The sequence below is a fragment of the Oncorhynchus gorbuscha genome, linkage group LG07 (assembly GCF_021184085.1).
Source record: "Oncorhynchus gorbuscha isolate QuinsamMale2020 ecotype Even-year linkage group LG07, OgorEven_v1.0, whole genome shotgun sequence".
NCBI classification, from domain to species: Eukaryota; Metazoa; Chordata; class Actinopteri; order Salmoniformes; family Salmonidae; genus Oncorhynchus; species Oncorhynchus gorbuscha.
The window spans coordinates 46,783,268-46,855,356 of record NC_060179.1 but is presented as its reverse complement, the minus strand read 5'-3'; the positions used below and the strand labels follow the sequence as shown (position 1 = coordinate 46,855,356).

Below are 72,089 nucleotides of genomic sequence, written 5' to 3'. Positions count from 1 at the left end.
AAGCCGTACACTCCACAGAGTTGGGCTTTATGGAAGAGTGGCCAGAAAAAAGCCATTGCTTAACTTCTTGCGTCGAGCCATCCCGAATCGGGGATAATGACTACAGCCTCAAGCTATTACCATAACGCAACGTTAACTATTCATGAAAATCGCAAATGAAATGAAATAAATCTGCTAGCTCTCAAGCTTAGCCTTTTGTTAACAACACTGTCATCTCAGATTTTCAAAATATGCTTCTCAACCATAGCAAAACAAGCATTCGTGTAACAGTATTGATAGCTAGCGTAGCATTTAGCGTTAGCATTCAGCAGGCAACATTTTCACATAAACAAGAAAAGCATTAAAATAAAATAATTTACCTTTGAAGAACTTCAGATGTTTTCAATGAGGAGACTCTCAGTTAGATAGCAAATGTTCAGTTTGTCCAAAAATATTATTTGTATAGGAGAAATCACTCCGTTTGGTACATCACGTTTGGCTACCAAAAAACCCCTGAAAATTCAGTCATCAAAACGCCAAACTTTTTTCCAAATTAACTCCATAATATCGACTGAAACATGACAAACGTTGTTTAGAATCAATCCTCAAGGTGTTTTTCACATATCTCTTCGATGATATATCATTCGTGGAAGTGTGCTTTCTCCTCTGAATCCCATGGGAAAATGCCTGCAGCTGAAGATTACGCACCAATTTAGACAAAGGACACCGGGCGGCCACCTGGTATATGTAGTCTCTTATGGCCAATCTTCCAATGATATGCCTACAAATACGTCACAATGCTGCAGACACCTTGGGGAAACGACAGAAAGGGCAGGCTCATTCCTGGCGCATTCACAGCCATATAAGGAGACAATGGAAAACAGAGCCTCAAATTCTGCTCATTTCCTGTTTGAAGTTTAATCTTGGTTTCGCCTGTAGCATCAGTTCTGTGGCACTCACAGATAATATCTTTACAGTTTTGGAAACGTCAGAGTGTTTTCTTTCCAAAGCTGTCAATTATATGCATAGTCGAGCATCTTTTTGTGACAAAATATTGCGCTTAAAATGGGCATGTTTTTTTTATCCAATAATTAAATAGCGCCCCCATAGGTTCAAGAGGTTAAAGAAAAAAAATAAGCAAACACATTTGGCGTTTGCCAAAAGGCATGTGGGAGACTCCCCAAACATATGGAAGATTGTACTCTGGTCAGATGAGACTAAAAGGAAAATGCTATGTCTGGCGCAAATCCAACACCTCTCATTCCCCCGAGAACACCATCCCCACAGTGAAGCATGGTGGTGGCAGCATGAGGATGTTTTTCTATCGGCAGAGACTGGGAAACTGGTCAGAATTGAAGGAATGATGGATGGTGCAAAATATAGGGAAATTCTTGAGGGGAAACAGGTTTCAGTCTTCCAGCGATTTGAGACTGGGGCGGAGGTTCACCTTCCAGCAGGACAATGACCTTAAGCATACTGCTAAAGCAACACTCGAGTGGTTTTAAGGGGGAACATTTAAATGTCTGGAATATAGCCTAGTCAAAGCCCTGACCTCAATCCAATTGAGAATCTGTTGTATGACTTAAAGAATGCTGTACACCAGTGTAACCCATCCAACTTGAAGGAGCTAGAGCAGTTTTGCCTTGAAGAATGGGCAAAAGTCCCAGTGGCTAGATGTGCCAACCTTATAGAGACATATCCCAAGAGACTTGCAGCTGTAATTGCTGCAAAAGGTGACTCTACAAAGTATTGACTTTGGGGGGGACAGTTATGCATGCTCAAGTTTTAAAAAAATTGTCTTACATCTTGTTTGCTTCACAATAAAAAATAGTTTGCATCTTCAAAGTGGTAGGCATGTTGTGTAAATCAAATGATACAAACCTCCCCAAAATATAATCTAATTCCAGGCTGTAAAGCAACAAAATAGGAAAAATGCCAAGGGGCGTGAGTACTTTGGCAAGCCACTGTATGTGTAGAGTGTGCAGTCATTTTAGCTTCTTGTCAAACAAGTGGCATATCATTTGTAAAAATAGAGAAGAGTAATAGCCCAAGGCAACTGCCCTGAGGGATACTGCACAATACATATCTAATGTTAGAGAAGCTTCCATTTAATAATACTGAGTTTTATTGGATAAGTAACTCTCACCATGTGATGACAGGTCATAAAATGGTGAGGTCATAATATGGTAAAGCCACAAGTGAGTTTTTTTCCAATAACAAATTATCAAGAACATCAAATGCTGCACTGAAATCTAACAATACAGCTCCAACAATCATCTTATTTTCAATTTATATCAGCTAATCATCAGTCATCTGAGTCAGTGCAGTACAATTTGGGTGCCCTTCCCTACATGCATGCTAAAAGTCAGTTGTTCATGTGTTCTTAAAAAAACAGCATTGTATTTGTTCAAACACAATTCTCTCCATCTGTTTTTTAAGAACAGGCAGCAAGCTGATTTGACGGCTGTTAGAGCCAGCAAAGCTTTGCTTGTTTTAGGTAGCGGAATTACTTTAGCTTCCTTCCACGCCTGTGGGGACACACACTCCTTTAGGCTTTGTTTAAATACATCAACTTCAATGAACGATGAAGATTAATTGTTTTTTTTGGCCCGCATTGTCATGTATCTTATTTTGGTAAGGTAATTATAATAATATTATTGTTTTGGACATTGTACATGAGGTTAATGTGTTAATTACAGTGTTAATTACACTAAATTACAAATTTAATAGCTTTATATTTTCATTATAAAAAAGTGCATTATTTAAAAAGTTACACGCATCATTGCTAAAAAAACAACAAAAACATTGGCAACAGTAGCAGGCGCTTGGCCCTTCTACCTGTAGGAAATACCTCGGAAATTCTAAACAGCATCACAAACAAAAGCTGCTAAGGAGAAAATCCAGAGCTCTCTGCTACCGCGCTGCAAGTGGTACCGGAGTGCCAAGGCTACGTCCAAGAGGCTTCTAAACAGCTTCTACCCCCAAGCCATAAGTCTCCTGAACATTTAATCAAATGGCTACCCAGACTATTTGCTCTGCACCCCCCCCCCCCCCCCCCCCCCCACGCTGCTGCTATTCTCTGTCATCATCTATGCATAGTCACTTTAATAACTCTACCTACATGTACATATTACCTCAATTACCTCAACTAATCGGTGCCGCCGCACATTGACTCTGTTCCGGTACCCCCCTGTATATAGCCTTGCTATTGTTATTTTACTGCTGTTCTTTAATTTATTGTTACTTTTATCTATTTATATTTTTTTGTAGATATTTTTCTTAACTGCATTGTTGGTTAAGGGCTTATAAGTATTTCACTGTGAGTTGAAATATATTGATTTGGCAGTAGAATGGCCTTACTGAAGAGCTCAGTGACTTTCAACGTGGCACCTTTCCAATAAGTCAGTTCGTCATATTTCTGCCCTGCTTCAACTGCCCCGGTCAGCTGTAAGTGCTGTTATTGTGAAGTGAAAAAGTCTCGGAGCAACAACGTCTCAGCCGCGAAGCGGTAGACCACCAGAAGTCTGTCAAGCAACAAATTAAATGGGGCCAAACATTGTAATTCACACAGGTACTAATGATTTGATGGCAATGCAAGGACATGTAGCTCCTGCAATGGACCAAGTGGCAGTGAAATTTCCTAACACCAAAATCACTATGTCCACCATGTGGCGATGTGCCCTTCCACATTTATTCAGAGCAACAATGCTGAGCTGTCCAGAGGCTGTGCTCTGTTATACAATGTATACCTAGCGAAACACTGTGATGTTCACCCCAGCTGATGTACGACCTAGCATACTTAAACTTAAGCATACTTAAACAAACAGGGTGCCCCCCCACTAAAACCCACGCTAACAGGACAACACCCCAATCAGAAGAGAACCACAGTCCAGCAAGACAGCTATGCAGAAGTGGCACGAATAATAGAACACCCTGCTGCTGGCGAGCTAAACCAGGTAAGGCATCTGATGAACATGATGTGCTCAAAAATCCAGTAATTCCTTCTTTGTTATTACAATTAAATTCAATTAAATTCAATGGGGCTTTATTGGCATGGGAAACATGTGTTAACATTGCCAAAGCAAGTGAGGTTGATAATATACAAAAGTGAAATAGACAATAAAAACAAGAAACAATATTACAACCTATTATCATTATGAGTTATGGGTTAAAGTTAGCTCATATTAATATAGGTAGTCTCAGATACAAAATTCATAAGATTAGTAATTTGCTAATCTTTGATAATATTAACATATTCGTCATTATTTAGACGTGATCAGACAGCACCTTTTGATACAGCAATAAGAATACTCGGAAATAACCTCTATAGAAAAGACAGGAATGTCTACGGGGTTGCTGTACATATTCAGAGCCATATTCCTGTAAAGCTCAGAGAGGATCTCATGAAAAATGAAGTAGAAGTTCTGTGGTTGCAGGTTTGTGTCTCATCTGAAGCCTCTTCTTTTAGGGTGCTGCAATAGACCAAGTGCAAACTGTCAGTGTCTGGAGAATGTGTCTGATGGTCTCTAATGCTAACAGAGAAATGTATTTTCTTGGTGACCTGAATATTGACTGGTTATCATCTATTTGTCCTCTCAAGAGGAAGCTTCTTACCTTGACTAATGCCTGTATTATGACCCAGGTTATCACTCAACCCACTAGAGTGTATACCGGTAGTGTTGGATCTGTGACATCCACTTGTATTGATTATATCTTCACCAATGCTGCTCCAAAGCAATATCAGTTCCCATTGGCTGTAGGGACCATAACATTGTGGCAATAACAAGGAAAGCTGAAGTATCAAAGGCAGGGCCTAAAGTTTTTTATAACTTATTTATATATATATATATATATATATATATATATATATATATATATATATATATATATATATATATTCCATACATCGTTTGACATGTTTCTACGACCTGTAACGGAACTTTTCGAGTTTTTGTCTAGACGTAGTGCTCACGCCTCATGAAGATGGATTACTGGGGTGAACACGATAACAACAAGTGGCTATTTGGACATATATGATGGACTTTATGGAACAAATCAGTCATTTATTGTCGAACTGGGATTCCTGGGAGTGCATTCTGATGAAGATCATCAAAGGTAAGTGAATATTTATAATGTTATTTCTAACTTCTGTTGACTCCAACATGGCGGATATTTCTTTGGCTGGATTGGGCTCTGAGCGCCCTACTGAGATTATGCTTTTTCCGTAAAGTTTTTTTGAAATCTCACACAGCGGTTGCATTAAGGAGAAGTCTATATTTAATTCTGTGAATAACACACAATGTTTATTATGAGTATTATGAGTATTTCTGGGATTTGATTTCAAAACATTACTGCACGTAGCGCGCAAATGTAAACTGAGATTTTTGGATATAAATATGCACATTATCGAACAAAACATACATGTAACATGATGTCCTATGAGTGTCATCTTCAAAGTTTAGTGATTAATTTGATCTACATTTCTGCTTTTTGTGACTCCTATCTTTGGCTGGAAAAATGGCTGTGTTTTTGTGACTTGGCTCTGACCTAACATAATCATATGTTGTGCTTTTGCTGTAAAGCCTTTTTTAAATTGGACACGATGGGTAGATTAACATGAAGTTTATCTTTCATTTGCTGTTTTGGACTTGTTAATGTGTGAAAGTTACATATTTCTAAAAAATATTTTAGAATTTCGCACGCTGCCTTTTCAGTGGAATGTTGTCGAGGGGTTTCGCTAGTGGAACGCCTGCGCTAGAAAGGTTAACCGATTCTTGTACTATGACGTCCTTGGGTAGGTGGAGGGAGTCTGGAAGGGCATATAGGAATCTTTGGGTTGTCCGAGAATTTATAGCAGGGCTTTTGATGATCCTTGGTTGGTGTCTGAGCTGATTACTTGTTGCGATTACAAAAGTAATAAAATGGTGGTCCGATAGTCCAGGATCATGAGAAAAAACATTAAGATACACAATATTTATTCCACGGGACAATACTAGGTCCAGAGTATGACTGTGGCAGTGAGTATATAATAATTTTGCACGCCCAATTTTTCAGTTTTTGATTTGTTAAAAAAGTTTGAAATATCCAATAAATCTCGTTCCACTTCATGATTGTGTCCCACTTGTTGTTGATTCTTCACAAAAAAATACAGTTTTATATCTTTATGTTTGAAGCCTGAAATGTGGCAAAAGGTCGCAAAGTTCAAGGGGGCCGAATACTTTCGCAAGGCACTGTATCCATAAAATTGATGACAGCAGATTATGATTTAGACTGGCTGGGAAACGCTGTCTGTCTCGTCCCGACTCCTGACACATTCATTACTATGGAACAGCAGGAGATTGAATTTGAATATTGAAACACTGTTGCAAATGTCGTAGAGAAAGACAGCAAGGTTTATACAAATCTCCGCTGTTAAACTAAATGGCAGTCTAAAATAAATCATGTGAAATAATGCCTAGATGCTTGTTATAGTGGAGAGCAAGCTTATAAATTGCCTGGCTGGGCTGATGAGACAGTGAATTGTGCAGTCAGATGGAACAGAATAAATAGGCGTTTTACCGGCATAGATTTAGTCGGTGGTAACTTGTGGAAAAGAAACCGGCTAGAATGCGGTTTTAAACAATCAGCATTCAGGATTAGACCCACACGTATAATATTGTACGATCCCGGTGTTGAAAGCTTACATAAATAGTCTATGGAAAGAGGAGTCTCTCACAAACACTATGGTGTTCTCTGTCTTTCTCTATGACCCCCACAAGTGTCATGGAACTTATAAATGAATGGATGTGTAGAGGTAGTTTTGTGCAAAAAAATAAGGGGCTAAAATACAGTACCTTTGGAAACTATTCAGACACCTTGACATTTTCAACATTTTGTTACGTTACAGCCTTCTAAAATTGATACAATTGTTTTTTTCATCAATCTATAAACAATTCCCCATAATAACAAAACAAAAACAGGTCAAGATTTTTTGTTAATTTCTAAATTATTAAAAAGCTGAAATATCACATTTACATAAATATTCAGACTCTTTACTCAGTACTTTGTTGAAGCAACAGTGGCAGCGATTACAGCATTGAGTCTTCTTGGCTGATGCTACAAGCTTGCATACATGTATTTGGGGAGTTTCTCACATTCTTCTCTGCAGATCCTCTCAAGCTCTGTCAAGTTGGATGGAGAGCGTTGATGCACAGCTATTTTCAGCTATCTTCAGAGATGTTTGATCAGATTCAAGTCGGGGCTCTGGCTGGGCCACTCAAGAACATTCAGAGACTTGTCCCGAAGCCACTCCTGCATTGTCTTGGCTGTGTGTTTAGGGTCGTTGTCCTATTGGAAGATGAACCTTCGCCCCAGTCTGGGGTCCTGAGCACTTTGGAGCAGGTTTTCATCAAGGATCTGGGGTGGCAGGGTATCCTAGTGGTTAGAGCGTTGGACTAGTAACCGGAAGGTTGCGAGTTCAAACCCCCGAGCTGACAAGGTCGTTCTGCCCCTGAATAGGCAGTTAACCCACTGTTCCTAGGCCGTCATTGAAAATAAGAATTTGTTCTTAACTGACTTGCCTGCTTAAATAAAGGTTAAAAAAAACATTGCTCCCTTCATATTTGCCTCGATCCTGACTAGTCTCCCAGTCCCTGCCACTGAAAAACATCCCCACAGCATGATGCTGCCACCCATGCTTCACCGTAGGGAGGGTGCCAGGTTTCCACCTGACTTGACGCTTGGCATTCGGTCTTGGTTTCATCAGACAGGAGAATCTTGTTTCTCTTGGTTTGAGAGTCGTTTAGCTGTCTTTTGGCAAACTCCAAGCAGGCTGTCATGTGTCTTTCACTGAGGAGTGGCTTCCATCTGGCCACTCTACCATAAAGGTCTGATTGGTGGAATTCTGCAGAGATTGTTGTCCTTCTGAAGGTTCTCCCATCTCCACAGAGGAACTCTATAAACTCTGTCAGAGTGACCATCGAGTTCTAGGTCACCTCCCTTACCAAGGCCATTCTCCACTGATCGCTCAGTTTGGCCGGGCAGCAAGGAAGAATCTTGGTGGTTCCAAACTTATTCCATTTAAGAATGATGGAGGCCACTGTGTGCTTGGGAACTTTCAATGCTGCAGAAATGTGTTGGTACCCTTCCTCAGACCTGTGCCTCGACACAATCCTGTCTTGGAGCTCTACGGACTATTCCTTCAACCTCATGGCTTAGTTTTTGCTCTGACATGCACTGTCAACAGTGAGACCTTATACAAGCAGGTGCGTGCCTTTCCAAATCAATTGAATTTACCACAGGTGGACTCCAATCAAGTTGTAGAAACATCTCAAGAATGATCAATGAAAACAGGATGCACCTGAGCTCAATTTCGAGTTTCATGGCAAAGGGTCTGAATAGTTATGTAAATAAACTATTTATGTTTTTTATTTTGAAAACGTTAACAAAATTTGGAAAACGTCAAGGGGTCAAGGGGAATACTTTCCGAAGACACTGTATGTGTCCAAAAAAACTAAAATATTTCCTGAGCTTAATTTCTTAGATGTAGGACAGATATTACACATTTGTATTCCTTATTTTGAGCTATAGTAGTAAAGGCCAAAATCAATATTTTATCAAATCATTTTTACATGTTTTGTTTTGGTACCTAAAAGAGTCCTATATTTCCAAATCAGATAGCTATGACCATCTTAAAACAATTCCATATGTATGCTTAGTAGAACCCCCCCACACAAGCCTATCACCCCCTATATACACAAGTCTTGTGTACTGCATATAGGCTTACAATACATAAGCATTATGGTAATAGTTTATCTTGCCTTATGATTGGCTGGGTTGAGATGACACAATATTGCTTCCATGTGCCCAATCATTTCAGATCTACAGGATTGGCTAAGGAATAGTGACTAGGGGTCCAATGGAATCAAGAAATATTTTTTGTGTGGCATAAACAAACATTTGCAGTCAACACAAACAACCCCAAAAACAGTTTACAAAACCAGTTTAAATGTGGGGAAGAAATAATATTATTTTGATGTTGACCATTGAAATATGCCTTGTTGACACATTTTACTGTAATGTTTCCTATATCCTAAAGAGTAAACAACCATTTCCATCAATACATCCTCTTCTCTCTTAACCTATGCTGTCATATAATTGCTTCTATGGGACCAATGTTGTTGGGTGTTTGGGTATCTTGGGTCCCAAATGGCACCCTATTCCCTATATAGACCACTGCTTTTGACTAGAACCCTTTAGGCCATAGTCAAAATAATACACTTTATAAGGAATAGGGTGCCATTTCAGACGCAACCTATGTGTGTCAGCCCTGTGCAGTGCCCCTCACTCACGCTCTGCCTGTACCATAGGGAAGGGAGGGAATGTGTGAGAACTTTGAAGGTGATATGTAACTGAATTACCACATTTCCTGACAGGATACTCACTCTTGTACTCAGTGGGCAGAGGAAGCTGAATGTCGGGCTCATGCAGGCTGGCGACCTGCAGGACTAAAACAACAGGATGCATAAGGGATAGGGAGTAAGGTAGAAGACCCTTGGCAAAGTGTGAGGGGACTGTAAAAACAATACAATGCAATACATCTTTATTGTCCATTGAAATGGAAATGTCTTAATTTGCTAGTCATATACCATGGCGTTGTTGAATACACGATTTGGATTGGCCTTGGTAAAGTACTATAGCCATTACTACACATACATGTGCTGGTAAGAAGCATTGATGTAAGACTAAACCACTTCTAGTTTAGTTTAAACATAGGAACCCAAAACCAGGGTTAGGGTCAATTCCATTTAAATTCAGGAAGAAAACAGAAATTACAATTAGACTACTTCCTGAATTGACTGAATACGCTTGGAAAGTAGAGACGTAAAAAAGTAACCATTACTGAAAACACCTTGTAGATTTGGAGACAATTGTTTACATTTACATTTACATTTAAGTCATTTAGCAGACGCTCTTATCCAGAGCGACTTACAAATTGGTGCATTCACCTTATGACATCCAGTGGAACAGTCACTTTACAATAGTGCATCTAAATCTTAAAGGGGGGGGGTGAGAAGGATTACTTATCCTATCCTAGGTATTCCTTAAAGAGGTGGGGTTTCAGGTGTCTCCGGAAGGTGGTGATTGACTCCGCTGTCCTGGCGTCGTGAGGGAGTTTGGGGGGCCAGAGCAGCGAACAGTTTTGACTGGGCTGAGCGGGAACTGTACTTCCTCAGTGGTAGGGAGGCGAGCAGGCCAGAGGTGGATGAACGCAGTGCCCTTGTTTGGGTGTAGGGCCTGATCAGAGCCTGGAGGTACTGAGGTGCCGTTTCCCTCACAGCTCCGTAGGCAAGCACCATGGTCTTGTAGCGGATGCGAGCTTCAACTGGAAGCCAGTGGAGAGAGTGGAGGAGCGGGGTGACATGAGAGAACTTGGGAAGGTTGAACACCAGACGGGCTGCGGCGTTCTGGATGAGTTGTAGGGGTTTAATGGCACAGGCAGGGAGCCCAGCCAACAGCGAGTTGCAGTAATCCAGACGGGAGATGACAAGTGCCTGGATTAGGACCTGCGCCGCTTCCTGTGTGAGGCAGGGTCGTACTCTGCGGATGTTGTAGAGCATGAACCTACAGGAACGGGCCACCGCCTTGATGTTAGTTAAGAACGACAGGGTGTTGTCCAGGATCACACCAAGGTTCTTAGCGCTCTGGGAGGAGGACACAATGGAGTTGTCAACCGTGATGGCGAGATCATGGAACGGGCAGTCCTTCCCCGGGAGGAAGAGCAGCTCCGTCTTGCCGAGGTTCAGCTTGAGGTGGTGATCCGTCATCCACACTGATATGTCTGCCAGACATGCAGAGATGCGATTCGCCACCTGGTCATCAGAAGGGGGAAAGGAGAAGATTAATTGTGTGTCGTCTGCATAGCAATGATAGGAGAGACCATGTGAGGTTATGACAGAGCCAAGTGACTTGGAATAGGAGAGGGCCTAGAACAGAGCCCTGGGGGACACCAGTGGTGAGAGCGCGTGGTGAGGAGACAGATTCTCGCCACACCACCTGGTAGGAGCGACCTGTCAGGTAGGACGCAATCCAAGCGTGGGCCGCGCCGGAGATGCCCAACATCAACCATTGTGATGTTTATCCATGCGAATCCACTTTCTATGTCTATTGAAATGGTATTGACCCCAACCTTGTCCAGAACCAAATCTCACATGCTGACCAGCTACTCGATTTATGTTAACAGTCTGTCACAAAATACTAAACATTGTGTAAGAAACATTGATATAGACAAGGATATCCCTGCCGGCCAAACCCTCCCTAACCCGGACGACGCTGGGCCAATTGTGCGTTGCCCCATGAGCCTCCCGGAGTCTGGGCTCGAACCCAGAATCTCTGGTGGCACAGCTAGCACTGCGATGCAGTTCCTTAGACCACTGCGCCATCCGGGAGGTGTCCTTAAGCCATTTTGACACCATTTTGGAAGAATGCTTGGGGTCATTGTCCATTTGGAAGACCCATTTGTGACTAAGCTTTAACTTCCTGACTGATGTCTTGAGATGTTGCGGCAATATATCCACATAATTTCCATCCTCATGATGCTATCCCTCCTACAGCAAAGCACCCACACAACATGATGCTGCCACCCCGTGCTTCACGATTGGAATGGTGTTCTTCGGCTTGCAAGCGTCCCCCTTTTTCCTCCAAACATAACTATGGTCATTATGGCCAAACAGTTATATTTTTCTTTCATCAGACCAGAGGACATTTCTCCAAAAAGTATGATCTTTGTCCCCATGTGCAGTTGCAAACTGTAGTCTGGCTTTTTTATGGCGGTTTTGGAGCAGTGGCTTCTTTCTTGCTGAGCAGCCTATCAGGTAATGTCGATATAGGACTCGTTTTACTGTGGATATACATAGTTTTGTACCTGTTTCCTCCAGCTTCTTCACAAGGCTTTTGCACCAAAGTACGTTTATCTCTAGGAGACAGAACGAGTCTCCTTCCTGAGCGGTATGACAGCTGTGTGGTCTCATGGTGTTTATACTTGCGTACTATTGTTTGTACAGATGAACGTGGTACCTTCAGGCATTTGGAAATTGCTCCCAAGGATGAAGCTTAAGGAAATGTATAATTTTTTTCTGAGGTCTTGGCTGATTTCTTTTGATTTTCCCATAATGTCAAGCAAACTGAGTTTGAAGGTAGGCCTTGAAATACATACACAGGTACACCTCCAATTGACTCAAATGATGTCAAATAGCCTATCAGAAGCTTCTAAAGCCATGACATAATTTTCAGGAATTTTCCAAGCTGTTTAAAGGCACAGTCAACTTAGTGTATGTAAACTTCTGACCCACTGGACTTGTGATACAGTTAATTATAAGTGAAATAATTTGTCTGTAAACAATTGTTGGAAAAATGACTTGTGTCATGCAAAAAGTAGATGTCCTAACCGACTTGCCAAAAATATAGTTTGTAAACAAGAAATTTGTGGAGTGGTTGAAAAACTAGTTTAAATGACTCCAACCTAAGTGTAAATGACTTTAAATGACTCCAACCTAAGTGTATGTAACCTTCCGACTTCATCTGTGTGTACACATGCGATTGTGTGCAAAAGAATGACTCAATGTGTTTTTTTTGACTGTAAAATAACTCCAGATGTTTTTCTCAGAAACAATATACAATAGACTTGAGGGAAGTAGTGGGAGAGAGAGAGAAGCGAGGAGGAGGGGGGTATTGTGAGAAACAAAATGACAATATTTCCTCACTGTGGAGATGAAATGATAACCCCAAATAGTATTGTTTTCCTTGAAGACTGAGTTATACTATGACATGACAATAATCCTGAAATTCATGTGAATATTGTTATTATAACTGAACTGGTCATGAGGGAGGTTTTTTTGGGGGGGGGTGAAGGACATTTCAGAAATAAACATGGTGACGGCAAACGTGACTCAAGGGAAATTATGGCAGGAAGATTGGGATGATAAAGAACGAGAGAAGAGATGGGAGTTATTTTGGGCCGTTGGGTTTCCTGCAGGTGATGGAAATGAAATAGTATTTTAACAAAACAATCGCTCCACAGATTGCGAGCGAGGTGGGGACAGGAGGAGGAGGAGGGACGTGTGCAAGAAGAAGAGTGATTATAGCACATAAACAAAATTATAATTAATATAAACATTCGATATGGAGCCATATGATTTTAACTTACATGTGATGTTGACTTGGATACTATATAAGAAGTGTTTATATTTCAAGTTTAGCTATTAGTACATTTACAATAACACTGTCAAAACTATTGATTGATTATTGGAGGAGGAGTTGGCTTATTGTGAGTATAGTAACTTTTGGACACACCTCCCCTCACCCCATTTCTCCAGTTTATAAAAGGAGAGAGCAGGAGAAAATATGCTTAAGTTTGAGAACTAGAATCCAGGGACCAATACAATACAAAAATAATTTCAGGATTAATGGTCTTCCTAAAAAGGCATACCACTGTTTTCAATTGTCTTAGTGGTGAGTTTTCTTTCATTTCTATACTTGTATTCATTCATTCAAAGTCTATTGCATTTGTATATGAATTATGAAAGTCTATCAGTACTTATCGGTATCAAAGTTTATCTGTACATATATCACCTTGCATGAGAATTGATAAACGTATGAAAATATTGAAATGTATTCCAGTGATAGCATGGATCATCATATCGTTATAGGTGCAATATATTACTATGCTATGTAGTGTAATGTTATATAATACAATTTTATTGTGATTTCTATGTAATAATTATTTGATCTTCCTTACAGGCCACCACAGTATGGAGATGGCTGTACTGCTGCTTCTGACTGTTCCCGTGACAGTAGCCTCACCCCTCAGATCAACATATTGGTGATTTATAGACAGCTTCTATTACCACAACCCTCAGACTTAGCACAGGCAGAACTATGGACCACATACCACCAGGCCTGGGTCAAATACATATGTAAAGTACATTAAAATACTGCTTGGAAGTATTTTAGGTGCGGTTGATTTAGCTTGTAGTTTGTACTTTTGGGACTATTCAATTGGTTCCATTGTAGGCCTACTGGGCAAACTAAATCAAATGCAGGTCAAGCATTTGACCTAGGTCTGACAACCACACCACTCAGAGATCCAGATAGTTTATGTGGAAGTAACTACACAACAAATACGAATGACCTTTCTCATCCTCAATACACCAGCCTCCACTGAACAATGGGAGAGTAATTGAGGAGATCTGTAATCCAAAATCACTGATTACACAGAAGAGCATCTACATTCTTCCAGACAATACTGAGGCAAATAAGATACACACCCAGACACATGTTCTATTCCTCAGAATATGACATCAAGCAGTAGTCAAATAATTATTATAGTATGAACTTGAAGATTGCAGCTTTTATGGTCATGATCTGTTAGCAATAATCTACTTTTCTCCCCACAGGACGCAGCCTGATACCTACCAATCAGGGGGGCACCTACAGATGTTAGAGGTAAACAGGAGGTTAGAGGTCATGTCAGAAGTCATGCAAGATCTACACCTACCAGAACTAAAGGTCATTCCACTTGTTCAAATGCAAAACATGGACGTTTTTCCATATAGGTAAGCTGTCTACTAGTGTTGCATTGTAGTCTCTGACCATGTGGCATTGCGAGAGGGGGTTAGGGATACTTTTTTACAATTAAAAATGTATTTAAAATGTTCAATTGGCATACTGAGGCACTCTTAATATGCTACACTTTCTGTTTTCATGGTTCGAATTTGTTTTATATAATTACTCTCTTTCTCCCTTTCCTTCTCTCAGGATCAGGTTGAAACTCCGTTCGAAGCGAGCTCCTCAGCGCGGGTGTCAACTTGGCACGTGTCAACTTCACAACCTGGCCAACACATTGTACCAGATGGGCAAGACCAATGGAAAAGATGAGTCTAAAAAAGCCCACGATGCCCATGGTTATGGGAGATAGGAAACGATTATGGACTATTAATGGTAAAGAGTTTGGAGCATATTCAACGTTATTATTACATTATAACAAAGTTATCATCTCACCAATTGACTGTGCTTACCCGATGGAGCTGGTACTCATATGTTTGTTAAAGTGATGCTTCGTTTAAAAATCTAAGTTTGTCAGTCCAATGTCAAGAAGAGTCCATGTTCAGCTATTTGCCTCAATCCAAAAATGAATGGGAGTTAAAGAGGCTATCTTTCTCATTGATTTGTGATTGAGGCATAGCTGGATTTACAAGACCGATGGCGTAGGGAATAGACTCATCTCAACGAGACTACTTTTGAGGTTTTAAAATATTTGACAAAACTTTCATTTTGGGGTGAACTATCCATTTAACAGTGCTCTGCACCCAGGAGGTGAATGAGATTATTGTGAAAGAATGACAAATATAATACAATGTTTTGTACAAAGGGAGATGCTTCTATAGGCTATTTAAATGTATTGTAAAATAAGAAATTATTTTGGTTGTGGTTTGACTTTCCCTTATTACAGTAAATGTTATAAAATATCTGCTCAATATACCACTTGTCAAGTCCTGCACGGGCATTGTCTGTCTAAAGTCTAAACTTGTTATTCATAGGTTGCATTGCTCTTCTGCATTTTCCTCTATCATTGGTCACGCTCCACTGCTTAGACGTTGCCAGATCGTATAAAGCCTGGACACGTTTGGTCCTCTGATAGACCTTAAAGCGTCTAGTCCAAAACGTGTACGCACAGCATTTTTATAGAATATTGGACCGTTGGCTTTCATACTTTTCAAATTCTCAGCGCAGCACAAAGCAAATTCTCCAAATGTCAACACATTCAAATGAATATAATGCGTTGGATGGGAATTGTGGGGATGTGAGTGTTTGGGCTGTGCGTCTCCCGCAGCTGGTGGTCGGAGAGCCTATTTTTTGCTATGTCATAATGGGACGCCGGATTTTCACATCTCACCGTCTGTGGACAATGATTTAGGCCTTATTAAGCAGTGGAACGAGACCATTCTTTTGCAAGGTGTCAGGCTACTTTTAGTACTTCTAGTAAGTTGAGCTCAAAGTCAATGAAAAGTAATTATTACATAAAGTGTTTGTGGTACTGACTCAAAACTAAATGAGAGGTCACATCAACTCTATTTTTTAAAGTTATGATAAGTTCACTTTTTTCCACCCATGCTCTGCTGCAGGTAGATTTACTGGAATTGTTTTTATATCTGTGTTTTTGCATTTATGTTGAGTGAGTAATTGATTGTTATACTACACAAAGATAAATAACATACATTTTTCTAATCCAATCATTTAGTTAGATGTTTTGCACCCCTTACTGAAATGTGACCGACCACCTGGATTCGGTCCTATGTAACAAAATTTGAAATTGTGTTTTTTTACATTGGATAAAACGAGAGGCTCGGAGCTATAAAAAGGATATACCATACACTACAGTTGAGGAACAATGGGAAAGTAATTCTGCATTTTAAGTTAATAAACTTGTAACCCCACTTTTGAGAAAATGTCCCTTGAATTTTTTGCTACACCTACTGGAGAGCTCTTCTTAGTCTACACCCATTCAGCATCGTTCACACACTCTTAAGCCTTAGGTCCACCCGTCTATTTAAGGATTCACATGTGAGGCCATGTGCTAAACAACCAAATATTTTAAGACTAAAGGCTGGCTTATACTGCGTCTATCGATATGTCTGTAGACAGTTGTCGCAGTGACATCATGAACATTCTATTGTCGTCCGACATCAAACTTGTCGTTGTCGTTATGAAAAAGTAAACACAAAAATGACAGGCTACATGACAACCGCAGCCTAGTGGTCCAAAATAGCATAAATGGTGTATTTAAACACCAACAAACCCATCCTTTTAAAAATGAATTTAGAATATGTCAATCTAGAAAACCAGGCAACTAAAAGCAACTTTCTAAACAATGTTTTGGTTAGTTTCTGAATTGTTAGCTAGCTAACTAACATTAAGTTAAGCCAGTTGAAATAATGACATATCATAGCTGACAACGTCTTAACTTTAGCACATTTTTATTCATTATTACAGGAAAAAAAACTCACAACAAGATCAATATTTACAAGTTAATGGCGAGCAAATTACAGAAAATAGCTTGCGGTTGTGAGTATGACGTTGACCTAAAGTTATATCCTAATTACTGTCTCCGGTAAACAAACACTATATCAAATAAAATCTAAGTTTATTTGTCACATTTACAGGATACAAAAGGTGTACATGGTACAGTGAAATGGTTACTTGCATAGTGGAGTATTTTGTTTAGACATGTAGCTAGTTATCTAAACAATGAACCATAATCCCAACACATAATGTTGCAACCATGCATTAATCTGCAGGTAACTCAATGTCACTAACTAGGTTCAATGTTAGCTAGCTAGTTAACATTAGGCTATAACTAACAATGAGTATCACTTTGTGAGATACAAATGATATTACTACACATATCTTATACGTAACGAGCCAGCCAGTGCACTTTAACTTGCAAGGAAAATGACTTTCTGACAAAATTAGAAACACACACTACCATTCAAAAGTTGGGGTCACTTAGAAATGTCCTTGTTTCTGAAAGAAAAGCACATTTTTTGTCCATTAAAATAACATCAAGTTGATCAGAATCACAGTGTAGACATTGCTAATGTTGTAAATGGCTATTGTAGCTGGAAACGACTGATTTTTAAAGATGTAATCCGGAGGCAGCTATTCTCTTTTTGAGTCCCGACGCATAATATTTGCAATCAAACACCAGACTTTTCTCCGTTCAGTAGCTATCATACTCTGCTTCCACTGGGAGTTCCGTTGATTTCGAAACTCTGTCAACTTCTTTGTTGCAGTTCTTCGTGATATCTTTCAAAAAAGCAGTGTCAGAAAGGATTACCTACACATACTGAGCAGCTCATGTTATAGACAGAAGCGTGCTACATGGCAGACCAATCCGAAATCTTCTCTCGGCATTCCCAGCCCATCCATTATCTCAGCCAATCATGACTAGCAGGAAGGTTCCGGACTTTTTCCATGGCTAAACCAACTAACAATTTTATTCGTATTTACCACTGACATTCATGGTTTTTATTAAGGCACATGAAAGTTAAAATGTTCTAGAAGGCATTTCTGCACAATGATAAATACATGTTTACTTTCAAACACCTTTCCTGTGAAGTAGTGATGTGCAACATATGCCTAGTCTCCTGAAACAAGTCACAAATGGTTGTTTTAGTTTGAATGGATTAGGTAAGTCCCGTCACACTGTACCTAACCCTGGCAGTCATTATGAATGCAGGTTGCGGGTGAATAACATGTTTAGTTGTTGGATAGCCTCACTCTAGTGGGATTCCAATATGAATAACACATCACTTTGCAAGCCAGCATAATGTCCCTTGCAGGTAGGTTTGCCAAATTCTTTCACATTTTCCAGAAATCCTTTTTGGAAGATTCCTGGAAATCCTTCAACCAGGATTTAAAAAATATTTTTAAAACTAGGATTTAAAATATATATACTGTATATATAAAATACCCTACTTGCAGGCCTAATGTGGCCTGCAAACCATGAGTTTCAGGCCACTGTATTAGGGTAAAGCTAGGCCCCCCCAAAAGGCCTTATGATACAGTAAATGAAATGTATTGTCATAAAGAGTTATAATTGTAATGATAACATTTGCATAGGAAGAAAAGACCAACACAGGAGATGAGAAGCAGGTACAGGAAGTGAAGGAAGAATAACTGACGGACATGAAACAGAACAGGAACAGTGTCTGGACGGGAACACATAACAGTTCATGCGGACACAGGGAACACCACCGAGGAACAGATAGGGGCAATCAACCACATGAAGGAGTCCAATGAGAGCTACTGCGCCTAATGATGACAGGTGCGTGTATAGGTAGTGGAGGGGGAGCAGGGGCAGACGTGACATAGGAACTCACTTGGTGAATGCCACAGGACTGAAAATGAACACATTCAACAACCATGTTTATGTCACTTAACAAATACAGTCGTGGGTGGGAACTCAAAGTCAAGGCTCACTGAGAAATGATATTGGAGGCATGGTTTAGTGGGGGCGTTACTCAATGTTGAAGCGGATACAACTCAAATCTACAGTGTCACAGTGACTCTATCCGTTTGAGTAATGACTACAAAATCAGTAATTGTACTCTGATATAGGAACATTTCACCCCAAAACGATATTTTTGGTATTTAGTCAAATCAAATCAAATCAAATCAAATTTATTTATATAGCCCTTCGTACATCAGCTGATATCTCAAAGTGCTGTACAGAAACCCAGCCTAAAACCCCAAACAGCAAACAATGCAGGTGTAAAAGCACGGTGGCTAGGAAAAACTCCCTAGAAAGGCCAAAACCTAGGAAGAAACCTAGAGAGGAACCGGGCTATGTGGGGTGGCCAGTCCTCTTCTGGCTGTGCCGGGTAGAGATTATAACAGAACATGACCAAGATGTTCAAATGTTCATAAATGGCCAGCATGGTCAAATAATAATAAGGCAGAACAGTTGAAACTGGAGCAGCAGCACAGTCAGGTGGACTGGGGACAGCAAGGAGCCATCATGTCAGGTAGTCCTGGGGCACGGTCCTAGGGCTCAGGTCCTCCGAGAGAGAGAAAGAAAGAGAGAATTAGAGAGAGCATATGTGGGGTGGCCAGTCCTCTTCTGGCTGTGCCGGGTGGAGATTATAACAGAACGTGGCCAAGATGTTCAAATGTTCATAAATGACCAGCATGGTTGAATAATAGTAAGGCAGAACAGTTGAAACTGGAGCAGGAGCATGGCCAGGTGGACTGGGGACAGCAAGGAGTCCTCATGTCAGGTAGTCCTGGGACATGGTCCTAGGGCCCAGGCCAGTTGAAACTGGAGCAGCAGCATGGCCAGGTGGACTGGGGACAGCAAGGAGTCATCATGTCAGGTAGTCCTGGGGCATGGTTCTAGGGCTCAGGTCCTCCGAGAGAGAGAAAGAAAGAGAGAAGGAGAGAATTAGAGAACGCACACTTAGATTTACACAGGACACCGAATAGGACAGGAGAAGTACTCCAGATAAACAAACTGACCCTAGCCCCCCGACACATAAACTACTGCAGCATAAATACTGGAGGCTGAGACAGGAGGGGTCAGGAGACACTGTGGCCCCATCCGAGGACACCCCCGGACAGGGCCAAACAGGAAGGATATAACCCCACCCACTTTGCCAAAGCACAGCCCCCACACCACTAGAGGGAAATCTTCAACCACCAATTTACCATCCTGAGACAAGGCCGAGTATAGCCCACAAAGATCTCCGACACGGTACAACCCAAGGGGGGGTCCATTGTTATATAGTGCAAAAATGTTTTACATGTCAGCAGTCAAGTTGTATAACTTTCAAAATACAGCAGGTATGATGGGGGGGGGGATCTGTTGCATCCTGCAGTGTGTGTGACGTTTGGCGTGTTATGGCATTCTTTTATGTTTTTATTTTGTACACTTAGTTTACAAACAATCTGCCAACCATGGATTCACAGTGGTGGGGTGTTGGACTGATCTTGTTGATGCTGTACATACCCGCTACAAACTGACTAAATGATGAAAACGCTGCTGGCAGCAGAATCCAATACAGCAGGGAGTTCCTACTACAATGCAACCCAAACACAAACGCCATGGATATCCCAATGGACCATCTAATCCCTGATTGTCTGTGAGGGGATTACAAACCCAAACACAAATGCCATGGATATCCCAATGGACCATCTAATCCCTGATTGTCTGTGAGGGCATTACAAACCCAAACACAAACTCCATGGATATCCCAATGGACCATCTAATCCCTGATGGTCTGTGAGGGCATTACAAACCCAAACACAAACGCCATGGATATCCCAATGGACCATCTAATCCCTGATTGTCTGTGAGGGGATTACAAACACAAACACACGTGGAAAACGTGGGGGAATCAGACAAAGACTTAAACATTTTAAGAACAAACTTCCCTTACCCAACACCTTGCTGAGTAATGCCAGGTCACTGAGGGGGGAAAGTGGATGAGCTTTCAGCGAATCTGCGCTTCCTACACAAGTATTGTGAGGCCTGTTTGCTGGCATTTACTGAGACTTGGCTGGATGACAGAGTCCCGGACAGAGAAGTAGAGCCGGCCGGCTTCAGTCTTCACTCACAATCTAGCCCTACATTCTGGCACAGAGACACATTCAGGACTTCTCCTTAGATGGGAACTGGTTTTGTGGCTGTTGGACTTCCTGAGCCAACGGTCGCAGCGGATCAAAGTAGGTCCCCACGTGTCGGACATACGCAACACCAACACAGGCTCTCCTCAGAGATGTGTTGTGACCCCACTCCTGTACGTCTTGTACACTAATAGTTGTACTAGTTCCCATCCTGACAAACACCTCGTTAAGTTCGCTGATGACACTGCCTTGACTTCAGGAAGTGTACAACACCTACCTCTGCAACATCTATCAGAGGTCAGAATATAGAGATTGTAGAGGAATACAAATACCTGGGTGTCGTCTTGGACAATAAGCTTCAGTGGAGTAAATGTACAGACCTGATCTACAAAAAGAGCCAACAGAGACTGTACTTTCTCAATGAGCTGGGATCTTTTAATGTAGACTGTACTATACTGACTGTTTTACAAATCTTTCATTGAGAGTATTTAAACATTTTGTATTGTTTGTTGGTTTGGCAATGCCATTGTCAGCCAGAGAAACATGCTGAGAAGGATTATTACCACAGCAAGCAAGGTACTTGGAGTCAAACAGACAGGCCTGGATGAGATCTTTAAGGTCAGGGCCCTCCGTAAGGCCACAAAATCATTTAAGACTCAAGCCACCCCCTGTAACCGGACTTTGAATTACTCCCCTCTGGGCGCAGGTATAGGGCATCCCTCAGCAGGAAAATAGAATGAGACAATCATTTGTGCCAGGTGTGATATCCCTCCTGAATAGCTCGGGCGAATGTTCCCATTGACTCTGTAAGGCCAGCAGGCTAGTCTTTCTTTTTAAAAATATTTTATTGGACCGTCTAATAAAACTGCTACCAAATTTCCCCATGGGGACAATAAAGTAAGTCAGTAAGTAAGTAATGATACATTTTGCATCATATGATTCAAAACGCATCATACTGGCTGTATTGCTGTTTTTCTCAAATGTTTTGAGTAATGACAGCACATTGGGTTTTACAGTGAGTTTCTAGTAGTTGAACTATTACATTGCAAGCTCGCAAGTAGCCTATATAGCCTAGTATTTTGTGCAAATGGTGGATGTGATGACACACTTATTCATAAGAAAAAAACACAACATAATAACAAAACGCAGTAAGTTGATTTCACTGTTTATGGAACTATTCCTGGACAATCCTAGCTTTGTGGCATGGGGGAGCATTATCCTGCGGAAAAATATACATTTGCAGATTGATACACTGCTGCCATGAAGGGAGGCACCTGATTGGAAATGATGTTCAAATATCCTGTGGCATTCAAACGTGGCTCCACTTATATCAAGGAGCCCAATGCAATGTTGACACGTGGCATGATGGATGCATGTACTCATCATGTGATTTTCTTCATACCTTAGTCCTCTCATCACTGTGAAACAGCAGAAACTATGATTCATCAGACAAGACATGTTTTTCTCATTCTCCAGTGTCCAGTGTTTTTCTTACTTAGACAACTGCAACCACAGTTTGTTGTTTTTTTTGCTGAAAGAAGTGCCATACCACATTCGTGTCAACATACGAGGAGTTGAGAATTATTTTATGGGTCTTTGGGCACCGATGTTGTACTGGACTGTCAGTTGACTAACTGTAGCCCGTCTGCTGCTCTGCACAATTCGTGTCAGGCTACTTTGTCCTCTTTCATCAATGACCCATTTTTGACCATTGGCCTGAAGTTGTCTAGATGTCCTTTGGGTGGTGGACCATTCTTGATACACACGGGAAAATGTTGAGCTTTAAAAACCCAGCAGCGTTGCAGTTCTTGACACACTCAAACTGGTGCGCCTGGCACCTTTTAACACACCCCATTCAAAGGCACCTAAAAATGTTGTCTTGCCCATTCACCCAAACTCAATCGATGTGACAAGGCTTGAAAGTACTTCTTTTATCTGTCTCCTCTTCCTCTGAACAAGTGACATCAACAAGGGATCATAGCTTTCACCTGGATTCACCTGGTCAGTCTATGTGATGGAAAGAGCAGGTGTTCCTAATGTATTGTATACGCAGTGTATGTACAGTATCAGTCAAAAGTTTGGACACACGTACTCATTCAAGGGTTTTTCTTTATTTGTACTATTTTCTACATTGTAGAATAATAGTGAAGACATCAAAACCATGAAATAACACATGGAATCATGTAGTAATTGAAAAAGTGTTAAACAACTCAAAATATATTTAAAATGTGAGATTCTTCAAAGTAGCCACCCTTTGCCTTGTTGACAGCTTTGCACACTTGTCATTCCCTCAACAAGCTTCATGAGGTAGTCACCTGGGAATTTGAGTTAACAGGCGTGCCTTGTTAAAAGTTCATTTGTGGAATGTCTTTCCTACTTAAAACTTGTTATGGCTGCAATCCCGATATCGAACTACCACTGAAAATAGAGGGCGCCAAATTCAAACCACAGAAATCTCATAATTACAATTTCTAAAACATACATTTGTCTTATATCATTTTGAAGCTATTCTCCTTGTTAATCCCACCAAAGTGTCCAATTTCAAATAGGCTTTTCAGCGAAAGCACTACAAACTATTATGTTAGGTCTCCACCAAACCACAATAAGCACAGCCATTTTCCAGCAAAATATAGCATTCACAAAAACCTGAAATAAAGATAAAATGAATCACTAACCTTGAATTATCTTCAACAGATGACACTCATAGGACTTCATGTTACACAATACATGCATGTTTTTTTTGATAAAGTTCATATTTATGTAGAAAAAATCGGAGTTTACATTTGCGCGTTAGATTCACTAGGGGATGATAGATCCATACCACGTTGGTGAGGCGGGTTGCAGGAGAGTATGCTGAAATTGAGGTTAAAAATATTACAAATATATACTAAATATATACAAAGGAAAATGCAGTCTGCCTGACTGCCACGCCGTTGTGGAATTATATATATACAGTACCAGTCTGGACACCTACTAATTCCAGGGTTTTTCTTTATTTGTACTATTTTCTACCTTGTAGAATAATATTGAAGACATCAAAACTATGGAATAACACATATGGAATCATGTAGCAACCAAAATATTGTTAAACTTCAAAATATACTTTATAATTGAGATTCTTCCAATAGCCATCATTTGCCTTGATGACACACGAAATCTCCAATTTCGACTCCAGACTAAAGGACAAATTTCCACCGGTCTAATGTCAATTGCTCATGTTTCTTGAACCAAGCAAGTCTCTTCTTATTGTTGGTGTCCTTTAGTAGTGGTTTCTTTGCAGAAATTCAACCATGAAGGCCTGATTCACATAGTCTCCTCTGAACACCTAATATTGAGATGTGTCTGTTACTCTGTAAAGCATTTATTTGGGCTGCAATTTCTGAGGCTGGTAACTCTGGGTCTTCCATTCCTGTGGCGGTCCTCATGAGAGACAGTTTCATTATAGCTCTTAATAGTTTTTGCGACTGCACTTGAAGAAACTGTAAAAGTTCTTGAAATGTTCCGTATTGACTGACCTTCCTTCATGTCTTAAAGTAATGATGGACTGTCCTCTCTCTTGGCTTATTTGAGCTATTCTTGGTCTTTTACCAAATAGGGCTATCTTCAGTATACCCCCTTCCTTGTCACAACACAACTGATTGGCTCAAACACATGAAGAAGGAAATAAATTCCACAAATGAACTTTTAAGAAGGCACACCTCTTACTTGAAATGCATTCCAGGTGACTACCTCATCAAGCTGGTTGAGAGAATGCCAAGAGTTTGCAAAGCTGTCCTACATGATTCCATATGTGTTATTTCATATGTTGATGTCTTCAATTTTATTCTACAATGTAGAAAATAGTACAAATAAAGAAAAACCCTTGAATGAGTAAGTATCCTAAAACTTTGATCGGTAGTGTACATATGGGATGAGTATTGCAAGATATATAAACATTATTAAAGTGGCATTATTAAAGTGACTAGTGGTCCATTTATTAACTTCATTAGCATACTGGTTATTGTTCGGAAATTCAGATGACTGACGTGCCTGTTACTCAGGCTCTGAAGCTAGGATATGCATATAATTGGTAGCATTGGATAGAATACACTCAGTTTCTAAAACTGTAAAAAATAATGTCTGCGTGTATAACTGAACTGATATGGCAGGCAAAAACCTGTGAAAAATCCATCCGTTTTTTTTTTTGAGGTCACAGGCCATTTCAATGCTAGCCTATGGGTAATAAAAATACCTAGATTGCAGTTCCTATGGCTTCCACTAGATGTCAACAGTCTTTCGAAAGGGTTTCAGGCTTGTTTTTTGAAAAAAATTTGAAGGTAGTTGTAGTTTTTCCAAGGTGCGTTCATTAGAAAAGTAGTCTTGTTGGCGCGTGAATGATGTTCTCCGTCTTAAATTTGATCATTTAGATATTAGAGTACCTTAGGATTTTTTTTGAAACATCGTTTGACTCGTTTGGACAAACTTTACCGGTAACTTTTTAGATTTGTTTGTATGCATGTTGAACGAGTGGATTACTGAGATCATTGGCGGCAACTGACTTTTTTGGATATTAAGAAGGACTTTATCAAACAAAACGACCATTCATTGTGTAGCTGGGACCCTTGGGATTGCAAACAGAGGAATATCTTCAAGGGTAAGTGATTTATTTAATCGCTATTTGTGATTTTGTGACGCCTGTGTCCTCAGATAATCGCATGGTATGCTTTCACCATAAAGTATTTTTGAAATCTGACAACAAGAAGTTAAGCTTTTAAATGATGTATGACACTTGTATTTTCATGAATGTTAAATATTACGATTTTTGTATTTTGAATTTCACGCTCTGCAATTTCACCGGATGTTGTCATAGGTTTCCCGCTAGCGGTTAATGCACCCAAACAGGTTTTAAAGTGGCCAATGATTTCAAGTCTGTATGAAGGCAGAATCCTCTTTGTATTCGTTATTCGTGATGGCTGTTTAACAGTCTGGTGGCCTTGAGATAGAAGCTGTTATTCAGTCTCTCGTCCCAGCATTAATGCACCTGTACTGACCTCGCCTTCTGGACGCAGCCCGACAGGATGCTCTCGGGCTGCAGCACCGCCTGGTACGGCAACTGCACTGCACACAACCGCAAAGCTCTCCAGAGGGTGGTGCGGTTTGCACAACGCATCACCGGTGGCAAACTACCTGCCCTCCAGGACACCTACAGCACCCGATGACACAGGAAGGCCAAAAAGTTCATCAATGACAACAACCTTCCTGAGCCACTGCCTGTTCACCCCGCTACCATCCGGAAGGCGAAGTCAGTACAGGTGCTAATAGGCTAGCGTATACATTTATGTAGCAAGCTAAAAACACAGAGCCTAATATTAGCGAACTAGCTGCTTCGAGGATGTCATGTTTTTCAGTGGCTATACACAGCTAGAGATGCAGGTGTCACTTGGTTGGCTAGCAAGAACTTGAATAACTGTTATTGAGTTAGCATAACTCTAGCGTTCGCAAATTCACTCTGGCTATTTTCTATGATTTCAGAGCACTCTTGTCTGAGTGTAGAATAACTGATGGTAGAATAACTGATTAATTTATGAATGCGCAACACCCACTGAATATGACCGGTGTCAGTAAATATATGTCAAAATAAACAGTTATAGTTAGTCACAAACATTCTAGGTAACATGTAAACAGCCTAGCTAACCAGCTCTTCTAGGGCAAGTTAAATGGTCAGACTGAGGTGTTCTCTCATTTGTGTCTAGAAGTAGCTAGCTAGCAAGCTAGACTATTTTATCCAGTTAGCTTGGGTGTTTGGTTGCAGGCAAGATCAGATGGACGAGTAGGCTAATATTCCCCATAATTTATCAGTGCAATTTTGATGGCCAACTAGCTGAAAATGTTTGAGAGGGTTTGTCTAATGTGGCATTAGTTGTTGATCTTGTTGTTGTTGATGTTGATGGGGGTCACCTTGGGGTCATGATAGGAGCTGCACCAAATGATTGATGTACTATAATAATTGATTATGTTTATGTTGTATTAATAGAAGGGGGAGGGCTAAAATACCCTCCCCCACTGCATTTATAAGGTCCTGGACCATAGATTAGCAATATATGCATTATCAGTTTTAATACTGTTCCACAGTTCTTTTCTAGTCTTTGCCTCTTATAGAAACGGTCTGAGCAGATGTGTGGGTTATTGCCGTCAAAACAGGGTGTCTGTGAAAAAGTACCTCAAGGCTAAAAGACATACATAGACACAGACCCCTGCAGGGGAGTAAATAGATAAGAAACAAGTCAGACATACCACTGTAAGCCACATGGGAATGGAAAATTACTGCTGAGCCCTTAGAAAACACTGGACTACTGTTTCCTCCTGCAAGTTTGTATATGCATGGGCTTGGTCTCATGGGTAGAAGGTATTGATGTAGGCAGTTACATCACTAGGGGTTGACCATATTAAAGCAACTTTTAACTTTTTATTTTGCAGAACTTACTCTGAAACATACATTAATTGCATTAATAAAGGTTTGATTGATTTACTTAAAGAAGATATTGTCTGATTGCTGATTTCACCAATAAGCCAATGATTGACAAGGAACAAGGAACCTACCCCAACATAACTGAGGGACAGAGAGACTACCCTGTCATGGTTCTTTGATCGATAGGACTGTAAAGTTCCAAAATGTAAGAGGAATCCCATGGCATTGACATATTTGCAGAAATCCATTCAGGTGTATTTTGTGGCTTTTGGCAAAAGTGTTCTAATGATATAAAGTCATGCTGTTGAAACTGCCTGTAAACACACAGTCCAGTCCAAAGTGAATGATGGTAGGCCTCTGTGGCAAATGGCTTGTTTTCATTAAGGCCTCCTGCGGCTCTGGTTGGCTATGGTGCAACGGGTTGCGTCGACTCTGGTCCTGGACAAGACATCATTTTTTATTCTGTTTTATGTACTGCAGTGTCTATTAATTGTCCAAACAAACAGCCGCTTTCCCACTCTCTATATTGCTATAGAATTTTCACAAATGCCTTAGTATACATAATTCCCAAATATTCTAAGAATTTATGAAAATGTGAAAATCACCATATTGAAGTTCTAATATTCTTCCTGGGGGTATATGAACACATTTTGTTAAAATTTTATGTTGCTAAAATGCTGTCAGCTGTCAGGATATTTTTTTGCCAACCTAGGCCTAGTCTTCTAAGAGTCCTTAAAAAGACAAGAACATAGAGAAAAATTCTATAAATAAAAATGCATAATAGAAAGTAAGTTTATTTACATTGTTTTGTCATACCATTGAAAAAGCAGTTGAGTACCATAGGAACAGGTGGAGGTGGAAAATGATGTTTTGACAATAGGAGAGGAGTACTGATTTCTTATTATGACTTCGTTTCTGCAAGATAATGGGTGCTCAAATCCTCCATCTCTCCAATCTCTACAGGAGAAAAGTTGACATTGACATTACTGATTATTTATGAAAAAATTCAACAGAGAAGTTACCCAATATAAAACACACATTCAAGCCATAGACACTCTTTGAATGTACAACACCCAATTATTCAACAAGGAAAGAGTTCACCTTTCAGACGTGAGTAAGTAATGAAGTCCAGAAAAGCTTGAACGTAGGCATCATCGATGACAGACTCTAGAACATGCAATTTCAATGTAAAAAATCACAACAGTAACATCAAATAGTAGCCCATGTTTGTCGATGTGGTAATATTATTAAGTTAATCTAATAGGAAATATTGTAAACTGTAAGTTTACAAACACTTGGAAACGTGGGAGACTCACTGTATTCACTGTTTTGGAATGGTTTCACATCATCTTCCCAAACACTCCTTTTGCCCAGTAGGGGTCTATGTCTCACAGTCAGCGTTCGTTGTGCATCTGAGTAAGGAGAAAGACAGACATGGTCTGACCGGTTCAAACTGGTTTTCCTCTGCCCCGTTTCCATGGACCTGTTTGAACCTTCTCCTAGAAATATCCTGCACAACCATTAGCTCCACAGGAGAAGGGTTAGCCATCCTTTCATGAATATATTGTTTCTTTATTCAGTCACAAGATAACAAGACAACAGGACATACACACATCCTCTTTAACATACACGGACATACATCACTCACAAAGCCTATCAACATATTAATTGATCTACCATTATCCCACCCCACTATTGTTGGCCATCACTGATCTTACAGCACAGTTTTCGTATTAAGCATTAGCATAGGTGGGTAAAAGGCTTCACCTGTGCTCATGCTTAATATGAAAATGATGCTGTTGGTCAGTGTATTATGTTCTAAGATGTACTTGGAGTACAGATGAGGGTAACTCACATGGCCCAAGGAGGTATCCTGCACTATTCAGTGTCCAACCTCTCTTTACTGAACCCTAATAAAAAATGAATTAACACAATGATGGAATGTCAACAACATTCTGAATGTTGATTAGAGTTAAAATCTTTAAATTAATGAAATATCTTTAAGCAAACAAGAAACATCCGTAATCTACTTTAAATAATTTCAAATTGTGAAATTAAAGTTCTCACTCATGATCATGATGAATATATATTTTTATTTGAAACAAATGTAAGTGGCAAAATGAATTTAACTTTAGCAATAACTCCATAGATTTGCTCTTACCATTAATGAAATTCCACTGGATTCAGACAGTTGTCCAAAGAGGACAAAAAATGCACACAGAATGGTATTACGTCTTTGCATCTGTTGATAGAAAACACATCACATATTCTGTGTTTTTGAAGCAGGTCTCAATGTGACCATATCTTAATTAGTTGAAATATGCGCAGACTACATAACATCTGACCACATTATGCAAGATTTTACCTCTGAGTTTCCGAGATTAGTTTTAATACAATAATCCTGCACACAGGTATATGCTCCCTGGTCAAAAATTCCATTCTGGGAAAAATCATTGTTCTAATAAATAAAGTCACTTGGGAACATACATCAGGATATGCAGGTTCATTCTGTTTGTGAATTGTTAGCTCAACCTGCCAAATATACTTTGAATTCTTCGAATGTGACCTTAAGCGTTTAACAAAACAACCATTTTCAATGACAAAATGTGTATTATTCATATGGTATTGGATATCAGCAACCTAAACATCTTAGCACATAACAAGTGTGTAAACTGTTGAGAGATCCGTCAATAAGTCACAGACATGGACATAATCAACAAACTGAATCCAACAGACAGAGGATAAAGACAGCTGACATCACATTTATATTAACCCTGGAATCATTTCAGCATGATAAATGATACGTGTAATTGTGTCAACTTCGTCCAGATTTGTGTTTGAGAGTAGCAACCAAGAATTGGAGTTGGATATTGCTCATACCTACAAAATACAAAACAAAATGTTCCATTTGTCCTAAATGGACAGAGATGAAACATTCATATCGCCTTACTTTAAAATCCAATTAAATCAGAGAGTAAACAAATGTGCTTAGTCAAATGTTGTAACACTACTCATAGTGACAAAGACATTGGACCACAGATGAATGCATGACAATTGAAGACAAAGTACAAAACTGCAGAATGACCCTGGAAATTACTAAAAGCAATCCTCAGATAATCAGCACGTATAAAGAAATGTGCATCCAAAATACCATACCTTTTTTGTTGAAATGAATTTGATCAGTTCTCAGACGAAACGACAAATACAACTGACAGTGCTCTCTACTAGACTTATATGGTGATGATCAATAAGGTATGTCAACACTTCCCATGAGAGCGTCGGTCTCACTTCATTTTTGAGTGTGTGATCGATGCGTGTTCGTCTAATGTCCCCCTGAGTAATGCCTTTTTTCCATAATTAACATTATTCATTGTAATTGGTGCTGCTGTTACTGAAACCGATAATGAGAGGACATGCGCAAAGTGATGAGGCAAAATGTACTCAAATAAAATTTCACAGAGATCTCACTTTTAGGTCACACGCAAATTCACTCAATAAAATGATCATGGCTACATCAATTTGGTAAACTATATCCAAATTAAAGTTAGTCATTAAGATGAAGCCATCATCAATAATAGTTCTTTTTTGACATCAAAATACATATAACACATTTTATTTAGCCTTTATTTGTGTCACGTCCTGACGATAGAAAGCCTTTTTATGTCTCTATTTGGTTTGGTCCGTGTGTGATTTGGGTGGGCATTCTATGTTCTGTTTTCTATGTTTTTGTGTATGTTTTGGCCGGGTATTGTTCTCAATCAGGGACAGCTGTCTATCGTTGTCTCTGATTGGGAATCATACTTAGGCAGCCTTTTCCCTTTTGTCATTGTGGGAAGTTCTTAAACTGCTCTTAAATGCTAGTCAAATGAAATTCATGCTCTTCAACCGATCGCTGCCCGCACCTGCCCACCCGACTAGCATCACTACTCTGGACGATTCTGACCTGGAATATGTGGACAACTATAAATACATAGGTTCTGGCTAGACTGTAAACTCTCCTTCCAGACTCACCTTAAGCATCTCCAATCCAAAGTTAAATCTAGAATTGGCTTCCTTATTATGCAACACAGCCTCCTTCACTCATGCTGCCAAACTTACCCTTATAAAACTGACTATCCTACCAATCCTTGACTTTGGCGATGTCATTTACAAATTAGCCTCCAACACTCTACTCAGCAAATTGGATGCAGTCTATTACAGTGCCATTTATTTTGTTAACAAAGCCCCATATACTACCCACCACTGCGACCTGTATGCTTTCGTTGGCTCGTCCTCGCTTCATATTTGTCACCAAACCCATTGGCTCCAGGTGATCTATAAGTCTTTGCTAGGTATAGCTCTGCCTTATCTCAGCTCACTGGTCACCATAGCAACACCCACTCGTAACACGTGCTCCAGCAGGTATATTTCACTGGTCATCCCCAAAACCAACATCTCCTTTGGCCGACCTTTCCTTCCATTTCTCTGCTGCCAATAACTGGAACAAATTGCAAATATCAGTTGGAGACCTATATCTCCCTAACTAACTTTAAGCGTCAGCTGTCAGAGCAGCTTACCGATCGCCGTACACAGCCCATCTGTAAATAGCCCATCCAACTAACTACCTTCCTCATCCCCATATTTGTTTTTGTATTTCTGCTCTTTTGCACACCAGTATTTCTACTTGAACATCCTCATCTGCACATACACCACTCCAGTGTAAATTGCTAAATTGTAATTAGTTCGCTACTATTGGGCTATTTATTGCCTTACCTCCTTACTTCATTTGCACAAACTGTATACAGATTTTCTATTGTGTTATTGACTGTACATTTGTTTATCCCATGTGTAACTCTGTTGTTGTATTTGTCACACTGCTTTGCTATATCTTAGCCAGGTCGCAGTTGTAAATGAGAACATGTTCTCACCTGGCCTACTTGGTTAAATAAAGGTGAAATAAATAAACATTTAAAATAATAATCTGTGGGTCTGTTGGGGTGGTATGCACAATGGGGTGGGTCTAGGTTTTCTGGGATAATGGTGTTGATGTGAGCCATGACCAGCCTTTCAAAGCATTTCATGGCAACAGACGCGAGTGCTACGGGTTTGGTAGTCATTTAGGCAGGTTACCTTAGTGTTTTTGGGCACAGGGACTATGGTGGTCTGCTCGAAACATGTTGGTATTACAGAGTCAGGCAGGGAGAGGTTGAAAATATCAGGGAAGACACTTGCCAGTTGGTCAGCACATGCTCGGAGTACACGTCCTGGTAATCCATCTGTGGATGTTGACCTGTTTAAAGATCTTAATCACATCAGCTGCAGAGAGCGTGAACACAAAGTTATCAAGAACAGCTGATGCTCTCATGCATGTTTCAGTGTTATTTGCCTCGAAGCGAGCATAGAAGTAATTTAGCTCATCTGGTATAGTGGTTCCTCCTTTAAAAGTTGCGAGGTAACACTGCAGGACTTAGAGGTACCCAACGTCAAGGCTTCATTGCTTCATTGCTCCAGACCACTGCAAGGGGGAGTTAGAGCACTCATTATGTATTTGCTTCCGAAGGTTTTTATATGACCAATCATATCGAGTGGTTCCAATGACAAATTTGACACGAACCACCCGTCCCTGATGACTTTCTTCAGCAAAGATGGCTGACAAAACATTACAGTGGAAGCAAATGTAAGTAATTGTAACGTCATAACGAGTCAAGCAAAACATTTACAATTGAGAGGAATATGTTAGTTGATGTAGAGACAAATGATTGTGCATATTTTTGGGTCATAAAGTTAATTTACGAAAATCGCTAGTTAGCAAGTTAGCTGACTAGCTAACATTAGCCAGCTAGCTAGCTAGTGTTATGACATGAGCATGAAATTGTAATTGGTGTTGTTTAATGTTTTAGGGAATTCTGAGAAAACCAGCAAACCAGGCTGTCATCTAGTGAAACAGTGGATGTAAAGAATCTAGCAAGCTAAAGCATTTACTGCAAATTGAAAAGTACAAATGCGTAAGCTTGCCTTGCTTATATTTTCTGTGCAATGCAGCTGAGGTAACATAGCTAACTAACTATTTACTTTCTTATTGTGTAGTGGAGGATACAAATAACTGTATGCCTATGGATGTGTAGCTAGCTACAGTATGTAGCCAATCTGTGTATGGACCCTAAAACGTTAGGTTCTGAACTAATATAAAAAATAAATTAAAAAAATAGGTTCTGAACTAATATTCATACCAATCTATGTACCTCAGCTATCATAGTTGTTGTATCGACCTCAAGTTTGAATGGCAATAATGAATCCCGTGGATTGAGTAGAAAATAATAACTTTATTGTGCCAAGTCCTATACACATGTAGTTATCACCACGCATGAGATCCCCACATTGTAGCCTGTACATTAAATATATTCACTGATCATGTACTCTTCCTTGGCAAATAAAGGTGCATCGCTCTGGATAAGAGCGTCTGCTAAATGACTTAAATGTAAATGTAAATGTGCAGTTCCATTATTTGAATGATGCTCTGTCTGCATGTATGTATTACAATTATGCACTTCAACAGTGTTTACCAATCCTGCCCCTAGGACATCAATGATTACACATTGTAAATATGCAATAGACTAGAAACATGATTTAAGTAGAGGCTGATTTGTAATTCATATTTACAGACAAAATACAGTACACTACACTTCCTATGCGTATCTAACTCCCTTCATCTGCATTAATCTGAGGACACAGGATAGGTGTAGTATTTCAATGAGATACTTAATTTCAACCAGTGGAGAATGTGAAATTCTGGATTGAAAGTTCATTATCCAGCTGTTATAAATACATAATACATGCATTATACATATTACTTTACTGTACTTCATTGCACATATGGTGTGCATTATAAAAAAAGAAGAACAAAGAGGAGGTGGGGAGGGAGGTGTAGAAGACAAAATGAAAGAGGTAAAACAGAGGAACAGGGAAGACAGCATATGATTAATGCATTACAGTGCTACCCTAATATTCTCTCAGTTCATCACAATTACATAGTGTCTCTAGCAGTGTCTCCTAACCAGCCTTGGGCTCCCAGTCGGTCCGAAGGTTATCATAAGAGTGGGTGAGGTGGCGATGACGGGACTGGCTTCCTCTTTCACATCAAAACATCCCTGCAGAAGAGAGACGGATGGATAGAGAGAGAGCATGATTAAGCCATAATCATCAGGAGGTGAAATGCAAAACTGACCTTGGATCATTAACTCTGGGATTACTAGATCTCTATCTTTTATTTATTTTACCTTTATTTAACCAGGTAGGCCAGTTGAGAACAAGTTCTCATTTGCAACTGTGACCTGGCCAAGATAAAGCGTAGCAATTCGACACATATAACAACACAGAGTTACACATGGAATTAACAAAACATACAGTCAATAATACAGTAGAACAAAAGAAAACAAAAAGTCTATATACAGTGAGTGCAAATGAGGTAAGTTAAGGAAATAAATAGGCCATGGTGGCGAAGTAATTACAATATAGCAATTCAACCCTGGAATGGTAGATCGGCAGAAGATGAATGTGCAGGTAGAGATACTGGGGTGCAAAGGAGAAAAATAAATAAATAAATACCAGTATGGGGATGAGGTAGGTAGGTAGATGGGCTGTTTACAGATAGGCTAAGAACAGGTGCAGTGATCTGTAAACTGCTCTGACAGCTGATGCTTAAAGCTAGTGAGGGAGATGTGAGTCTCCAGCTTCAGAGATTTTTGCAATTCGTTCCAGTCATGGGCAGCAGAGAACTGGAACGAAAGACGACCAAAGGAGGAATTGGCTTTGGGGGTGACCAGTGAGATATACCTGCTGGAGCGCGTGCTACGAGTGGGGGCTGCTATGGTGACCAGTGAGCTGAGATAAGGCGGGACTTTACCTAGCAGAGACTTGTAGATAACCTGTAGCCAGTGGGTTTGGCGACGAGTATGAAGCGAGGGCCAACCAACAAGAGCATACAGGTCGCAATGGTGGGTAGTGTATGGGGCTTTGGTGACAAAACGGATGGCACTGTGACAGACTGCATCCAATTTGTTGAGTAGAGTGTTGGAGGCTATTTTATAGATGACATCACCGAAGTCGAGGTTCGGTAGGATGGTCAGTTTTACGAGGGTATGTTTGGCAGCATGAGTGAAGGATGCTTTGTTGCGATATAAGAAGCCGATTCTAGATTTAATTTTGGATTGGGGATGCTTAATGTGAGTCTGGAAGGAGAGTTTACAGTCTAACCAGACACCCAGGTATTTGTAGTTGTCCACGTATTCTAAGTCAGAGCCGTCCAGAGTAGTGATGCTGGACGGGCGAGCAGGAGCGTGCAGCGATCGATTGAAAAGCATGCATTTAGTTTTACTTGCGTTTAAGAGCAGTTGGAGGCCACGGAAGGAGAGTTGTATGGCATTGAAGCTCGTCTGGAGGTTAGTTAACACAGTGTCCAAGGAGGGGCCAGAAGTATACAGAATGGTGTTGTCTGCGTAGAGGTGGATCAAAGAATCACCAGCAGCAAGAGCAACATCATTGATGTATACAGAAAAGAGAGTCGGCCCGAGAATTAAACCCTGTGGCACACTCATAGAGACTGTCAGAGGTCCAGACAACAGGCCCTCCAATTTGACACACTGAACTCTATCACAGAAGTAGTTGGTAAACCAGGCGAGGCAATCATTTGAGAAACCAAGGCTGTCGAGTCTGCCAATAAGAATGTTGTGATTGATAGAGTCGAAAGCCTTGGCCAGGTCGATGAATACGGCTGCGCAGTAATGTCTCTTATCGATGGCGGTTATGATGTCATTTAGAACCTTGAGCGTGGCTGAGGTGCACCCATGACCAGCTCTGAAACCAGATTGCATACCGGAGAAGGTATGGAGGGATTCTAAATGGTCAGTAATCTGTTTGTTAAATTGGCTTTCAAAGACCTTAGAAAGACAGGTTAGGATAGATATAGGTCTGTAGCAGTTTGGGTCTAGAGTGTCACCCCCTTTGAAGAGGGGGATGACCGCGGCAGCTTTCCAATCTTTGGGAATCTCAGACGATACGAAAGAGAGGTTGAACAGGCTAGTAATAGGGGTTGCAACAATTTCGCAACAATACTTTTAGAAAGACAGGGTCCAGATCTGGGCCGGCTGATTTGTAGGGGTCCATATTTTGCAGATATTCTCAGATATTCTCACAGATCCTAACAGAAAATCCCCCTTTGATAGTCATTTAAAATCTTGCACTCCTCTAAATGTAATTATTGACGGAGAGTCACCTCATTGAAATAATATTTTTAGATATACTGTAGGACTACCATAGGCAAAATTAGTATTGGTTACACTACATTTAGGGTGTGGAAATGTTATGCCCCTTAGATATTCATTTAGAATCCTCCAATCCTCTTATGCTTTAGCCTACTCCCGAACGTCATGTTGTACAGCACAATATTTTCCATTCAATCCTAACGGAAATCCTGAGGGTTTCTTTTTTTGTTTTTCTCGGGAATAGAAACACCATAATGTTAATCAAATTAAGCCAAATTTCTTAAAATCAATCCCATGTAATATGCTATTTCAAAAAAAGGTTTTAAATTATCTTGTAATGCTAATTTGGGAGACTATCAAATGCTTCTCAAAGATGCCCTATAGTGGTCAAACTAACACTAACTTGTATTAACGTAAAAAATGGCTGACAAATAAATAACGTGCCACAGAATGCAGGGTGTGCTGCTGTATGACGCAACTTTTAAAGGAGGAACCACTGTAGGCTCGTGTCACTGGGCAGCTCTCAGCTGTGCTTCCCTTTTGTAGTCTGTAATAGTTTGCAAACCTTGCCACATCCGACGAGCGGCGGAGCCGGTGTAGTACGATTCATTCTTAGTCCTGTATTGACGCTTTGCCTGTTTGATGGTTCGTCGGAGGGCATAGCAGGATTTCTTATAAGCATCCAGGTTAGAGTCCCGCTCCTTGAAAGCGGCAGCTCTACCCTTTAGCTCAGTGCGGATTTTGGCTATAATCCATGGCTTCTGGTTGATGTATGTACGTACGGTCACTGTGGGAACGACGTAATCGATTAATTTATTGATGAAGCCAGTGACTGATGTGGTGTACTCCTCAATGCCATCAGAAGAATCTCGGAACATAATCCAGTCTGTGCTAGCAAAACAGTCCTGTAGCTTAGCATCTGCACCATCTGGCCAGTTCCGTATTGAGCGAGTCACTGGTACTTCCTGCTTTCGGTTTTGCTTGTAAGCAGGAATCAGGAGGATAGAGTTATGGTCAAATTTGCCAAATGGAGAGCGAGGGAGAGCTTCGTATATGTCTCTGTGTGTGCAGTAAAGGTGGTCTAGAGTTTTTTCCCTCTGGTTGCACATGTAGCATGCTGGTAGAAATTAGGTAAATTGAATTTCAGTTTCCCTGCAATAAAGTCCCCGGCCACTAGGAGTACCGCCTCTGGATGAGCATTTATTTTGTTTGATTATGGCCTTTTACAGCTCGTTGAGTGCAGTCTTAGTGCCAGCGTTGGTTTGTGGTGGTAAATAGACAGCTACGGAAAATATAGAGAAACTCTTTTGGTAAATAGTGTGGTCTACAGCTTATCATGAGATACTCTGCCTCAGGCGAGCAAAACCTTGAGACTTCCTTAATATTCGATTTTATGCACCAGCTGTTATTTACATTAGACACAGACCGCCACTCCTTGTTTTACCGGAGGCAGCTGTTCTATCTTGCCGATGAACGGAAAACCCAGCCAGCTGTATGTTGTCCATGTCATTGTTCAGCCACGACTCTGTCAAACATGAGGTATTACAGCTTTTAATGTCCCATTGGTAGGTTAGTCTTGATCGGAGCTCATCCATTTCATTATCCAATGATTGCACGTTGGCTAATATGACTGATGGTAGAGGCGGATTACCCACTTGCCGTCGGATCCTTACAAGGCATCCTGACCTATTTCCCCGATATCTCTGTCTCTTCTTCAAGTGAATGACGGGGATTTGGGCCTTGTCCAGTGTCTGAAGTAAATCCTTCACGTAGAGTCATGCCCTGATGAATTGAGGCTGTTCTGAGGGCAAAAGGGTGGTGTTCAACTCAATTACTAGGAAGGTGTTCATACTGTTTTGTACACAAAATGTGTGTGGGAATTTCCACATGGAGTGGATAAACATAGGGCACAGACAGCTGTCAGTGTAGCTAGCTAGCAAGCTTCTTTTTTTACCTTTATTTACCTTATCTAGCTAACTATCTTGCTAACCTTATCTAGCTAGCTAATGTTTTCTGTTTTTTACCGTTTTTTTTATTACACCAAATTCAAAAGATTAGCAAGCTGGCTCTATGGCTGGTTCTGGAGTTGGATTTGTCATAAGCATTGATTTTCGGGAAACCTTTGCCAGATATGGAAACCACTGGTCTCCAACGTTTTGGCATATTTAATAACTTGTAGCTGCGCATCCACCATGAAAATAGTTAGAAAGAATAAATTGAAGCTCAGGTAATATGGATAACTACTGAAAGATAGCTGATATGCATTTTTCTACATTGTAATGGACACAGTGTAACCTTTGGTAGGTAGGCTGATGGCAGACTTCGGCTGCAGCACAGCAAAGCCAAAAAAAATGGTAATTTTAATACAGACTAGCTCAAATATAAGTGAAAATGTAGAAATTATCCTCTAATTTAATTTGCTCCATGTCTCAGGTGACGAAGTATACTGAGGCTGTTTGGCTCATCGCAGCTGCGAAAAGGAATAACTTTGCCGATGTTTCTAATTAATCAACAATGCTGGTGAGTGGTACAATTCTAATAAAACCCAGTCCTTTTTTATTTTCCTTTATTTAACAAGTCAAATCAGTTAAGAACAAATTCTTATGTTCAATGACGGCCTAGTGGGTTAACTGCCTGTTCAGGGGCAGAATGACAGATTTGTACCTTGTCAGCTCAGGGGTTTGAACTTGAAACCGTCCAACGCTCTAACCCCTAGGCTACCCTGCCGGCCTGAAATGAGACGAAGGCTGAAAATACTTGTATATCATATCATATCATATCATAGGAAAAGCACTGCATTCACACGGATTAGCACAAAGTGGGCAATTCAGATTTGTCACTTCAAGCCCAAACACATCATACTTTGACTAAAACAATGACTTATTGACAAATCATTGTGCAACATCATGGGTAAGCTCTGGCCATTGTCTTTCAGCTCGGAAAAGTGGATTTTTGCTGGTGTAAAGATTTCTTGATCAAAATGTCAGCAGAAGGCATAATACTTTAAGATGACTATACTATACTATACTATACTATACTATACTATACTATACTATACTATACTATACTATACTATACTATACTATACTATACTATACTATACTATACAGGTAGCCAGGAATCACACCCTAACAGGCCTTTTTTGTGTCTTTATAAATGTTTATTTTGAGATATCAACAATTGCTTCAGTAAGTCTGAAGAATGCATCTCAGAACAAGCACACAAAATGTGATGAATGCACAAGCTTCTGAAGCCAAGATATGATACATCAATATTCATCACATCCACATCCGTTGTTATGGAGATCATAACGCTGATAAAGGAATAATAATGCTATGCCATATCTATCTTTGTTTTACGGGGAACATTTCAAGATGATCTGATGTAAGATGCATGATCTACAATAGCTTTAACAACAAAAACATTAGGGATTTTACAATGCCTATTAGGGATTTTACAACTATCTTTACAACACGCAAACAAAGCTCAAGACACACTCAGAAATGAGGGTTCCCAAAGGGTCCCTTTTTTGGTTTCGAGCAGCTCTTTTGGGTTTCATGCAGAACCCTCTTTGTAAAGAGTTCTACATGGAACTCAAAATAGTTCTTAAAAGGGTTTTCCTATGGGGACAGCCGAAGAACCCTTTTAGGTTCTGGATAGCACCGTTTTTCTAAGAGTGCACTTCAATTTGGTTTATATCGCTTCATTAATACCTCATCTTCATAACTAACACTGGGAACAGTGGTGTAAAGTACTTAGGTAATAAATACTTAAAAGTACTACAAGTTGTTTTTTGGGGTATCTGTACTTTACTTTACTATTTATATTTTTCACAACTTTTACTTCACTACATTCCTAAAGAAAATAATTTACTTTTTACATATTAAAAATAGCATAGGCATTGCTATTTATATTTTTTTATATATATATATATATATATATATATATATATATATATATATATATATATATGTATATACACTGTACATCATGTTATTTCAAAATAAAATAATATGTATTGGTCACATACACATGTTTTGTAGATTTTATCGCAGGTGCAGTGAAATAAAAACACAACATGTAAAGTGTTGGTCGTATGTTTCATGAGCTGAAATAAAAGATCCCAAAAATGTTCCATGTGCACAAAAAGCTTATTTCTCTCAAATTGTCTGCACAGATTTGCCAAGTCATCTGACAGGTGTGGTATATCAATAAGCTGATTAAATAGCATGATAATTACACAAGTGCACCTTGTGCTGAGGACAATAAAAGTTCACTCTAAAATGTGCATTTTTGTCACACAACACAATGCCACAGATGTCTCAAGTTTTGAGGAAGCATGCAATTGGCATGCTGACTGCAGGAATGTCCACCAGAGCTGTTGCCAGACAATTGAATGTTCCTTCCTTTACATTAAGCTGCATACAACGTTGTTTTAGAGAATTTTGCAGTACGTCCAACTGGCCTCACAACCGCAGAACATGTGTAACCACGTCAGTCCAGGACCTCCACATCCGGCTTATTCACCTGCAGACAGCCCCCCGGACAGCTGATGAAACTGTGGGTTCGCACAACCAAAGAATTTCTGCACAAACTGTCAGAAACAGTCTCAGGGAAGCTCATCTGCATGCTCATCGTCCTCACCAGGGCCTTGACCTGACTGCAGTTGGGTGTCGTAATCGACTTCAGTGTGCAAATGCTCACTTTCGATGGCCACTGGCACGCTGCAGAAGTGTGCTCTTAAAATATTAATTTTGCTTTCATCTGTACCGGGCACATGGCAGACAGCATGTCGTGTGAGCGAGTGGTTTGCTGATGTCAACGTTGTAAACAAAGTGCCCCTTTATGGCGGTGGGATAAGGGTATGGGCAGGCATAATTTACAGACAATGAACACAATTGCATTTTATAGAATGGCATTTTGAATGTAGAGAATGTGACGAGATTCTGAAGCCCATTGTTCTGCCATTCATCTGCCTCCATCACCTCATATTTCTGCATGATAATGCACGGACCCATGTCGCAAGGATCTGTACACAATTCCAGGAAGCTGAAAAAATCCCAGTTCTTCCCTGGCCTGCATACTCACAAGACATGTCACCAATTGAGCATGTTTGGGATACTCTGGATTGACATGTTCGACAGCGTGTTCCAGTTCCTGCTAATATCCAGCAACTTCGCACAGCCATTGAAGAGCAGTGAAATAGCATTTTACAGGCCAAAATCAGCAGCCTGACCAACTCTATGTGAAGGAGATGTGTCACACTGCATGAGGCTGTTAGGAGTGTGTACGGAGGCGAAGTCGGGTGCGGGAGATCAGAGTGTAGTAAACAGGCTCACTTTAATTCCTGTCCAAACACGACAGCAAATAAAAACATAAACGTGCCAAAAACACGGAATATCCACATAACAATAAACAATTACACACAAAGACATGTAGGGGAACAGAGGACTAAATACATGGAGTGTGATTATGGAATGAAAACCAGGTGTGTATGGAACAAGACAAAACAAATGGACATACGAGAAATGGAGCGGCGATGGCTAGACGATCGCAGAACGCTGCCCAAACTAGGAGAGGAGCCGACTTCTGCGCAAGTCGTGACAGATGAAAATGGTGGTCACAACAGATACTAACTGGTTTTCTGATCCACGCCACTACCTTTATTTTTAAGGTATCTGTGATCGACAGATGCATATCTATATTCACAGTCATTTGAAATCCATAGATTAGGGCCTGATGAATTCATTTCAATTGACTGATTTCCTTATATGAACTGTAACTCAGTAAAATCTTAGAAATTGTTGTATGATGCATTTTATATATTTGTTCAATGTATTTATACAGTGCATTCGGAAAGTATTCAGACCTTTTGAGTTTTCCACATTTTGTTACGTTACAGCCATATTCTAAAATGTAAGTCGCTCTGGATAAGAGCGTCTGCTAAATGACTTAAATGTAATGTAAATGGATTAAATTGATTAAATTGTTTTTTTTTCTTCTCATCAATCTACACACAAATACATTTTGCTAATAAATTTAAAAAACTGAAATATCACATCTAAAATAAGTATTCATACCCTTTAGACAGTACTCTGTTGAGGCACCTTTGGCAGCAATTACAGCTTTGAGTCTTCTTGGGTATGACGCTACAAGCTTGGCACACATCTCTGCAGACCCTCTCAAGCTCTATTAGGTTGGATGGGGAGCGTCGCTGCACAGCTATTTCCAGGACTCTCCAGAGATGTTCATTCAGATTGAAGTCCGGGCTCTGGCTGGGCCACTCAATGACATTTAGAGACTTGTCCCGAAGCCAATCCTGCATTGTCTTGTTTGTGTTCTTAGGGTTGCTGTCCTTTTCGAAGGTGAACCTTTACCACATTCTGAGGTCATGAGTGTTCTAGAGCAGATTTTCATCAAGGATCTCTCTGTACTTTTCTCAGTTTATCTTTCCCTAGATCCTGATAGTCTCCCTGTCCCTGCCGCTGAAAAACATCCCCACAGCATGATGCTGCCACCACAATGCTTCACCATAGGGATGGTGCCAGGTTTCCTCCAGACGTGACACTTCGCATTCAGGTCAAAGAGTTCAATCTTGGTTTCATCAGACCAGAGAATCTTGTTTCCCATGGTCTGACAGTCCTGTAGGTGCTTTATGGAGAAAAAAACTCCAAGCAGGCTGTCATGTGCCTTTTTACTGAGGAGTAGCTTCCGTCTGGCCACTCTACTATAAAGGCCTAATTGTCCTTCTGGAAGGTTCTCCATCTCCACAGAGGAACTCTGAAGCTCTGTCAGAGTGACCATCGGGTTCTTGGCCCTTCTCCCCCGATTGCTCAGTTTAGCTGGGCGGCCAGCTCTAGGAAGAGTCTTGGATGATGGATGAACAGGTCGTGGCTCGGTTGGTTGATGTCCTTGATAATCTTTTTGGCCTTCCTGTGACATCAAGTGCCGTAGGTGTCCTGGAGTGCAGGCAGTATGCCCCCGGTGATGCATTGGGCAGACCGCACCACCCACTTGAGAGCCCTGTGGTTGTAGGAGGTGCAGTTGCCATATCATGCGGTGATACAGCCTGACAGGATGCTCTCAATTGTGTATCTGTAAAGGTTTGTGAGCGTCTTTTCTTCAGCCTCCTGAAGTGGAAGGCCACATTCAGTCTTCCCCAAGGTCCGGAAGGCCACACAACATTTGTATTATATTTCCTTGCATCAAAATTGCAAAACAATTGTTCCATATCCATGGCTTTGGAATATCCGATGCTCCCTGACTGTCTAGCATTCGTTTCGATGATCATTAGTGTCACAGCTCCCGCCAAAGTCGGTCCCTCTCCTTGTTCGGGCGGCGTCGACGGTCACCGGATATCTAGCCATCGTCTTTCCACCTTTCATTTTCCATTTGTTTTGTCTTGTTTTTCCGCACACCTGGTTTACATCCCCTCATTACTCTGTGTTTTTTTTCCCTCTGTTCTGGGAAATATAATACAAATATTGTGTGACCTTCCGGACCTTGGGGAAGACTGAATGTCGCCTGTTTTAGGTCCTTTGATTGTGTTTGACGAAAATGATAGACCTTTCAAATGCTTTATGCAACATTATTGGCAAGTGACTTGATGCCTACCATGCCAAAGCGATTTAGAGTTGTTGAACAGGAGTGACATACTTTACCGGTCAAAAGTTTTAGACAAATCAAAATGTGTTATTTCATAGTTTCGAAAATATATTTCGATTTGTGTAACACTTTTCTGGTTACTACATGATTCCATATGTGTTATTTCATAGTTTTGATGTCTTCACTATTATTCTACAATGTAGAAAATAGTAAAAATAAAGAAAACCCTTGCCTACTCTCAGCTGAGTTTTTTCTTCTTCTCTGAAAACAAGTTTTAACAGGATTTCTAGAACGTTTTCTGAGACGCTTTGTGGATTTGGGCCACGGGAAATATTAAACCCGAATTAACACGTTCTCAGAACACACAAAATTTGTCCAATTTGAGGTTTCTTTATATGTTTCTTTATATGTTTATATTTTTATGGACACCTTCTTCAGAAATCAAACATCTGCATGAACTTTCAAAAAACGTCTTGGGAACCAAAACTGGTCAATAAGGCAATTACAAGGGCTAGCTGGAGTCATTTTAGAAGAGAGCCCTGTTTATTACGTTTGCAATTGAGAGCTTGTACAAGCAAGCCTCCACTTTGTTAAACACCACATATTTCATAACAGGACAAAAACCATTAGCATTGCTCCCTTGATGTATCTAATGGCCTAGGATATAATTATGGTATAATTTCATCCACCTCCTGCTAGCCATTAGCGTCAGACCACTAAGATCAGTTAGGCTAATAACTAAACACAAAAAAACCTTGCACAGAAATAGAACAAAGCTGAAGGGCTTCAAGTTTGACCTGCTACTGAAAACTGATTGAAACCGGATAGAGGTGAATGACTGAAGTGAATTCATAACGTTGATTAAGAGAAAGGGTTTACCCAAGTCACCAGTTGTGCCCACACTAAATGCATTGTATTTCTTTAGCCAATCTCTTCCTCCCACTTTTATGCCTTTGGAGTTGACCTGGGTAAGTGAGACACTAAAATGTTCTGTGTTGCTCTATTTGTACTTAACCGTCTCAGGCACACAGTCCAGGGCACAAATGGAAAATCAGGTGAATGTTTATGATTGATAATTATTCACTTACACTACCGGTTAAAAGTGTTAGAACACCTAGTCATTCAAGGGGTTTTCTTTATTTGTACTATTTTCTACATTCTAGAATAATAGTGAAAACATCAAAACTATGAAATAACACATATGGAATCATGTAGTAACCAAAAAAGTGTTACACAAATCGAAATATATTTTACATTTAAGATTCTTTAAATAGCCACCCTTTGCCTTGATGACAGCTTTGCACACTCTTGGCATTCTCTCAACCAGCTTCACCTGGAAAACTTTTCCAACAGTCTTGAAGGAGTTCCCACTTACACTGAGCACTAGTTGGCTGCTTTTCCTTCACTCTGCGGTCCGACTCATCCCAAAACCATCTCAATTTGGTTGAGGTCGGGGGATTGTGTAGGCCAGGTCATCTGATGCAGCACTCCATCACTCTCCTTCTTGGTCAAATAGCCCTTACACAGCCTGGAGGTGTGTTGGGTTATTGTCCTGTTGAAAAACAAATTATAGTCCCACTAATCCCAAACCAGATGGGATGGCTGCAGAATGTTGCAGAATTCTGTGGTAGCCATGCTGGTTAAGTGTCTCTTAAATTCTAAATAAATCACAGACAATATAATGTCCATTGCTTGTGTTTTTTGGCCCAAACAAGTCTCTTCTTTTTATTGGTGTCCGTTAGTAGTGGTTTCTTTGCAGCAATTCGACCATGAAGGCCTGATTCACATAGTCTCCTCTGAACAGTTGATGTTGAGATGTGTCTGTTACTTGAAGTCTGAAGCATTTATTTGGGCTGCCGTTTCTGAGGCTGATAACTCCAAATAAGTTATCCTCTTCAGCAGAGGTAACTCTGGGTCTTTCATTTCTGTGGCGGTCCTCATGAGAGCCACTTTCATCATAACGCTGGATGGTTTTTGTGACTGCTCTTGTAGAAACTTTATAAGTTCTTGAAATTTTACAGATTGACTGACCTTCATGTCTTAACATAATGATGGACTGCCGTTTCTCTTTGCTTATTTGAGCTGTTCTTGCCATATTACTTGGTATTTTAACAGATAGGGCTATCTTCTGTATACCCCCCCCCCCCACACACACACACACTTTGTCACAACACAACTGATTGGCTCATACACATTAAGAAGGAAAGAAATTCCACAAATTAACTTTTAAGAAGGCACACCTGTTAATTGAAATGCATTCCAGGTGACTACCTCATGAAGCTGGTTGAGAGAATCCCAAAAGTGTGCAAAGCTTTCATCAAGGCAAAGGGTGGCTATTTAAAGAATCTCAAATATAAAATATATTTGGATTTGTTTAACACATTTGTGGTTACTACATGATTCCATATGTGTTATTTCATAGTTTGGATGTCTTCACTATTATTCTACAATATAGGCAATAGTACAAATAAAGAAAACCCCTTGAATGAGTAGGTGTTCTGAAATGTTGGACCGGTAGTGTAGGCTAAACCTGAACAAAATGTTCCTAATTGTTTGTTTCAGCACACTGTTCATACTGAGAAATGTTTTTAACCACATTGTAAAGTCTTCTAAATAGTAATGATTCAGGAATTTAAGGAAAATAAAGCCTACAATTACCACAAGGACTTTCTCAAAGGTTGCTACAACAGGACCAAAACTGGTGCTCTGGGAAATGTCATAACTAATTATATCTAATTAGTTAAGTCATATGAAGTAGTTTAGATTGTTGTTGACAAAAAAATATAAGCTACCCTTTTTCCTCTTCCTGGTTTCATTCATTTTTAATTAAGCAGGTAGATTGGTTACAGCGAGTGTACTTACGCTGGTCAAACAAAAAATTCAAGGCAAATTGAACCTATTGAATATGGGATATTAAAAACCAACTGAAAAAACATCTCGGAGGAAAGTGAAAATATATGGTTTGTAATATTTGCTCAGCTGTGACAGTTCATTTGCATGTTCTATTTGTATCTGTGTAACCACCCTGTTTTTTCCTGTACCGTCTCGCTCAAAACCCATTTCTGCTTTTATCGGTTCATTGTTACTTCTCATTACAGGTAAGAAAAGAATGTGTATTTCAAGTTTAGAAATTAGCAGTTAATTTAATATCAAAGAAATTGATATCTTGAGGGCAAATCAGGATATGTGTGATACTGTAGGATTTTAAATGCTTTATATGCAGACATTCTTTTTGTAAACTAATCATGGAAGCTTACAAATGACAAATGACAAAACCAACAAAGGCTTCACACTGAAGATGGGACTTGTATTCAGCTTCAAGCAGAAAGATGTGGTTAATTGTTGTGTAATATTGCAAGATGGAAAATATTTAGGAAAACAACAATTGCTAAAAACAGCTATTTAGAAACGTATCATGAAAGTAATAACGTATTGTCTACATTGACATTAAGTTAGTGTTGGAGAGCTGTATGACTGGTGACTAAATAATTAATCACCTTGGAGGGTAATATAATATGTTGGGTTGTATCACCGAGGAGAAGGGTATATGACACCCCTGGTTTAAAAAAAAAAATCCCATTCCGTATCCCCTTTCGTATTTTATCTAGACAGAAGGAAGGAGAGGGGTAGAAAGATGGAGGCAGAATGGAAATGTTGGCTCGAGAAGCACACCCATGTCTCTTTGAAGCGACTACAACATGGGGTCCAGAGTTGTTGGTGTTAACCCTCAGCCACACACCCGCGCTGGTCTATTACTAATAACAGAGAGCATTAATTCTCCACCCATTGACCACCAACCTTTGAAACCACATTGGCAAGGATTCAAACAAACGTAGATGACCAACATTACACTGCACTCGACTTGTAGAATGTTAATGCTGTGTCGGAAGCAGAAACGCAGTCCAAACGACCATTCAAATAACAAAGCAGTGAACAACTCCATAATGACTGTGATTGTGTGTCTTATTTTTCAGATACAGAATGGCATCCCGTGGCTGTATTGATCTCATCAAATATTTCCTATTCCTTTTCAATCTCCTTTTTGCTGTAAGTTTGATCATTCACTTATTTAAATGTTTCTCCTGCTAGACATAAGAATGGTGGTAACTGTTGCCCAAATTCACTGATAAAAGTACACTCTGTATATTTGCAGGTTGATTGAACTTGCTTGAAGTCTGTCGAAATATCTATTGATAGGTGAAATGAATTCTTAGTTGAGAGATGTATTTATTGTGCAATGCAATAAGATATCACCCTCCCACCAGTGTGTGGGCGCCCTCCTTCTGTCACTTGGGATATGGATAGTCCTTGCTGAGACAAGCTTCTTCAGTGAGTTTCTGTTTTCATCAACCACTCCTCACAATGAATGACAATATGTAATAATACATCATGTCATATTTCCACACGCAAATATCCTTATATACAATGATGTGTTTTGTAGTAATATAGGAATAACATTCCCTGAGATAGTCCTTTTTTATACACTCGGAATTGTCTTTCTGATTCACTTTTGGATCTCATGAACAAAATCACAGTATTTCATTCCTGATGTCCCTCCAAAACATGCTTTTTGGGAATTTATATTAAGAAAGATGAGTTTATCCATTCAAAACAGACAGCCTGTAAGCTACACATTATATTCACAAGCTAGTCAAATAATAGGTCTACTTTAACCCCAGATTTGTTTTCAAATTGAGACATGATTGTGCTTTGGTTTGACACTGGTCCAATTCTTATTTCAAAGTTGAGTGCACGGTACAGCTATTACTGCTGGCAACCCATACCAGTATGAGCAAGAAGTATCTCCAATGATGTTATTTCCTCTTTTTACAGTGCCTGCCCCTCCCTATATGTCTTTTCCTGTCTTCTCCTATTTTCTGATCATTGGTGGAAGTGCTACGATGTCGTTGGGCTTCATTGGGTGTCTGGGTGCATTGAAGGAGGTGAAATGCATGTTAGGAATGGTAAGAAATCGTTCAAAACAGCTGACAAGCTCTGAGTGCATTTGTAAAAAATCATTTTGTGTGTACATGACAAGATTATGATGGATGAAAGAGCGAGGTTTTTTGTATTTGTCAAAGGGCAGGCAAGCATCGATTATCATGTCACCAAACTAAAACCATCAATAATTATTGTAAAGGAGCATCAAGATCATCACCGTGTACTTTCACCACCCTGTGAAGTTGATCATAAATTATTTCATTTGTAGCCTAATAAACTGTACGCTTTCCCGAGTCGTAGTGCGAGGACAACACAACATACTTCGATATGATGGTTATTATAGTGCATTTGGAAAGTATTCAGACCCCTTGACTTTTTCCACTTTTTGTTACGTTACCTTATTCTAAAATGTATTTAATTGTTTTTCCCCTCATCAACTTACACATAATGACAAGCAAAAACTGTTTTTTAGAAATATTTGCAAAACTCTAAAAATAAAAAATAAAAATATTTACATAAGTATTCAGACCCTTTACTCAGTATTTTGTTGAAGCACATTTGGCAGCGATTACAGCCTCAAGTCTTCTTGGGTATGACGCTACAAGCTTTGTACACCTGTACTTGGGGAGTTTCTCCCATTCTTCTCTGAAGATCCTCCTTAGCTCTGTCAGGTTGGATGGGGAGCGTCGCTGCACAGCTATTTTCAGGTCTATCCAGAAACGTTTCATTGGGTTCAAGTCTGGGCTCTGGCTGGGCCACTCAAGGACATTCAAAGACTCAAAGTCACTCCTGTTTTATCTTGGCTGTGTGCTTAGGGTCGTTGTCTTGTTGGAAGGTGAACCGTTGACCCAGTCTAAGGTCCTGAGCACTCTGAAGTATGTTTTCATCAAGGAACTCTCTGTACTTTTCTCTGTTCAGCTTTCATTCGATCCTGACTAGTCTCCCAGTCCCTTCTGTTGAAAAATATACCCACAGCATTATGCTGCCCCCACCATGCGTAGGAATGGTGCCACGTTTCCTCCAGATGTGACGCTTGGCATTCAGATCAGAGAATCTTGTGTCTCATGGTCTGAGTCCTTTAGGTGACTTTTTGAAAACTCCAAGCAGGTTGTCGTGTGCCTTTTACTGAAAAGTGGCTTCTGTCTGGCCACTCTACAATAAAGCCCTGATTGGTGGAGGGCTGCAGAGATGGTTGTCCTTCTGGAATGTTCTCCCATCTCCACAGAGGAACTGTCAGAGTGACCGTCAGGTTCTTGGTCACCTCCCTGATCGAGGCCCTTCTTCCCCGATTCCTCTTGGTGGTTCCAGACTTCTTCCATTTAAGAATGATGGAGGCCACTGTTCTTGGGGACTTTCCATACATTTTCTGGTATACTTCCCCAGATCTGAGCCTCAACCCAATCATATCTGGGTGCTATATGGATAATTCCTTTGACTTTATGGCTTGTTGGTTGCTCTGACATGCACTGGTATCTGTGGAAACGTATATAGACAGGTGTGTGCCTTTCCAAATCATTTCCAATCAATTTAATTTACCACAGGTGGACTACAATCTAGTTGTAGAAACATCTCAAGGATGATCAATGGAAACAGGATGCACTTGAGCTCAATTTCATAGCAAAGAGTCTGAATATTTATGTAAATAAGGTATTTCTGTTTTTTTATATATATATATATACATTTGCACAAAAAAAATCTAAAAACCTGTTTTCACTTTGTCATTACTGTTATGACTTCTATGAATGGTGGGTGGAGGAGTCAAGCGCAGAGAGCAGGTAGTTCCTTACGTGGATATTTTATTCCAATGACAGCGGAAAAACGGACATGCAAAAACACAAGGGCGCATGAAACAACCCGTCCAAATAAACAGGACTAAAACCGTCCGGGAAAATAGAGATCACACTAATCAACCAACACCAATAAACAGAGAACAAGCCTGCACAATACCCAGCGGGCCTAGTGCCCTTAAATAGCCTACAAACTAAACTAAACTCAAAACAGGTGTAACCAATTAGACTCAACTAACAGAAACAAAAGGAAAGGGAATCGATGGCAGCTAATAGGCCGGCGACGACGCACCATCTTCGGCGGGATTCATGACAATTACGGGTATTGTGAGTAGATTGATTTTTTTTGTAAATAACAGCAGGTGCATTATATCTTAAGGAAGTCTCTAGCTATTGCTCGCCTGAGGTTGAGTATATCATGGGCTCCAAAATATTCTAAGGAGCTACCTCCCCTAAATTTTTAATATTACCAAAAGAGCAAATAACCTTTTTCTGAACTGTAAAGAACCATTCAAGAGCCCAAAGAGTTCTTTAAGTTGTTATGGTTCCGCATAGAACCACCGCCCTACCCAAAGAACCCTTGAGGAACCAACTTTTTTTTTTGATGAAAAAGTACAATTATTTGTATTTGTCAAATAGAAGCCAAGCATCAATTATCATGTCACCAGAATAAGACTGTCAATATTTATTGTAAAGGAGCATCAAGCTCATCACCGTGTACTTCACCACCCTGTGAAGTTCATTTACATTTACATTTACATTTAAGTCATTTAGCAGACGTACATAACTTATTTAATCTGTCGCCTAATAATGTTCATGGTTTCCCGAGTCGTAGTGGGAGGACCACACAACATATCATGTGACTCCAAGTTTACTTCCATATGATGTGATATATCAATATTTTCCCATAAAAGTGTTCGTAGACATTTGGTAATTTACTGACAAATTGTCTGTTATCCGAAATGTACTTTACTCACATAAAAAGGTTGGATGGAACCTGGTTTATTGTTCTGTTAATGTAAAACTTAAAATAAACGCTGAGTCTCAAATATCTCCTGTCCCATAGCCGGGTAATAGCACACATTTCAGCAAATAAATGCCTGTTTCAAAGAAACACCAGGTCTAAATTAATTATTTAGGAGGTTACCATGAATTACCAGCAATTGTTTATGAGGGTTAATTTTTTATTTGTTATATTAAATAATTCAGTAATGCCTAGAAAAAATATGTTTTTATTGCCAGTAAGAAACTGCTAGCCATTGGCTGCAATCAGGAGAGAAATGCTAGCTAACTGGGAAGCACAATAAAAGTGAACAACTTCGGGAGTACAGACACCCAGAAATTGGAAAGAAAATGGACAGTCCAAAGAGGAGAATAATTATTCTGCAAATTACAAGTAATTTTTCATCCAAAATAGAGGCATACTAAGACAAAACACTGTGAGTAAAGGATAACACATTAGTGCAGGAAACTAAGAAATGTACTAAGAAAGTGAATGCTGGAATTAAACAAACTATACAAATAAGCAAAAGCTGTGTGGATTAAGGAAATAAACACCTGGCTCAAATAGACGCCTGGCTCTAATAAGCGCCTGTTGTGGTCAGTGATTTAAGGCCTAGCCAGTCTCCAGATCTCAACCTCATAGAAAATCTTTGGAGGGAGTTGAAAGTCCATGTTGCCCAGCAACAGCCCCAAAACATCACTGCTCTAGAGGAGATCTGCATGGACTAATGGGCCAAAATACCAGCAACAGTGTGTGAAAACCGTGTGAAGACTTACAGAAAACGTTTGACCTCTGTCATTGCCAACAAAGGGTATATAACAAAGTATTGAGATAAACTTTTGTTATTGACCAAATACTTATTTTCCACCATAATTTGCAAATAAATTCATAAAAAAATCCTACAATGTTATTTTCTGAATTTTTTTTCTCGTTTTGTCTGTCATAGTTGAAGTGTACCTATGATGAAAATTACAGGCCTCTCTCATCTTTTTAAGTGGGAGAACTTGCACAATTGGTGGCTGACTAAATACTATTTTACTATTTTGCCCCACTCTATGTCCAAACTTGTGTAGGTTACACACACCTAAAACACAAACAAATAAATTATGCAGCAGCACATACAAATATGGCAGTGATTGATCTACTCTAACTATTGCTCATCTTTACAGTATTTCTTCCTGCTCTCCATCCTTCTTGCTGCTCAGATTGTGGGAGCGGTTCTGCTCTTCACTCAGAGGACTTCAGTAAGACATTTACCTATGATATTACCTGAGTAACTACGCTTACTTATGTACTTATCTTCACACGAGCCATGTACAATGCTTAAATTCACACAATCCTTGGTGTTATTTGACCATAGTTACACATCACAATCAACAATGACACTATTTAAACTATTAAATCATGACTGGCACTCAAGATTGTGTTGGTTCACCCTTATTTATGAATTACAAAGATATTCAAAGATTTGTGACAATAAAGATGACTTCCTGAACTAGCTATATATCTATGGTAAATCATTTGTCTCCCTATGACCAGGTTTCCGTTTTTTCTCCGCTTGCCACATTTTACATTTGCAATTGAGTAATTTAGCCGAAGCTCATACATCCCCGTGGGACTACGAACCCACAACCCTGGCAATGGAAGTGCCATGCTCTACCTACTGAGCCACTGCTAGGAGCAAGTCAAATACATACGCATTTCATAATGATGTGACAATCATCAATGCAGGGAGATTTTGAAAATAATATTGTTGCCTAAAAGGGACACTGCTATTATATCTAATTCCACAGCGTCACATTCTGTGTATGCAATAGCCTAGTTTGTCTCGGGGTGTGCCACGAAAGTAAAACTTTTTTTTGTTACCTGGTGAATGGGTTGAAAGGAGACCTTGTAAGTCGATATCAGTGGGTATGTTATTTACACAATAGTCGGAGTGACTTTTGAAAGGCATCTCATTTCTTTCTCACACATTTTGTTCTAGTTTGAAAGCAAAGTCGAACAGCATGTCCTTCATCTCATTGCATCATTTGGCAAGAATGAGTCCAACTATCTGAACTTGGAGAAGACTCTGGACTACGTTCAGCGGGAGGTAATACATGCAGTAGTATACACTGCCAGTTGGTCATTTGTCCTTTGGATGAGATGTTGAACTGAGGTATTGAAGAGTAGGGGTGTTAACCCCCGATGTACTGGCTAAATTCCCAACCTGACCACGTATTGTCATGGCCACAAAAATCAACCCCTGATTCCTAATTTGGCATAAATCCCTTATCACCTCTCCACTGTGAAGGCTAACGTTATGGTGAGCTTTCTGTCTTAAAATGGCTGCTGAGGCATCACTCGAGTGGGTGCTAAACGTTGGTTAAGGATGAGTTGAGTTTCCACCATACGTTAATGTAAAGTGCTTTGAGCATCTGGAATAACACTCAATACATCCAGTCGGTTAACTATGATTATCAATTGGAATGGATCAACCTAATTCTTTAAGAGTCATGGTTTTGTTTGGATAGTTCCCTATACATGCTCCAAATATCATCAAAACTACAACAAACTAATCTTAACTTTAAACTGAGTTGCTGCTGACACTTGATATGTGTGAATTAATTTTGAGAGGTCATCTATGATAGAATCTAGTTCAACTAAATGGAGGCCGCGATTCAAACCCACACAGATTTTTTGCTATTGCACTTGACTTGTCGAATGTTTATGTTGTGTAGGTGGTGTAACCACAGTAACAGTAATTAAACCTCCAAAAAGCCCACTTCAACATAGGTGTCTTCTAACTTGATGCATGATTTCATTTCCATGCGAATGAAGTGATTTATATAATGAAGTTGGATCATCGATGTTTGAATTTGGCATATAACACATTTGTGATCTAAGAAGTCATTTAAGAACAGGTATGGTTAGCTGATGCGCGACCCAATGGCAATTTCCACCATGGAAAGTTACGTCCGAATCAGGATTGCAGTGTGTCAAGTGCAGTACGATGGTCAGTTGTCTGCATGGTTTGAATCCCGCCTTAGACTTTGAAAGAGTGTTAGATTAAGCATTTATCTCCTTCTCTTACAACCGTGTAGATTCATTGTTGTGGATGGACAGGACCAAAGATCTGGGTGGAGGCACCCTGCTCCTGTTACCACCCCATCAATAACACCCAGAATGCCTCCAATTCTTATGAAATGTGTGACTGCAATGACATCCGGCCTTTTTCAAATTACACAGCGTGTGACATCTATCAAAATGTAAGTGGTCCTGACTCATGGCCTTACTTCAAATGTGTTACATTTGATATAACAACATTTTTTTTAAAGGCCAGCAAACTTGTATGTTGTTTTCATTTGTATGTGATCTATTTCTGGTCCCAAGCACCCTTTTTGACTTGTTTAAAGAAGATGATTTAGAGTTAAGCACATTCTCTACCTTAACTGAGAAGTTTGATATTTCCTGGTGTTTTACTGATTGCTTTAACTTCTCTGTTACAGGGGTGCAGAGAGAGTATTAGAGAGTGGTTGGACGAGAATATGCTCATTATTTTTGCCGTGCTACTTGCTGTGATGGCGGTGGAGGTAAATTGGATAATCTCATCTCAACTTGACAAACCGGGTCAGAAATCACAATATTCTAAACCCAATATGGTTAGAATCATTATGAAGCAACAAATGTTTAGAGGTCAGGGGCTTTCAGTTTCAGTGAATGGTCATATTGACCCTCCATAGGTGGTCTGAGAATGTGTATATCCTCACAACATAGTCGTTCCCGTAGTATTTGTATTTATTATGGATCTCCGCTACCTGCTGCCAAAGCAGCAGCTATTCTTCCTGGGGTCCAGCAAAATTAAGGCAGTTTATACAATTTTAAAACATTACAATACATTCACAGATTTCACAACACACTGTGTGCCCTCAAGCCCCTACTCTACTACCACATATCTACAGTACTAAGTCCATGTGTATGTATAGTGTGTATGTTATCGTATGTGTGTGTGTGTGTATGCATGTGTCTGTGCCCATGTTTGTGTGGCTTCACAGTCCCCGCTGTTTAATAAGGTGTATTTTTATTTGTTTTTTAAAATCTAATTTTACTGCTTGCTTCAGTTACTTGATGTGGAAGAGTTCCATGTAGTCATGGCTCCATGTAGTACTGTGTGCATCCCATAGTCTGTTCTGGACTTGGCGACTGTGAAGAGACATTTACATTGTGGCATGTCTTGTGTGGTATTGCACAAAACAGTAGGTACACACAAAACAAGGGTTGTTTGGGAAGGGTGATGGCTCTATGTGGAACCATGCTGACCCAAAGAACCCTTGGAGCCCTTCGATGCTTCTTTGCAGTTCAGAAAAGGGTTCTTTCCTCTTGTATGCACACATGACTGTAAGTCGCTTTGGATAAAAGCGTCTGCTAAATGGCATATATTATTATTATTATTATTTTAGTGACCATTTAAATGTAGGGGTGGTGGCTCATTAGAATCATTTGTGGCATGGTTTAGACACAACTTTTTGTTTGTGCAACCGTGAGTGAGAGAGTCATTCCAGTTGAGTTAATATGTTGTGTTATGCTAAATCATGTTATATATGACTATCTCTAGTGAAGGTGTATTGTGAAAGACCAAAGCATGGCTTCGGGTCAGTTGTGAATGGTTTACTAACTTAGTCAGTGGTTCTCAATTCTCTCCTCAGGGTCCCCCTGCTATTTCAGAGCTAACACACATGATTCAACTTGTTAATAAACAACAATAAAACCTATAGAATTTGAACAATATAATATGGTTATGAAAACAGAATTAAACAGCCTGTATGGTTCTACAAAGAACCTTTGATATTGAGAAAAGTTCTTAATGAAGCCATTCTCCATAAAGGTTAAGTAAAGAACCATATAAAAAGGGTTGTAACCATAGCAGACCCCTATTTTTTTGGTGCTATATAGAACCTTTTTTTAATGGCTCTTTAGAGAAGCTTATTAAATGGTTCTTTATAGCACCATTCAGCTTCCATTTAGAACCCGATGAGCATGGTTCCTTATAGAACAAATAAAAATATAGTTACAGGCAAAGTAACCTTTATTTGGCACTCTATAGAACCATTTGTTTTTAGTGTGTACTAGGGAAGCTTCAACAACCACACCACGTACTGTAACCACTCCTATGGTGGAGCAATCATATTGTTAGAGTTTTGTTTAAATGCACCAAGAGAAGACCAGTAGTGACCCTTATAAATAAGAGTTGTCCACGCTTTGTGTCTTTGTCTCCATGTTTTCCTCCCAGTGTCTCCAATGGGTGTGTCTCCTGGTTCTTTGTTGTTTGAGTTGTACTCCATGTCCATGTTGTCGTCCCTCAAAGACTGAAGGCAGGCACTTTCAACTTTCCAGGTCTGTCATGTTTTTGTGTAGTGGTGATCCAGTAAAAAATACAACATTTAAAAAAACGACATATATACACTAGCGTTTAAAAGTTTGAGGTCACTGTTTTTGAAAGAACAGCACTTTTTTTGTCCATTAAAATAACATGAAATGGAACAGAAGTACAGTGTAGACATTGCTAATGTTGTAAATGACTGTTGTAGCTGGAAACGGATGATTTCTAATGGAATATCTAGCCTTCATTTCTCAGAACAAGAATAGATTGACGAGTTTCAGAAGAAGATTCTTGTCGTTTTGAGCCTGTAATCGAACCCACAAATGCTCATGCTCCAGATACTCAAATAGTCTAATGAAGGCCAGTTGTATTGCTTCTTTAATTAGCACGGCAGTCTTCAGCTGTGCTAACATAATTGCAAAAGGGTTTTCTAATGATAAATAAGCCTTTTAAAATGATAAACTTGGATTAGCTAACACAACGTGCCATTGGAACACAGTAGTGATGGTTGCTGATAATGGGCCTCTGTACGCCTATGTAGATATTCCATTAAAAATCAGCCGTTTCCAGCTACAATAGTCATTTACAACATTAATTAACAATGTCTACACTGTATTTCTGATCAATTTGATGTTATTTTAATGGACAAAGAATGTGCTTTTCTTTCAAAAACAAGAACATTTCTAAGTGACCCCAAACTTTTGAACGGTAGTGTATATATTTATATATGCTGTATAATTCCTAATGAAAGTTAACACACACTTTGAACGGTAGTGTATATATTTATATATGCTGTATAATTCCTAATGAAAGTTAACACACACTTTGAACGGTAGTGTATATATTTATATATGCTGTATAATTCCTAATGAAAGTTAACACACACTTTGAACGGTAGTGTATATATTTATATATGCTGTATAATTCCTAATGAAAGTTAACACACACTTTGAACGGTAGTGTATATATTTATATATGCTGTATAATTCCTAATGAAAGTTAACACACACTTTGAACGGTAGTGTATATATTTATATATGCTGTATAATTCCTAATGAAAGTTAACACACACTTTGAACGGTAGTGTATATATTTATATATGCTGTATAATTCCTAATGAAAGTTAACACACACTTTGAACGGTAGTGTATATATTTATATATGCTGTATAATTCCTAATGAAAGTTAACACACACTTTGAACGGTAGTGTATATATTTATATATGCTGTATAATTCCTAATGAAAGTTTACACACACTTTGCACAGTTCTCCCATTTTGCTGCCTTAAAATAAAATCTAAAAAAGGATTAAGTAAAACAAAATTAAATTAAATTAAAAATTAAAAAATAAGTAAAAGATGACTCGATTGACACAGCAAATTTGAGATCAGAATTTTAACGCCCACATTGTTCAATTGAACACTTTCTTAGAAATTAAGTGCCCCACAGAAATAGTTTGAAACAAAAATCTTTCAGTGTTCAGAAACTCACACCCCTAGAGTGTTGGTCCCTAACACCACGGGTGTTGCAAATTCCGACTTAAATGAACACTTTATTAGAGTTGACGCTGACACGCTTTTTTACTGTTAGGAAATAACACATGTAGTTTTACACAGCTTGTTTTAATACTGCAGGTTGTAAAGTCACATTTGCATAATTGTGCAGCTGTTAAACAAAACTCAATCCCAGGGTTAAGTCTTCAGAAGACTGGGGCATGTTTTCCTCTAAGTTTTTACCTGGACTTTGTTCCTTCCATATTTAGTTTTCCTGTTGGTGACAAGCAGACCCATAACAAGATGCTGCCACCACAATACTTGAAAACACAGAGGGTTTCACTCTGATGTGTTGTATTGGATTAGACCCAAACCTTAAGTTATCATTTAGGCCAAAAAGTGAATTTATTGGCCATGTTGTCTTGCAGTATTATGGGCATTGTTGCAAACAGGATGGATGATTCACTTTGTCATATAGGCCAGTAATGTGGAGTGAATGCAATGTTGTTGATCCATGCACAGCTCTTTCACCTCAGCCATTACATTCTGTGACTGTTTTAAAATGATCTTAAGCATCATAGTGATATCCCTGAGCAGATTCCATTCTCTCCCGCAGCTCAGTTAGGAAGGATGGCCAGATCTTTACAGTGTCTGGGTGATATGATACACCATCCACAGATGAATTACCATACTGAAAGGGATATTCAGTGGGATATTTTATTTGACCTCCCCTGATCTATTCCAAACTAAATGTATCCCATACATACTTGCAAGGCTCATCGGTGGCTCTGAGGTTGTATGTACAGTATGTACAGCATTCTTAAATCATGACAACTATTACTTCTGATAACATATGGACCTCATTCAACAAATTGTGTGATTTTGTTTCTGAAAATATCACCTGAACATATTTAGATGTGCCACAGCAATGGGTGGGAAGACCTTTTCAAAAAGCACTTATTTGTTTTATTCATTTCAGAACATTTCTATAGTTTTTAGATCAGTGGAAGAAAACCCCAGTTGAATCCCCTTTTAGATTGAAATTTTTAAGGCAGCCAAATGTGAAAATTGTGCCAGGGTGTGTAAACTTTGAATAGGCACTGTATGTAATGGTTGAATTTCAGATTATGTTTCAAATTAATAATCTTTCTGAATCATTTAACTCCCTCCAGTGATATTTATATGGAATATTGGCAAGGTATATTTTGAATGCTTTCATTTTTCATGGTTTTGATGTTACATTATAGAGACTGAGAGCCAAAGTGGCATTGCATTGTTCCTGCCCAAGGGCCTTTTCTGCCCTGTGTTTTACAGAATCATTTATTTGATTTTCAAATAGTTAGATAGTATGTCTGAGTCCAAAATGGCAGGGTATGATGACAACACTTTGTCCCTCAATGTGGTGCAGTGTAATCTTGGTGTGTGCTTTGAATAACTGTTTTGTTAAAATAGTGCCATTTAATTAAAAAGGTTTGATCAGGTATTAACAATATTCTTCTGACAGAGCAAAGATGTGTATCTTTAACAACAAAAAATAGTGTCTCAAAATTCATTGGACCAATGAATGATGTATGACAAAATGTAAGACATATTCAGTGCGTATCATAAGTACGTATTCACCCGTCTGATTTCATCCCATTTTGTTGAGTTACAAGGTGGGATTGAAATTCCAGAATATTTCATTGTGATTTGTCATTGATCTACACATAATACTCCATAAAGTCAAAGTGAAAAGAAAATTCGGCACATTTTCACAAATTAAATGACTAAAATATTGTTGTTGCATCAGTATTCATCAACTTTGTTTAGGCAAGCCTAAAATAGTTCAGAAGTAAAACTTGGTGTAAGATAATAAACTACATGGTCTCAATCTTGTGTGAAATAATAGGGGTTGATATGAATTCTGAATGACTACTCCAACATCTGTAAGGTCCTTCAGTCAAGTATTGAATTTAAGCACAGATTCAATTACAAAGACCAGGGAGCTTTTCGAAAGCCTCAAAGAAAGACAGTGATTGGTACATGGTTAAAATGAACAAATCAGACACTGAATATCTCTTTAAGCATGGCCAACTTAACAATTATGCTGTGGATGATAGGGATGGTGCAAGGTTTTCTCCAGACGTGACGCTTGGCATTCAGGCCAAAAAGTTCAAGCTTGGTTTCATCAGATCAGAGAATCTTGTTTCTCATGGTCTCAGACCTATAGGGGCCTTTTGGCAACTCCAAGCAGGCTGTCATGTGCTTTTTACTGAGGAGTGCCTTACGCCTGACCACTCTAACATAAAGGCCTGATTAAGTGCTGCAGATATGGTTGTCCTTCTGGAAGGTTCTCCCATCTCCACAGAGGGACTCTGGAGCTCTGTCGGTGTGACTATCTGGTTCTTGGTCACCTCCCTGACCAAGGCCCTTCTCCCCCCCCCGATTGTTCAGTTTGGACGGTTTGCCAGCTCTAGGATGAGTCTTGGTGGTTACAAACTTCTCCCATTTAGGAATGATGGAGGCCACTGTGTTCTTGGGGACCTTCAATGATGCAGACACTTTTTGGTACCCTTCCCCAGATCTATGCCTCAACAAAATCTTGTTTCGGAGATCTAGGGACAATTCCTTCGACCTCGTGGCTTGGTGTTTGCTCTGACACTGTCAATTGTGAGACCTTATATAGAGAGGTGTTTGCCTTTCCAAATCATGTCCAATCAATTGAATTTACCACAGCTGGCCTCCAATAACATTGTAGAAACATCTCAATGATGATCAATGGAAACATGACGCACCTGAGCTCAATTTCGAGTCTCATAGCAAGGAGTCTGAATAATTATGTAAATAAGATATTTCAGTTAAATGTTTTTATTTTATTTTTAATTTTTACTGTTTTGTCTTTCTCATTATGGGGTATTGTGTGTAGATCGATGATGGAAAAACATTATTTAATCCATTTCAGAATTAGGTTGTAACCTAACAAAATGTGGAAAAAGTCAATTAGTCTGAATACTTTCCGAATGCACTGTAAAGCCCTTTTTACATCAGCAGATGTCACAACGTGTTTATACAGAAACCCAGCCTCAAACCCCAAACAGCAAGCAATGCAGATGTAGAAGCACAGTGGCTAGGGAAAACTCACTAGAAAGGCAGTAACATAGGAAGAAACCTAGAGAGGAACCAGGCTCTGAGGGGTGGCCAGTCCTCTTCTGGCTGTGCCAGGTGGAGATTATAAGAGTACATGGCCATTTAGGCCAGATTGTTCTTCAAGATGTTCAAATGGTCATAGCTGACCAGCAGGGTCAAATAATAATCACAGTGGTTGTAGAGGGTGCAACAGGTCAGGACCTCAGGAGTAAATGTCAGTTGTCTTTAGTTTTTTACATTTGCCAGGTCAAGGTTTGACTTTTTCAGGAGAGGCGTTTTACTGCCACTTTTAGTGGGTCTGGTCCAAATCCGGAGGACAGGGAGCTGTTTATTATGTTCAACATAGGAGGGCCAAGCACAGGAAGTAGCTGTTTCAGTAGTTAAGTTGGAATAGGGTCCAGTAGGCAGCTGGAAGGTTCAGAGGCCATGACCATTTTTGTGAATGTGTAAGGAGATATATAATTCAAAAACTTGAGTGTCTCCATTGATCTTAGGTCCTGGCATTCTGCGAATCCTCAGGACAACTGAGTTTTGGAGAAATACACAGATTGAAAGAGGAGTCTGTAATTTGCTTTCTAATAAATTATATTTTAGAATATACTTTAGAAGTGTTTAATTAATATTATTTTATAAACTGTCCAATTACATCTATTTAAATCCCACTTTGTAACACAGTAAAATGTGAAGAAATCCAAGGGGGATGAGTACTTACGATACCTACTGTAATACCAAAAAATCTGATTCATTGATCTAATATGTTGGTCAGAATTTGTCCACATGGTTTTTATAAAGATGTATATAGATCAGGGGTGGGGAAAAACATTTTGACTCACTGTTGAATTTCTGAATCCCAAAGTGGCCCCCAAATGATCACCCATCTATGATGCTCATGTGCAAATGGACGGGGGGCCCATAGGTTATGCATGTACATGTTAATTACTCTCTCTCTCTCTCTCTCTCTCTCTCTCTCTCTCTCTCTCTCTCTCTCTCTCTCTCTCTCTCTCTCTCTCTCTCTCTCTCTCTCTCTCTCTCTCTCTCTCTCTCTCTCTCTCTCTCTCTCTCTCTCTCTCTCTCTCTCTCTCTCTCTCTCTCTCTCTCTCTCTCTCTCTCTCTCTCTCTCTCTCTCTCTCTCTCTCTCTCTCTCTCTCTCTCTCTCTCTCTCTCTCTCTCTCTCTCTCTCTCTCTCTCTCTCTCTCTCTCTCTCTCTCTCTCTCTCTCTCTCTCTCTCTCTCTCTCTCTCTCTCTCTCTCTCTCTCTCTCTCTCTCTCTCTCTCTCTCTCTAGCTATGTGGTATGACCCTTTCGATGTGTCTGTATAGATGGACCAGCCTGGATTACAGCATGCTGATGCAATACTCAAAGTAGGACAGAGTGCTGCATAAACATCTATGAATGATATAATTTGTGTTTCTATGTTTATAAAGCGAAATAAAAAATAGTTGCATTATTCATTATTAAAATTTGAGTGTACTTAATTAATCGATTGCTTTGATATAACTCCGTCATTCTTGCTCATTTCTTCATAACTTTATTTTTTGTATTGATACATTACATTGCTGTGTCTACTACTACTATTTCATAACCATAAGTGCTTCAAGACAAGCAAGTACGCACATTTACTTCAGTTAATGTCCTTTTCTAGTTTATAGCTAAATTCATCGCAGATTATAGAAGCTTCAAATCATGCATCAGTAGTAGTAGTAGTACTGACAGCAGTAGTGATGGTAGAAGTAGTAAAGGTTTTAATAGGGTTTTCATAGGCTGTGTTAGCTATAGTGACCTATTTTGGGCTGGTTTGTAAGTACTATATCATCATAAGCCATAGTATGTTTATAAAGCTCTCAAAATTTGGAACATTCTGAATGCTTGTGGCAGTGATTTCAGTTCAGAATGTTGAAGATTGCATTCCGCCATTAAAATGTATTGGATGCAACAAGCTTTATAGTTTATGGAATATGAATGGTAGCAAAAAGCTGTGTTGAATCAATTTTAGTTTAATCAGTCTCCACATTTCAACGTTGGGTTGGTGTTTGTAGCTTTGAAGCCTATAGAGATTTAAACACATTTAATATGGTTATCGTTCAAAAAGTACAATCGTATCAAAAATCATTTGAAAAACATAGTAAGTTGAGTTAGTCTGCACATTTTAACGTTGGGTTGGTGTTAGTATCTGAAATGGATCAAGAGCAGTGTTGAATCCACATTTTGCCTTAGAAGTATTGGGAGCTTTTATGCTAGTTTAAAATTGTTATATTTCAAAAGTACAAATAGCATCACAATCTTGACAAGCAATCTAAGTTGAGTCAATTTGAACATGCCAACATTGGTTTGGTGTTTGTAGATTTAACTGTTCAAGAGAATTAGCGAATCGAAATACTTCCCGTTCAAGCCTATGGAGCTTTTATGAACATTTAAAATGGTTCTAGTTAAAAAAGTATCAATGGTATCAAAAAGCTTTATACAAGCACACTATTTTACACCGGTCTGTACGTTTGAATGGTGTTCCTAGTGAAGCCCTTTCATGCAGTCAAATGACCTAGTGGCTTCATGGGTGGAATGTTATTCATATTTTTCATAATTTAATAAACATTGTTTTTTTGAAGATGCAGAAAATCCGTTGTTTCTATGTTAAACAGTTTTGTTATATTTCAGTGTTCTGTCAGGTATATCAAGTTTAATATTAGGATGCACATGTTACAAGTGTCTTCTTTTTATTTAGCCAATAACCATGCCTGTGAGGTGTATACTTTTGTTTCAAAGTAAAGTTGTTTAAGACTACCAAGAAAGACTCTGATTTAGCCCATGTTGGGATTTGTTTCCTTGTCAATCATTGGCTCATTGGTGAAATTAGCATTATGACAATATCTTTAATGAAATCATTCAAAACCTTTATGAATGCAATTGCAGACAGAAGTTCACAACAGGAACATTACGCATGTTTTCAAGTAAGTTCTGTATCAAATAAAATGTCCCATGTTATTTTATTAAACCCGAAGTCCAGCCCTAGTGATGTCACTGCCTACGTCATTACCTTCTACTCATGAGACCAAAATCATGCCTACACAACTATATAAACAAGGCTTTTAGCGTTATCTAAAATCTTAGTAGTAAATGTCCAAGTTGATTTATAGTGGAATGTCTGACAAATCTCTTATCTCGTGCACTCCCTTGCAGAGTTCACACATTTCACAGATACTTTCTTTATAGGAGGCAGAGAGACTAGAAAAGTAAATCAAATCAAATCAAATCAAATTTTTATTTGTCACATACACATGGTTAGCAGATGTTAATGCGAGTGTAGCGAAATGCTTGTGCTTCTAGTTCCGACAATGCAGTGATAACCAACAAGTAATCTAACTAACAATTCCAAAACTACTGTCTTATACACAGTGTAAGGGGATAAGGAACATGTACATAAGGATATATAATAATAATAATAATAATAATAAATGCCATTTAGCAGACGCTTTTATCCAAAGCGACTTACAGTCATGTGTGCATACATTCTACATATGAATGAGTGATGGTACAGAGCAGCATACAGTAGATGGTATCGAGTACAGTATATACATATGAGATGAGTGTGTAGACAAAGTAAACAAAGTGGCATAGTTAAAGTGGCTAGTGATACATGTGTTACATAAGGATGCAGTCGATGATGTAGAGTACAGTATATACATATGCATATGAGATTAATAATGTAGGGTAAGTAACATTATATAAGGTAGCATTGTTTAAAGTGGCTAGTGATATATTTACATCATTTCCCATCAATTCCCATTATTAAAATGGCTGGAGTTGGGTCAGTGTCAATGACAGTGTGTTGGCAGCAGCCACTCGGTGTTAGTGGTGGCTGTTTAACAGTTTGATGGCCTTGAGATAGAAGCTGTTTTTCAGTCTCTCGGTCCCAGCTTTGATGCACCTGTACTGACCTCGCCTTCTGGATGATAGCGGGGTGAACAGGCAGTGGTTCGGGTGGTTGATGTCCTTGATGATCTTTATGGCCTTCCTGTAACAACGGGTGGTGTAGGTGTCCTGGAGGGCAGGTAGTTTGCCCCCGGTGATGCGTTGTGCAGTCCTCACTACCCTCTGGAGAGCCTTACGGTTGAGGGCGGAGCAGTTGCCGTACCAGGCAGTGATACAGCCCGCCAGGATGCTCTCGATTGTGCATCTGTAGAAGTTTGTGAGTGCTTTTGGTGACAAGCCGAATTTCTTCAGCCTCCTGAGGTTGAATAGGCGCTGCTGTGCCTTCTTCACGACGCTGTCAGTGTGAGTGGACCAATTCAGTTTGTCTGTGATGTGTATGCCGAGGAACTTAAAACTAGCTACCCTCTCCACTACTGTTCCATCGATGTGGATAGGGGGGTGTTCCCTCTGCTGTTTCCTGAAGTCCACAATCATCTCCTTAGTTTTGTTGACGTTGAGTGTGAGGTTATTTTCCTGACACCACACTCCGAGGGCCCTCACCTCCTCCCTGTAGGCCGTCTCATCGTTGTTGGTAATCAAGCCTACCACTGTTGTGTCGTCCGCAAACTTGATGATTGAGTTGGAGGCGTGCGTGGCCACGCAGTCGTGGGTGAACAGGGAGTACAGGAGAGGGCTCAGAACGCACCCTTGTGGGGCCCCGTGTTGAGGATCAGCGGGGAGGAGATGTTGTTGCCTACCCTCACCACCTGGGGGCGGCCCGTCAGGAAGTCCAGTACCCAGTTGCACAGGGCGGGGTCGAGACCCAGGGTCTCGAGCTTGATGACGAGCTTGGAGGGTACTATGGTGTTGAATGCCGAGCTGTAGTCGATGAACAGCATTCTCACATAGGTATTCCTCTTGTCCAGGTGGGTTAGGGCAGTGTGCAGTGTGGTTGAGATTGCATCGTCTGTGGACCTATTTGGGCGGTAAGCAAATTGGAGTGGGTCTAGGGTGTCAGGTAGGGTGGAGGTGATATGGTCCTTGACTAGTCTCTCAAAGCACTTCATGATGACGGAAGTGAGTGCTACGGGCGGTAGTCGTTTAGCTCAGTTACCTTAGCTTTCTTGGGAACAGGAACAATGGTGGCCCTCTTGAAGCATGTGGGAACAGCAGACTGGTATAGGGATTGATTGAATATGTCCGTAAACACACCGGCCAGCTGGTCTGCGCATGCTCTGAGGGCGCGGCTGGGGATGCCGTCTGGGCCTGCAGCCTTGCGAGGGTTAACACGTTTAAATGTCTTACTCACCTCGGCTGCAGTGAAGGAGAGACCGCATGTTTCCGTTGCAGGCCGTGTCAGTGGCACTGTATTGTCCTCAAAGCGGGCAAAAAAGTTATTTAGTCTGCCTGGGAGCAAGACATCCTGGTCCGTGACTGGGCTGGATTTCATCTTGTAGTCCGTGATTGACTGTAGACCCTGCCACATGCCTCTTGTGTCTGAGCCATTGAATTGAGATTCCACTTTGTCTCTGTACTGACGCTTAGCTTGTTTAATAGCCTTACGGAGGGAATAGCTGCACTGTTTGTATTCAGTCATGTTGCCAGACACCTTGCCCTGATTAAAAGCAGTGGTTCGCGCTTTCAGTTTCACGCGAATGCTGCCATCAATCCATGGTTTCTGGTTAGGGAATGTTTTTATCGTTGCTATGGGAACGACATCTTCGACGCACGTTCTAATGAACTCGCACACCGAATCAGCGTATTCGTCAATATTCCCATCTGACGCAATACGAAACATGTCCCAGTCCACGTGATGGAAGCAGTCTTGGAGTGTAGAGTCAGCTTGGTCTGACCAGCGTTGGACAGACCTCAGCGTGGGAGCCTCTTGTTTTAATTTCTGCCTGTAGGCAGGGATCAGCAAAATGGAGTCGTGGTCAGCTTTCCCGAAAGGGGGGGCGGGACAGGGCCTTATATGCGTCGCGGAAGTTAGAGTAACAATGATCCAAGGTTTTACCACCCCTGGTTGCGCAATCGATATGGCTTTGTTAAAATCCCCAGCTACAATGAATGCAGCCTCCGGATAAATGTTTTCCAGTTTGCAAAGAGTTAAATAAAGTTCGTTCAGAGCCATCGATGTGTCTGCTTGGGGGGGGGGGATATATACGGCTGTGATTATAATCGAAGAGAATTCTCTTGGAAGATAATGCGGTCTACATTTGATTGTGAGGAATTCTAAATCAGGTGAACAGAAGGATTTGAGTTCCTGTATGTTTCCTTCATCACACCATGTCCCGTTAGTCATGAGGCATACGCCCCCGCCACTCTTCTTACCAGAGAGATGTTTGTTTCTGTCGGCGCGATGCGTGGAGAAACCCGTTGGCTGCACCGCCCTGGATAGCGTTTTCCCAGTAAGCCATGTCTCCGTAAAGCAAAGAACGTTGCAGTCTCTGATGTCCCTCTGGAATGCCACCCTTGCTCGGATTTCATCAACCTTGTTGTCGAGAGACTGGACATTGGCAAGAAGAATACTGGGAAGTGGTGCGCGATGTGCCCTTTTTCGGAGTCTGACCAGAACACCGCCGCGTTTCCCTCTTTTTCGGAGTCGTTTCCTTGGGTCGCTGCATGCGATCCATTCCGTTGTCCTGTTTGTAAGGCAGAACACAGGATCCGCGTCGCGGAAAACATATTCTTGGTCGTACTGATGGTGAGTTGACGCTGATCTTATATTCAGTAGTTCTTCTCGACTGTATGTAATGAAACCTAAGATGACCTGGGGTACTAATGTAAGAAATAACACGTAAAAAAACAAAAAACTGCATAGTTTCCTAGGAACGCGAAGCGAGGCGGCCATCTCAGTCGGCGCCGGAAGTAACTGTGGAACAATAAACCTCAAAATGTATATATATTGTTAATCTGTAGTCTGGGGTCTTATAACCTCTCCCCTTTTATTAATACCACATAAGCATAACCAATTATTCTAATACATCAAACATTTGGTAGAGCCCCAATCATGACCCCTAGGTGAACCTCTAACATGCAGTAAAATATAAAATGATTGAAGACGAGTTATGACCAGAATTTACCATTCATGTCTATGGCCATTGAAATGCATAGGGATTTATGCAAATACGGTTGTAGTGTGAAAAGTACAAGTAGTATCAAATAATTGTATTCAATCAACCTGATCAGTGGCAGTATTGGGATTTTAAAGTTGTTTTGGTGTTGGTAGCTTTTATGGTTTTGGCGCTACAGGTAGCAGTGGAAGGAGAATAAGAAGAAGACGAAGTATGAACAATTTCCAAAGTTCAGCAAGCACGCCTGATAAATGCACTATAAATAAAGTCCACCATTTTGTCCCTAATAGTCTGTGGCTGAACTATTGTTCCAATTTTTTTGCTCTGATTGTAAAATGCACACATGCTGCATGCTGCTTTCTGCTGGCTGCATGCTGCTGGCTGCTTTCTGCTGGCTGCTTTCTGCTGGCTGCATTCTGCTTTCTGCTGGCTGCTATCTGCTGGCTGCTTTCTGCTGGCTGCTTCCTCCTGGCTGCTTCCTGCTGGCTGCTTTCTGCTGGCTGCATGCTGCTTTCTGCTGGCTGTTTTCTGCTGGCTGCATTCTGCTTTCTGCTGGATGCATGCTGCTTTCTGCTGGCTGCTGGCTGCATGCTGTTTTCTGCTGGATGCATTCTGCTGGCTGCTTTCTGCAGGCTGCATGCTGCTGGCTGCTTTCTGCTGGCTGCTTTCTGCTGGCTGCATGCTGCTTTCTGCTGGCTGCTATCTGCAGGCTGCTTTTTGCTGGCTGTTTTCTGCTGGCTGCATGCTGCTTTCTGCTGGCTGTTTTCTGCTGGCTGCATGCTGCTGGCTGCTTTCTGCTGGCTGCTTTCTGCTGGCTGCATGCTGCTTTCTGCTGGCTGCTATCTGCTGGCTGCTTTCTGCTGGCTGATTTCTGCTGGCTGCATGCTGCTTTCTGCTGGCTGCATGCTGCTTTCTGCTGGCTGCATGCTGCTGGCTGCTTTCTGCTGGCTGCTTTCTGCTGGCTGCATGCTGCTTTCTGCTTTCTGCTGGCTGCATGCTGCTGGCTGCATGCTGCTTTCTGCTGGCTGCATGCTTCTGAATGCTTTCAGCTGGCTGCTTCCTGCTGGCTGTTTTCTGCTGGATGCATTCTGCTGGCTGCTTTCTGCAGGCTGCATGCTGCTGGCTGCTTTCTGCAGGCTGCTTTTTGCTGGCTGTTTTCTGCTGGCTGCATGCTGCTTTCTGCTGGCTGTTTTCTGCTGGCTGCATGCTGCTGGCTGCTTTCTGCTGGCTGCTTTCTGCTGGCTGCATGCTGCTTTCTGCTGGCTGCTATCTGCTGGCTGCTTTCTGCTGGCTGATTTCTGCTGGCTGCATGCTGCTTTCTGCTGGCTGCATGCTGCTTTCTGCTGGCTGCATGCTGCTGGCTGCTTTCTGCTGGCTGCTTTCTGCTGGCTGCATGCTGCTTTCTGCTTTCTGCTGGCTGCATGCTGCTGGCTGCATGCTGCTTTCTGCTGGCTGCATGCTTCTGAATGCTTTCAGCTGGCTGCTTCCTGCTGGCTGCTTTCTGCTGGCTGAATGCTTCTGGATGCTTTCAGCTGGCTGCTTTCTGCATGCTGCTTTCTGCTGGCTGCTTTCTGCTGGCTGCTTTCTGCTGGCTGCATGCTGCTTTCTGCTGGCTGCTTTCTGCTAGATGCATGCTGCTTTCTGCTAGATGCATGCTGCTTTCTGCTGGATGCATGCTGCTTTCTGCTGGCTGCATGCTGCTTTCTGCTGGCTGCATGCTGCTTTCTGCTGGCTACTGGCTGCTTTCTGCATGCTGTTTTCTGCTGGCTGCATTCTGCTGGCTGCTTTCTGCATGCAGCTGGCTGCTTTCTGCTGGCTGCTTTCTGCTGGCTGCTATCTGCTGGCTGCTTTCTGCTGGATGCATGCTGCTTTCTGCTGGTTGCATGCTGCTTTCTGCTGGCTGCATGCTGCTTTCTGCTGGCTACTGGCTGCTTTCTGCATGCTGTTTTCTGCTGGCTGCATTCTGCTGGCTGCATGCTTCTGGATGCTTTCAGCTGGCTGCTTTCTGCTGGCTGCTTTCTGCTGGCTGCTATCTGCTGGCTGCTTTCTGCTGGCTGCATGCTGTTTTCTGCTGGCTGCTTTCTGCTGGCTGTATGCAGCTGGCTGCTTTCTGCTGGCTGCATGCAGCTGGCTGCTTTCTGCTGGCTGCTATCTGCTGGCTGCTTTCTGCTGGCTGCATGCTGCTTTCTGCTGGCTGCTTCCTGCTGGCTGCTTTCTGCTGGCTGCATGCTTCTGGATGCTTTCAGCTGGCTGCTTTCAGCTGGCTGCTTTCTGCTGGCTGCTTTCTGCTGGCTGCATGCTGTTTTCTGCTGGCTGTTTTCTGCTGGCTGCATGCTGCTTTCTGCTGGCTGCATGCTGCTTTCTGCTGGCTGCTTTCTGCTGGCTGCATGCTGTTTTCTGCTGGCTGTTTTCTGCTGGCTGCATGCTGCTTTCTGCTGGCTGCTTGCTGCTTTCTGCTGGCTGCTTTCTGCTGGATGTATGCTGCTTTCTGCTGGCTGCATGCTGCTTTCTGCTGGCTGCTTTCTGCTGGTTGCATGCTGCTGGCTGCTTTCTGCTGGCTGATTTCTGCTGGCTGCATGCTGCTTTCTGCTGGCTGCATGCTGCTGGCTGCATGCTGCTTTCTGCTGGCTGCATGCTGCTTTCTGCTGGCTGCATGCTGCTCTCTGCTGGCTGCATGCTGCTTTCTGCTGGCTGCTGGATGCATGCTGCTTTCTGCTGGATGCATGCTGCTTTCTGCTGGATGCATGCTGCTTTCTGCTGGCTGCATGCTGCTTTCTGCTGGCTGCTGGCTGCTTTCTGCTTGATGCTTTCTGCATGCTGCTTTCTGCTGGCTGCTTTCTGCTGGCTGCATGCAGCTGGATGCTTTCTGCTAGCTGCTTTCTGCTGGCTGCATGCTGCTTTCTGCTGGCTGCTGGCTGCTTTCTGCTGGCTGCATGCTGCTTTCTGCTGGCTGCTTTCTGCTGGCTGCATG

General features: G+C 40.5%; 2 protein-coding genes across 2 annotated transcripts; one reads left to right on the top strand and one right to left on the bottom strand.

Moving 5' to 3' along the window:
* Positions 1-28,384: 28,384 nt before the first annotated feature.
* On the bottom strand, positions 28,385-30,878 carry gall (galanin-like). The gene is made up of 6 exons (XM_046355136.1): positions 30,743-30,878; positions 29,748-29,828; positions 29,442-29,496; positions 28,903-28,998; positions 28,688-28,753; positions 28,385-28,543 (listed from the first exon to the last, which is right to left on the bottom strand). The coding sequence occupies exons 2-6, from the start codon at positions 29,826-29,828 to the stop codon at positions 28,488-28,490; spliced, it is 354 nt and encodes a 117-aa protein (XP_046211092.1). The 5' UTR covers positions 30,743-30,878; the 3' UTR covers positions 28,385-28,487.
* Positions 30,879-47,462: 16,584 nt separating this feature from the next.
* cd37 (CD37 molecule) lies at positions 47,463-63,587 on the top strand. The gene is made up of 9 exons (XM_046356490.1): positions 47,463-47,528; positions 48,405-48,477; positions 48,696-48,759; positions 49,264-49,394; positions 53,331-53,405; positions 54,146-54,253; positions 55,245-55,409; positions 55,650-55,733; positions 63,423-63,587. Exons 2-9 carry the CDS (start codon positions 48,412-48,414, stop codon positions 63,501-63,503), a joined length of 774 nt encoding a protein of 257 aa, XP_046212446.1. The 5' UTR covers positions 47,463-47,528; positions 48,405-48,411; the 3' UTR covers positions 63,504-63,587.
* The last annotated feature ends 8,502 nt before the right edge of the window (positions 63,588-72,089 follow it).

Coding starts and splice junctions, on each gene's coding strand:
- cd37 (XM_046356490.1), top strand. CDS start 48,412: ATGGCATCCCGTGGCTGTATTGATCTCATCAAATATTTCCTATTCCTT. Junction 49,395..53,330: donor TGAAATGCATGTTAGGAATG/GTAAGAAATCGT, acceptor TCATCTTTACAG/TATTTCTTCCTGCTCTCCAT. Junction 53,406..54,145: donor TCTTCACTCAGAGGACTTCA/GTAAGACATTTA, acceptor ATTTTGTTCTAG/TTTGAAAGCAAAGTCGAACA.
- gall (XM_046355136.1), bottom strand. CDS start 29,828: ATGCAAAGACGTAATACCATTCTGTGTGCATTTTTTGTCCTCTTTGGA. Junction 28,999..29,441: donor AGGATACCTCCTTGGGCCAT/GTGAGTTACCCT, acceptor CTCCTTACTCAG/ATGCACAACGAACGCTGACT. Junction 28,754..28,902: donor ATTCCAAAACAGTGAATACA/GTGAGTCTCCCA, acceptor TGCATGTTCTAG/AGTCTGTCATCGATGATGCC.